The 72,089-nt window shown below is 43.7% G+C and overlaps 2 protein-coding genes across 4 annotated transcripts; both read right to left on the reverse strand.

Moving 5' to 3' along the window:
- Nucleotides 1–3,082: 3,082 nt before the first annotated feature.
- LOC121292647 (B2 bradykinin receptor-like) lies at nucleotides 3,083–15,307 on the reverse strand. 3 transcript variants are annotated; one of them, XR_005946307.1, is made up of 2 exons: nucleotides 15,130–15,307; nucleotides 3,083–3,535 (listed from the first exon to the last, which is right to left on the reverse strand). XR_005946307.1 is itself a non-coding variant. In XM_041214892.1 (2 exons), the coding sequence occupies exon 2, from the start codon at nucleotides 7,540–7,542 to the stop codon at nucleotides 6,457–6,459; it is 1,086 nt and encodes a 361-aa protein (XP_041070826.1). In that variant the 5' UTR covers nucleotides 7,543–7,549; nucleotides 15,130–15,307; the 3' UTR covers nucleotide 6,456. The 3 variants fall into 3 exon arrangements, 1 of the variants encoding a protein (XP_041070826.1); XR_005946308.1 differs by lacking the exon at nucleotides 15,130–15,307 and adding an exon at nucleotides 6,439–6,463; XM_041214892.1 differs by lacking the exon at nucleotides 3,083–3,535 and adding an exon at nucleotides 6,456–7,549.
- A 46,271-nt stretch (nucleotides 15,308–61,578) lies between these two features.
- Nucleotides 61,579–67,279, reverse strand: LOC121292382 (uncharacterized protein C14orf132-like). Its single transcript, XM_041214231.1, has 2 exons — nucleotides 67,226–67,279; nucleotides 61,579–61,803 (listed from the first exon to the last, which is right to left on the reverse strand). The coding sequence occupies exons 1-2, from the start codon at nucleotides 67,277–67,279 to the stop codon at nucleotides 61,579–61,581; spliced, it is 279 nt and encodes a 92-aa protein (XP_041070165.1).
- Between the last annotated feature and the right edge of the window lie 4,810 nt (nucleotides 67,280–72,089).

Below are 72,089 nucleotides of genomic sequence, written 5' to 3' on the forward strand. Positions count from 1 at the left end.
TTTATATTTGTGCCAGGAGGCAATTTACAGACCTGAGCCATTTGCTCTATTTTCCCCTCTATATTATTTTTCAGTTGCACTATAGCAACACGGGTTATGGTATTACTGATGTAATTCTCTCTTTTTTTTTTGGTTATGCAGAAGCAATTGTACCTGAAGTGAATTTCTGTTAGGACAATTAAAATGTATTGATTGATATTGATGAATGATATCTCTGATATCTTTCCCAACATAAATCTGTCAATCTCAGTCTTGAAAATTTCCAGTGCCACCGCCACCCCCCCCCCCCCCCCCCCCCCCCCCACCCCCCCCCCACCCCCCCCCATCCCACAATACCATCAGTGTTTTGGAAGAGAAGTTACCAATTCCAGCTATCCCTTGTGAGAAAAATGGCATAAAACACACAAGAAAATTTGGCATAGAGCAATCAGATGACTTTTAACCCTGCATCAGAGTTGATTTATCTTCCATATCTAAAGTTTAACGAGTCCAAAGTAGACCAACAGGCATTCAAACCAAGTCACCTACAATAGGAACACTACACACCTCTGAATAAATTAGTTTACTTCCTCTAACCAAAGAATCCAGACACTTAGATAAGCATAGTGTATCATTAATTTATTACATTTATGAGAACACAAATAATATAGTAAGAACAAGCACTAAAGTTACTGAAAACATTTGGGTATATATTGTTAATTAGTTTAGATACAAGATCAGTTTATTACATAAACTCAACATCAATTGAACAAGGTTTACTCTCATTGCCCTACAGCATATAAATATCAAAGCTCTTTTACTGCTATCTCTGCCGTCCTCCAATTCTAGCCTCTTGTACATCATCCTTTACTCCACCACTGCCCGCCATGCCTTACCTGCTTGGGCCCTAAGCTCTGGAATTTCCTCTTTGGAACTATCTGCCTCTCTCTCTCATTTTAAGAAACTCCTGAAATGCCAACCTCTTTGACCACCTCCTCATGTGGCTTGGTGTCGAATGTTTTTCTAATCACTCTCCCGTGAAGTACCTTTGGATAAAAACAAAAAAACTGCGGATGCTGGAAATCCAAAACAAAAACAGAATTACCTGGAAAAACTCAGCAGGTCTGGCAGCATTGGCGGAGAAGAAAAGAGTTGACGTTTCATGACCCTTCGACAGAACTTGAGTTCGAGTCCAAGAAAGAGTTGAAATATAAGCTGGTTTAAGGTGTGTGTGTGGGGGGCGGAGAGAAAGAGAGAGAGAGAGGTGGGGGGGGTGTGGTTGTAGGGACAAACAAGCAGTGATAGAAGCAGATCATCAAAAGATGTCAACGACAATAGTACAACAGAACACATAGGTGTTAAAGTTAAAGTTGGTGATATTATCTAAACGAATGTGCTAATTAAGAATGGATGGTAGGGCACTCAAGGTATAGCTCTAGTGGGGGTTTTTTTATATATAATGGAAATAGGTGGGAAAAGGAAAATCTTTATAATTTATAATTTATTCCTTCCTTTTTTTTCCAATAAATTATAAAGATTTTCCTTTTCCCACCTATTTCCATTATATAAAAAAAAAAACCCCACTAGAGCTATACCTTGAGTGCCCTACCATCCATTCTTAATTAGCACATTCGTTTAGATAATATCACCAACTTTAACTTTAACACTTATGTGTTCTATTGTACTATTGTCGTTGACATCTTTTGATGATCTGCTTCTATCACTGCTTGTTTGTCCCTACAACCACACCCCCCCACCTCCACTTCTCTCTCTCTCTCTCTCTCTCCGCCCCCACACACACACACCTTAAACCAGCTTATATTTCAACTCTTTCTTGGACTCGAACTCAAGTTCTGTCGAAGGGTCATGAGGACTCGAAACGTCAACTCTTTTCTTCTCCGCCGATGCTGCCAGACCTGCTGAGTTTTTCCAGGTAATTCTGTTTTTGTTAAGTACCTTTGGATGTTTTACTGCACTAAAGATAGTAGATAATTGCAAATTGTTGCAGTTGCTGATTCCTTGTAACAAGTTTATACAGGCATCCAGAATGTTCCTGGTAAGATATTACACTCGACAATTGGTCTTCATGCAACTTTGTCCTTCTAGGTCAGCCTGTCGTCCTCTTATGCCACCTGTTGTTTTCCCTTATACCTAATCTTGCACATGCTTGCAGTATTTTGGATCAATCCTGATCTTGGTCTGTCTCTATTTGTAAAGACTTAGAATCATGGAATAGTGGAATCTTACAGCACAGAAGTGGCCATTTGGCCTCTCATGTTTGTGCTAGCTCATTGAAATAGTTATACGATTTAGTTACATGCCCAAGCTTTTTCCTCATAACCCTGCAAAATGGTATTTTACAAGTACATTATCAATTTTTTTGTCAGTTCCTATAGAATCTGATTCCACCATATCTGTAGAAAGTGTGTTCCAGATCCTAACAAGTCACTGTATGAAAAAAATTTCACCATTTCCCCTCTACTTCCTTATCCAATATAAAATCTATGACCTCAAGCTACTGGACCATCTGCCAGAGAAAACAGCTTCTCCCTACTCGCTCCATCAAAAACCCCTATAATTTTGAATACCTCTATTAGTTCTTCCCCTAACCTTCTCTGGACTAAGAACAACTCCTGCTTTCCCAATCTGTCCACAAGATTCATGGCCTGAGACATGTCATGTAATAGAGCAATGGATTTGAAACTTTTACCTAAGCTCCCTTAGTAGTTTACATTATGAGCATAGTCTTGGTTTAGTGGAGCTCATCCTCTGTAATCTTCCTACTGGACATTAATTATCTTCCAGTGGAGGTTTGTAAAGACAGATGAAGTTAATGAAGAAGAGGGGATACAGTGGGGGGGGTGGGGGGGTGGAGTTTTAGGGCATGTTGGAGCTTTCACAAAGTGGGGGAACTTGGAATTTAAATAGATATGTCCAGTCTATGGTAGGACGGAGTGTAAATGGGTTGTGGATGGGAATTAAATGGGTAGGTAGAGCCTATGATAGGGTAGAGTATTTGTTGTGAAAGTGGATTAAATGGATAGGGATAGTCCATTCAAATCACTCAACTGCCAATTGCCAATTATTATGATTCTATGTTCGTTCATGATCTGGAAGAATTCCCACCTTTTCCTGGGATCAAAGTCTTTGACTTGGATTTTGTCATCCGATTGTGCGGCAAATAGTTATATTTTGCTGAGCTATGGTGAAAGTGAAGGGGAATGGGACTAATTGGATAGCTCTGCCAAATAGCATATACAAGGTACAATGGGCTAGACAGCCTCCCTCAGTGCTGTCCCTCTCGCTCGTAGATTATGTTAAATAATTTGCATTTCGGTCATATCTATTTCCATTATATATTCTGAAGGAAAAATCCTCTCCTCCGACATGACCCCATTTTTCTTTTCCTCCACTTCTGGAAGTTGGTGTTTCGTTTCTTTGGCAGCAATGGCTCTCCAGTATATTGCCATGATTCTTGTGTGAGCCAAGAAAGCAAATGTCAACAGGCCAGTTAAACATTGTGGTGACATGGCAGCTAGCCTCAATCCTGTAGAATCTGTTTGGGTAGGGATGAGAAATAGTAGCGGTAAGAAGTCACTTGTGGAAGTCATTTATAAGCCCCTAACAATAACCACACTGTAGGTTGGGGTATGCAGGATGAAATAATGGGGTTTGTGAAAAAGGTACAGAAATAATCATGGCTGATTTTAATTTATATATAGATTGGACAAATCAGATTGGCAAAGGTAGCCTGATGATAAATTCATAGAGTGTTTTCATACAATTTCTTAGAGCAGCATATTTTAGCACCAACCAGAGAGCACGCTATACTAGATTTGATATTGTGCAATGAGACAGGATTAATTAATGACCTCATAGTGATGGCACCCCTAGGTAGCAGTGATCATAATATGATTGAATTTCACATTCAGCTTGAGGGAGAGAGGAGTGGATCTAAGACTAGTATTTTAAACTTAAAATAATTATGAGGGGCATGAAGACAGAGCTGGCTAAAGTGGACTGGGAAATTAGACTAAGGGATAAGTCAGTAGTGATGCAATGGCAGACATTAATGAAGATATTTCAGAATACTCAGAAAAGATACATTCCAGTGAGAAAGAAAGACTAAGGGAAAGACACACCATCTGTGGCTAACAAAAGAAGTTAAAGATAATATCAAATTGAAAGAAAACACAAAACTTTGCAAAGATGAGTGGCAAGTCAGAAGGTTGGATAGAATATAAAGAACAGCAAAGAATGGCTAAAAGATTAATAAGGAGGGATAAATTAGAGTACAAGAAAAAACTAGCTAGAAATATAAAATCAGATAGTAAGAGTTTCTACAGATATTTAAAAAGGATAAGAGTAAGTAAAGTGAGCATTGGTCCTCTATAGAGTGAAAATAGGAAATTAATAATGGAAAATATGGAAATGGTGGATGAAGTGAACAGATATTTTGTGTCTGTCTTCATTGCACAGGATACAAATAACATCCCATAAATAATTGTGAATCTGGAGATGAAATGGAAGGAGGAACTTAAAACAATTACAATCACTGGGAAATGGTGCTGAGAAAATTATTAGACTAAAGGCTGACAAGTCCCCAGGTTCTGATCGACTGCATCCTGGGGTCTTAAAAGAAGTAACTGCTGAGATAGTGGATGCAATGGATTTAATTTTCCAAAATTCCCTAGATTCAGGAAAGGTCCCATCAGATTGGAGAATAGTGAATGTGACTCCTCTATTAAAGAAAGGAACACGACAGAAAGCAGGAAACCAAAGGCCAGTTATCTTAAAGGGAAATTGCTGGAATCTATTATTAAAGGAAGTTTTAGTGGGGCAGTAAGAAATCTCAATGCACTCAGGCAATGTCAATATATTTTTGTGAAATGTAAATCATGCTTGACTAATTTACTGGAGTTCTTTGAGGAAGTAACAAACAAAGTGGATAAAAGGGAATCTGTGGATGTGCTGTACTTAAATTTCCAGAAGGCATGTGACAAGGTGCCACATCAAAGGTTACTATGCAAAATAAGATCTCATGGTAAAGGGGATAACATATTAGCATGAATAGAGGATTAGTTAGCTACTGAAACCAGAGAGCAGAGATAAATGGTCTTTTTCAGGTTGGCAAGATGTGACAAGTGGCGTGTCAGACAGATTGGTGCTGGGGTCTCAACTATTTACCATTTATATCAATGAGTTGGATGAAGGGACGGACTGTATGCTAGCTAAATTTGTTGACGACAAAAGTAAGTTGTGATGAGGACATAAGGAGTCTGCAAAGGGACATAGTGAAGTTGAGTGAGTGGGCAAAAATTTTGCAGATGGAGTATAATGTGGGAAAATATAAACTTGTCCACTTTGGCAGAAAGAATAGAAAAGCAACATATTATTTAAGTGGAGAGAGATTGAAGAACTCTGAGGTACAGAGCGATCTGGGAGCCCTGGTACATGAATCAGGTAAAGTTAATATGCAGGTACAGCAAGTGATTAGGAAGGCAAATGGAACATTGTCATTTATTGCAAGGTTAATAGAATATAAAAGCACATATGTTTTGCTACAGTTGCACAGGGCTTTGTTGAGACCACATCTAGAGTACTATGTACAGTTTTGGTCTCCTTATTTAAGAAAGGATGTAAATGCATTAGATGCAATTCAGAGAAGATTTACTTGCCTGATACCTGGGATGGGGAATTACCTTATGAGGACAGGTTGGACAGAGTGGGCCTGTAAGAGCTGATCTTATTGAAACATACAAGATCCTGAGGGGATTTGACAGGGCGATGCTGAAAGGATATTTCCCTGTGTGGGAGAGACCAGAACTAGGGGCACAGTTTAAAAATAAGGGGCCCCCCATTTAAGACGGAGGTGAGAACAATTTTTTTTCTCTCAGAAGGTTGTGAATCTTTGGAAATCTCTTCCTGAGAGCATTGGAGGTAGGGCTATTGAGTATTTTTAAGACAGAGGTAGATAGATTCTTGACTAACAAGGGAGTCAAAAGTCATTGAGGGTAGGCAGAATGTGCAGCTGAGGCTACAGTCAGGTCGGCCATGGTCTTGTTGAACGGTAGAGCAGGCTAGAGGGGCTGAATGGCCTACTTCTGTTCCTAATTCATATGTTTGTATGTTGTCCTCATCCAGCTGAGGGTACATTGCACCAGGAGTCATGGGATGGTGACAGGCAGCTCTTTTGCAATCAGTTTTCTTCCTAGCTCAAGGGCACTGAAGGATATAACATGTCTCCTGATGCACTGGATGAGACCAACTATCTTGACAAAGATCAGTGACAGGCCTGGGAACCGCACCGATGTGTCAGCTACATTTTATTCCATTTTTAAAAATTTACAAAATTTACATTTATTTTGCTACAGCGCTCCTGTCATTTACAGAAAGAATAAATGTCACAGCAGTCAATGTCACCACATCAGATGTAATAGAACAGGCCATGTAAATTACAGTAGGAGATGGTTCTCTTCATGCCTGCTCCCTATTTAACTGTTTACTCTTTCCCGATGTGCTCTCGATTGTTAAGGAATCACTGAAATTCCACGATGAGCTCCTACTGGCTATGGTTTGGATATAGAGCTCCTTTGCTTTCTTCCTGAATTGCTTTCCCACAAGGACATAGAGTATGGGGTTGATACAGCTGTTGGTGAACGCAAGAAAGGTCGCAATCTGATTGCCGTTACCAATCACACTCTGCCAGATGCAGCCCGACAGTAAATTTGTTTCGTTGAAGATCTTGAGGAACCTGAGGAGTTGAAAGGGCATCCAGCAAATGACGAAGACCAAGAGGACAATGAGGACCAAATATGTGGCCTTGCTTTCCTTGCGCACTTGCTTGAAGCGTTGCATTTGGTTGTTTCTTAGAACTTTTAGGATTTGGAAGGTGCAGTAACTGATGATGGCAGCAGGCACTAGGAAGACAATGACTATCAGCACAATGTCCATCTGCAGCATCCAGGCTTCATGAGGATACTTGAGTAGGCAGGCGGAGATATTCAAGTGTTGAACATCGATCACTTTTCGGAATATGATGACAGGGCTGCTCATCAACAAGCTGAACATCCAGATGAAGAAACAGTTAATCTTAGCACATGAAACCGTCCGTATTCTGCTGTGACTCAGGACTTTCACCAGAGCTAGGTAGCGGTCGATACTGACCATCGCAAGGAGGTAGACACTACTGCAAAGATTCATGTAAAGAACAGAGTTGACGTAACGGCAGAGGAACTCTCCGAAGGGCCAACTGAAGCGTCGGGCAATGTTGGTGGCCCAGAAAGGGAGACAAGCCAAGAGGAGTAGGTCGGCACCAGCTAGATTTCCCAGGTAGATCTCTGCCACTGTGCAATGGCTTTTGTGTAAACACATGACAATCAAGACAAAGCTGTTTCCTACAAGACCAGTGATGCACACCATCATTATGTAAATCGGTTGAAAAGTGTAGAGCCATTCCCAGAAGTTACCTTCAGGGCAATAGTTCGAACCATTGGAGCTGTCAATGGTGCTGAGATTTGAAGTTGTTATCAGGAACTGGTTTGCTGTTGTGTTGACAATCATTGAGACACTGTCAGTGAGAAAAGAGACAGCATATCAGTTAGATTTTCTACCAAGGATCCATAATTGTGACTGCATCATGGAAGCATTGGTTCATAGAAGCACAGATACATAAGGACACAGCTATACAGGAGTGTTGATACATAGGAAGAAAACATAAACTGCTTTGGAAAGTAGTTACCAGCTATGACCTGGTACCAGCAATCTTGTCTCTAACCTAGGTAGGTCACATGTTCAAGTCCCATTACAGAAATTTGAGCACAAATTCTAGGCTGATGATCCTGTGTAGTAATGAGAGAATACTACACTTTTTTTAACATTCATTCATGGGATGTGGGTGTTGCTGGCATGGCCAGCCTTTATTGTACATTCCAAATTGCCCTTAAGAATGTAATGGAAGGCCACCTTCTTGAACTGTTACAGTTCATGTGGTGCACGTACATCTGAAATGTTGTTAGGGAGGGAATTCTAGGTTTTTGATACAGTGACAGTGAAGGAACGGTGATATATTTCCAAGTTAGGATAGTGTGGGACTTGGAGGGGAATTTGTAGGTGGTGGTGTTCCCATGCATCTATGCCCTTGTCCTTCTAGGTGGCAGAGGTCACTGGTTTGGAATGTGCTGTTAAAGGAGCCTTTGTGAGTTTCTGCAGTACATCTTGTATATGGTATATTTTCAGTTACAGTGGTGCAGGGAGTGAATGTTTAACCTGGTAGATGGGGTGTGAATCAAATGGGATGCTTTGTTCCAGATGGTGTTGAGCTTCTTGAGTGTTGTTGGAGCTGCACTTATCCAGGCAAGTGATGAGTATCCTGTCACACTCCTGACTTGTGCCTCATGGAGAGGCTTGGGGAAAATCAGAAGAATTACTCAGCACAAAATTCCCAGCCTCTAACCTGCTCTTGCAGCCACACTATTTATATGGCAGGTCCAGTTAAGTTTCTGGTCAATGATAGCTTAGTTGAACATCAAGGGTATTGGATTTGGCCAATGCCTGGCACTTATGTGGTACAAATATTACTTGTCACATACCACCCCAAACCTGAATGCTGCACTGTTGGTGGGTACTGCTTTTCAAATGAGATGTTAAAGTGGAGACCCATCTGCCCCTTTTTGTGAATGTACAAAGCTAAAACAAATTATTTATCTTCTTGTTGTGTGGGACCATACTGACCTCTGTAACAACAGTGACTACAATTTAAAAAGTACTTTGATTGCTATAAAGTGCTTTGGGATGTCCCAATGTTGTGAAAGGTGCTAGAGGAATGCAAATAATTTTATTTTTTCCCTTTCTGATATTAAAAGGAAAAAACTTCAAATGAGTGAGCATCAGACTTTCTGGCAACACCCTAACCCTACCAGAATGTACTTGAAATCTAAATCTAAATCTAAAAAGTGCTATGCAGCACTTATGATGTTTTATTTCAGTCATCCAACATTCATAGGAACATAGCAACATAGAAACATACAAGCAGGAGTAGGCCATTCAGTCTCTCGAGCCTGCTCCACTATTCAACTAGATCATGACTAATTTACCTCAACACCATCTTCCCACACTCTCCCCATATCCCTTGATGTCATTGGTGTCTAGAAATCTATTGACTTCTGCTTTGAACATACTCAATGACTCAGCCTCCACCACCCTCTGGGGTAGAGAATTCCAAACATTCACCACCCTCTGACTGAAGAAATTCCTCCAGACCTCAGTTCTAAATGGCCTACCTCTTATTCCGAGACTGTATCCCCTGGTTCTAGAACCCCAGGCAGGCAGGGGAAATATCCTTCCTGCTTCTACCCTGTCAAGCCCCGTGAGAATTTTGTACACTTCAATGAGATCACCTCTCACTCTTCAAACTCAAAATCTTTCCTCTTAGGATAATCCCACCATCCGCGCGGTTAGTCTAGTGAACACATTGCAATTCCTCTCTGGCTAGTATATCCTTCCTTAGGCAAAGAGATCAAAACTGCACAAAATGCTCCAGGTGTGCTCTAACCAAGGCTCTAAACAACTGCAGCATCACTTTCTTACTCCTGTACTCAAAACCTCTTACAATAAAGGCTAACATACCATTTGCCTTCCTAATTGCTTGTTGCACTTGCATGTTAGCTTTCAGTGACTTATGAACAAGGACACCCAGGTCCCTTGGGACATCAACACTTCCCAATCTCCCACCATTTAAGAAATACTCTGCATTTCTGTTTTTCCTATCAAAATGGATAACTCCACATTTTTCCATATTACATTCCATCTGCCATGTTCTTGCCCACTCACTTAGCCTATCTAAATCCCCTTTGCATCCCCCTCGACTCACAATTTTGTGTCATCAGCAAACTTGGAAACATTACATTTGGTTCCCACATCCAAATCATTCATTTGGATTGTGAATAGCTGGGACCCAAGCACTAATCCTTGCGGTGTCCCACTAGTCACAGCCTGCCAGCCTGGGAATGCCCCATTTATCCCTACTCTCTGTTTTTGCTCCATTAACCAATCCCCAATCCATGCTAAGATATTACCCCCAATCCCATGTGCCTTAATTTAGCTTACTAACCTCTTGTGTGCATCCTGATCGAAAGCCTTCGAAAATGCAAATACACCACATCCATTGGTTCTCTCTTATCTATTCTGCTAGTAACATCCCAAAAACTCCAACAGGTTTGTTAAACATGATTTCCCTTTCAGAAATCCATGTTGACTCTGCCCAATCCTACCATTATTTTCTAAGGTTCCAGTTATCACATCCTTTAAAATAGATTCCAGCATTTTCCTTATTACTGATATAAGGCTAACAGACCTGTGGTTCCCTGTTTTCACTCTCCCTCCTTTCTTAAATAGTGGGGCGACATTTCCTACCTTCCAATCTGCAGGCACCATTCCATAATCTAAGGAACTTTGAAAGATGATCACCAACGCATCTATTATCTTTGTAGCCACCTCTTTCAACACTGTGGGGTGAAGATCATCAGGCCCAGGGGATTTATCAAATTTCAGTCCCATTAATTTCTCCAGCACTACTTTTTTTTTTTTACTAATACTAATTTCTTTTAGGTTCTCTATCTCACTAGTCACTTGACTCCTCAATATTTCAGGGAGGTTTTTTGCATCTTTCTCCATGAATACAGACACAAAGTTTCTCTGCCATTTCTGTATTAAGCATTACAAACTCTCCTGTTTCTGCCAGTAGTGGGCCCACATTTGTCTTTACTAATCTTTTCCTTTTTACAAACCATTCCTCTTCACAGAGTTTCCTTTGTTTATTCCAGGAGAATAAATTTCCAAGTTCATGCTGCTGGAAGGGTAGGTTTGTCAATCCTCTAGGATTACCCCGAAGTCTCCAAAAATTGAAAAGATAGCACTAGGACACTGCTGCAAGCAATAGACATATGTATCTGTGCCTTGCCAGTGACACCCATGAATGAATGTTAAAAAAAATCACGCACAAGAAAAAATTATGGTGGGCATTAAAAAGGTGTATCATTTTCAATGCTTTTGTTTATCAAACTGGCTAGTGGGAATACAAGGGTTGTTTGACATGGTGGGGCCATTGGGAGGTGTTAGGTTGCCTGATGAAACCTTCAAAAAAATATCCAACGACAGACTCTCGGAACCAGAGTCCTATGCCTGCTGGCAGCGTAAATTTGAGGTTTGCAGCAGGGGGAGTTGAGGAGGTGGAGAGTAGGGGTGTATCTGAGCCCCAATCTCTGACATTAGCTGTCAGTGATCAAGACTCTTAGTCTGGTGCCGTGGTTTATGATTTCGCCTATTAAAAAAGAACTCCCGACTCTCCACACTCACCCCACTCACCAGTGATTAATACAAACAGGCCAAGTTCATTTTGCTTAATCCTCATAAGAATTACTTTGCTATGTTACTGACAGTCTTGAATTCAGTTTAGTTTAAGTGACTTTTTTCTAATTCCTTCAATTTGGTGGAATGTGGTTTCTTTCTTGAACAGAACTTTCATATTTAAGTGCCTGCCATGGCTCAGTAGCTAGCTCTCTCACCTCTGTTTAGGAAGGTAAGAGTGCAAATCCCATTCTAGACACCCAAGTACCATAATCTAGGCTGATAATCTTCAATGTAGTACTGAGACAATATTGCACTGTCAGAAGTGTCATCTTTTTGATGTTAAATTGAGGTCTACCCTGCAGTCTCAGGTAAAAGATCCCATGTCATTATTTGAAGTATAATGATTGTACTGTTGACCACAATAAAACTGATAAATGGGCACAGTGAGGAATGAAAATACAGAACTTCTTTAGACCAAAGCAGGGAATAGCTTTACACAATGACATTGAACAGAGCTGCACATTTCAATAATTTACAGACCTTTACACAATTGACACCATGCATATAGAACAACAAACTACATCTTTCAACACAGGGAACAGTTTTATACCCCAGCAGAGTACTTACTTACACAACAGAGAACACCTCTGCACAACAGGAACAACTTTATACAAAAAAATCTCTCACTTGCTCTTAATATCCATCTTTCTGTCTGACTCTCTCAACCGCTTTCTCTCCGCCAGCCTGTCTCCACCTCAGTTTCAGTCTTTCAATGTCTCCACTTATATTACTCAGTGCCTGCCTCTCTCTGATTTGCTCAATGACTTTCTGTCTCTCACTTTCAAAGTCCTGATAGAAAACCAGGAAGAAAATATGCATCTTTCCCTGTCTGTTCTATTTTGGATGGTGTAATACTTTGTGTTCCTGTGATATTGAATAGGCAGCTTGGACCTCCCAACACATGTTTCTAAGCCCAGGAAATTGAGCTATTTAAATGTAATGGTATTGCTTTAAAAGCAGAATTTCAAAGTTTGCAGATGACACAAAACTTGGAAGTATTGTTAATTTTAAGGTGGATAGTGATAGACATCAAGAGAACATAGAAAGGCTGGTGGAATGGATGGTCACATAACACATTAAGTTTAATATAGAGGACCGTGAAATTATACATCTTAGAAGGAAGATTGAGGAGTGTAATATAAAATAAAGTGTATAATTTTAAGGGGGTGGGGGGTGGTGCAGGAACAGTGCTGCCTGGGGGTATATGTGCACAAATCATTGAAGGTGGCAGGGCAGATTGAGAAAGTGATGGGATCCTGTGCTTTTTCAATAGAGGCTAGAGTACAAAAGCAAGGAAGTTATTGTGACTCTTTATAAAACTCTGGTTTGGCCTCAAATGGAGTATTGCAACTAGTTCTGGACAGCGTACTTTAAGGTTGCGAAGGCTTCGGAGAGGATGCAGAAAAGATTTACGAGAATGGTTCCAGAGATGAGGGTCTACAGTTACGTGGATAGATTGGAGAAGCTCGGGTTGTTCTCCTTGAGAACATTGAGAGGGTATTTGATAGAGCTGTTTAAAGTCATTAGGGGTCTGGGCAAAGTAGAGAGGGGATAAATTATTCCAAGTTTCCTGTGTGCAAATTGGCTGCTGTGTTTCCTACATTACAACAAGGACTACATTTCAAAAGTACTTCATTAGCTGTAAAGTGCTTTGACACATCAGGCGGTCACAAAAAAACATTACATAAATTCAAGTCTTTCTTTTCTTGGCAGAAGGTTTGAGAACCAGAGAACACCAATTTCGGTGATTGGCAAAGGAATCAATGGTAACATGAGGAAAAACATTTTGTTCGCAATGAGTGATTAGGATCTGGAATGCATTGCCTGAGAATGTGGTGGAGGCAGATTTAATCATGGCTTTCAAAAGGGCTTTGGTTTCGTGAGGGAAAAATAAATGCACGGTGACGGGAAAAGAGGCTGTGGAGTGGGAGTTGCTAAATTGTTCTTGCAGAGAGCTGCCATGGATACAACAGACCAAATGCCTCCCTTCTGTGCTGTAACCATTCTATGACTCTAAGAGCAGGGACCCTCTCACCAGTGCCCCAGTCAACATTTATCCCTCAAAGATAAAAATAAAAAACTGCGGATGCTGGAAATCCAAAACAAAAACAGAATTACCTGGAAAAACTCAGCAGGTCTGGCAGCATCGGCAGAGAAGTTGACGTTTTGAGTCCTCATGACCCTTCGACAGAACTAAGTAGAAATAGGAAAGGAGTGAACTATAAGCTGATTTAAGGTGTGTGTGTGTGTGTGTGTGTGTGTGTGTGTGTGTGTCGGGGGGGGCTGCTGGGTTGGGTCGGGGGAGAGAAGTGGAGGGGGGGTGTGGTTGTAGGGACAAGCAAGCAGTGATAGAAGCAAATCATCAAAAGATGTCACAGACAACAGAACAAAAGAACACATAGGTGTTGAAGTTGGTGATATATATCTAAACAAATGTGCTAATTAAGAATGGATGGTAGGGCACTCAAGGTATAGCTCTAGTGGGGGTGGGGGAGCATAAAAGATTTAAAAATATTTAAAAATAATGGAAATAGGTGGGAAAAAGAAAAATCTATATAATTTATTGGAAAAAAACAAAAGGAAGGGGGAAGAAACAGAAAGGAGGTGGGGATGGAGGAGGGGGGTCAAGACCTAAAGTTGTTGAATTCAATATTCAGTCCGGAAGGCTGTAAAGTGCCTAGTCGGAAGATGATCTGCTTCTATCACTGCTTGCTAGTCCCTACAACCACAGCCCTCCTCTCCACTTCTCTACCCCCACCCAACCACCCCCCCCCCCCACACACACACACCTTAAACCAGCTTATATTTCACTCCTTTCCTATTTCTACTTAGTTCTGTCGAAGGGTCATGAGGACACGAAGCGTCAACTCTTTTCTTCTCCGCCAATATTTATCCCTCAAACAACATCACTAAAACAGATTATCTGGTCATTATCACATTGTTGTTTGCTGGAGATTCTGTGCGCAAATTGGCTGCTGCCTTTCCCCCACAAAAATACTTGATTGGCTAAAAAGTGCTTCAGGGCACCATGAGATTGTGAAAGGTGCTATAGAAATGCAACTATTTGTGCTCCCGGATAAACCCTGCAGCTGTACTGGTTACTTTTAAGTCAAGCATCAAAAACTCAATTAAGAAAACATCTAACAAAACATTAGACTTCAAGGTTTATAAGATTGAAATAAAGGCACAGGTTCGGGGTGAAAGAAAATCAAATGTCACATAATCTATCAATGTGTACAGCTAGACACAAAGTGTCGATATTGAACTTGAAGTCAATAGGAATTAAAACTGAGCTGCCAATTCATTATCACTTTGGCACAAGAGTGTAGATTACCCTCATACAGAGGGGTCGAGAAGGCTGCTTCACGCTTCGGGTAAGATTCCTCTGCAACAACTCAAGTTGTTAACCTGCCCTGGCCTTTTCCTCAGCACTTTTCCACTTCTACCTCTCTGTACTCCTGTTGTCCAAACGTTGGCGGGGAGAATTCTGTCACGCGCTGGAAGTTTCTGTCCCTCCAAGTTATCTATCTGGCTTGTAGAAGGGTAGGTGTTACTGGGGGCGCTGACGGGAGACAGTCTGATCAGTCGGGTTGCCTGGACTTCCGATGGATGCTTCAATCCAGGAGCCTGGGCTGCAACTCGGTAGCAGTGACGATTATTGATCATTATTGATCATACCAGACTCTACCGCAAGGCATCGTGCGATGTGTAACTATGAGAATAGATCACCAAAACACTTACCTACGTGTGCAGAACTCCACAATTCAACTTTGCTTCGGTTTCTATTCCTGGAAAGAGCTAGACGAGTAGAGGAGCTGGTCAAGCTCTGTGTCTTTATCAGCCTCGGTGTAAGTACTTACACCAGCAAAGTGCTGCTTCATGTTGTAAATATTTAACAGAGGAAGTCGCTCACCCACACACTCACTTCCCCCTCCTCACACTGGAAACATTCAGTTCAGTTAATAGTGCGGATTTACTACGCCTGACGTAGATCAATTCATCCTATTTGTCCTTTAGTGGAATTGGTTATATAAACAGCGATTAGGCTGTTTGTTAAGTAAATTGACAGTTGACATATCTGTTACGACTGATAAATGCATTCAGAAAAATCCAAGCTTGCGTTTTGCAGTCCTTCCTGGGATTTCGGCTATTTGACTGTGTGGTAAACTGATAATTTCTTGTTTTCTTGAGCTGCCATCAGGTTAAAATATATTAGCAAACACCTTGGTAGCGTTAATGGAATCTAAAACAAATGTTTGATGCCAATAACAAATACGTTCTTTTTCCATATATCTGTTGGAACCTGCCCTTCTGGTACTTGTAGGCCTTATGTAGGGTTGTTATGCAAGTGGGGCAAGTTAGATACTTGGAAAGTCTCCAGATTAATCAGTGGCTTTCTTCACCCAGAGAGTAGTGACAATGTGGAATTGGTTACCACATGGGGTAGTTCTGGCAAATTGCATAGAATTCATTCATAGAATATAAGCGTCTCTGACAAGGTCAGCAATTATTACCCATCCATAGTAGCCCTTGAGAAGGTAGTAATGAGCCACTTTATTGAACCCCTGCAGTCTGTGTGGTGAAGATGCTCCCACAGTGCTATTAGGTAGAGAGTTGCTGGACTTTGGCTTAGCAACAATGCTGGAATGGCGTTATGTGTTTCGAAATCGGCATGTTATGCGAGTATAAAACTAAGAACAAAAAACGGCAGATGCTGGAAATCCAAAACAAAAACAGAATTACCTGGAAAAACTCAGCAGGTCTGGCAGCATTGATGCTGCCAGACCTGCTGAGTTTTTCCAGGTAATTCTGTTTTTGTTATAAAACTAAGATGTCTTGCTAGAACTGTACAGACCATTGGTGAGACTGCCCCTACTTTACTGTGTATAGTTTTGGTCTCCTTACTTAAAGAGGGATATATTTGCATAGGAGCAAGTTCAGAGAAGGTTCACTTGACTCATTCCTGGGATTTGGCCTTATCTTATGAGGAAAGGCTGAATAGGTTGGGCCTGTACCCACTGAAGTTTAGAAGAATGAGAAGTGATCTTATTCAAACATATAAGATTCTGAGGAGACTTGACAATTGGTAGATGCTGAGAGGATGTTTACTGTTGCGGGGAATCTAGAACCTTGGGGCACAGTTTAAAAATAAGGGGTCTTCCATTTAAGACAGAGATGAGGAGGAATTTCTTTGGAATTCTCACCCCAGAGAGCAGTGGAGGCTGGGTCATTGACTATATTCAAGGCTGTGTTAGATTTTTGATCAACAAGGGAGTTGAGGGTTATGGGGGAACAGGCAGGAAAGTGGGGTTAAGGCCACAATTGGATCATCCACGATCTTATTGGATGGTGGAAAAGCCAAATAGCTTACTGCTGCTCCATTTTCTTATGATCTCATCATCTTTTCCTCTTCAAACCTGGCACCATCCCGATTTTATCCTCTAACCATCATTAATTCAGTTTCCATTGGCTATTCCCAATATCCAGGCTCAATTTCAGGAAGTTTGATGCCTTGTTTTTTTCCTAGTATTTGTTATATAATGCACAAGGACCTGTTCAGGCACAAAGGATGAAGTTAACAGGATGTGAGCTATTTGAAAAGTAGAAATATGTTTAATGGTGAACTATCATAATTGTTTTTACAGGGCTTCTTAACTTCCTTCCACAGGGTGAGCCGTGTGTTAGCTACATACATTTGTTAACCAATTAATTTGGCAGAATACACTGAAGACAGTTAATGGAGTATCATTGAAGTAAAAGCTCACTATTTAAAAAAAAATCCATTCTCAATATGTGGACACTTCTGGTAAGACTGGAATTTATTACCCATCTTGGTTGCCTTTGAGCAGGTGGTGGTAAGTCACCTTCTTGAGCCACTAATCCATGATTTAGAGAGGAACATGAGGTTGGTCAAAGAGGTGGAGTTTAAGGAATGTTCTGGTGGCACAAGATCAGGTAACTTTGTACAGCGATGTGCCTCCATCATTTGGGCATAGATCTTCAACAGTTCATGAGTGACATGAATGCTGGAAACTGTGAGAGGTTTTTGGTGTGAAGCTGAAGCAATGCAAATGATTGTCAGAGGGTTTCATCAGATATATATCTAGCACAAAGGAAGATGGTTGTGGATGCTGGCAGTCAATCATCTCAATCCCAAGACATCACTGTAGGAGTTCCTCAGGGTAGTGTCCTAGGCCCAACTATCTTCACCTGCTTCACCAATGACCTTCCCTTCATCACTGGGTCAGAAGTGGGAATGTTTGCTGATGATTGCACGAATTCAGCACCATTCAGTACCAGGAAAAGTTAGTATGCAGGTACAGCAAATGATTAGGAAGGCAAAGAGAATGTTGTCATTTATTGTAAGGGGAATGGAATACAAAAGCAGAGATGTTTTTCTACAGTTGTACAGGGAGTTGGTGAGACCACATCTAGCATACTATGCACAGTTTTAGTCTCCTTATTTAAGAAAGGGTGTAAATGAATTTGAGAAGTTCAGAGAAGGTTCACTCAACTGATGCCTGGGATTGGAGGGAACTTATCTTATGAGGAAAGGTTGACAGGCTGGGCCTGGATCCATTTAGAAGATTGAGAGGTGATCTTATTGAGATATATAAGATCCTGAGGGGATTTAACAGGGTGGATGCTGAAAGGATGTTTCCCTTGTGGGAGAGACTAGAACTAGCGGACACAGTTTAAAAAATGGGGTCTCCCATTTAAGACACAGATGAGAAGAAATTGGGTTGTGAATGGCTGGAACTCTCTTCCACAGAGAGCAGTGGAGGCTGGATCAATAAATATTTTTAAGGCAGAGGTAGATAGATTCTTGACTAACAAGAGAGTCAAAGGTTATCAGGAGTAGGTGGAATGTGAAGTTAAGGTCACAGTCAGATCAACCATGATCTTATTGAATGGAAGAGCAGGCTCGAAGGGCTGAATGGCCTACTCCTGCTCCTAATTCGTACATTCATATATTTATATTTGTGACTCAGATACTGAAGCAGCCCCTGTCCATATGAAGGAGGACCTGGACAACATTCAGGCTTGAGCTGATAAGTGGCAAGTAACATTTGCACCATGCAAGTGCCAGGCAATGGCTGTCTCCAACAAGAGAGAATCTAACCATCACCCCTTGGCATTTAGTGCATTACCGGTGCCGAATCCCCCACTATCAGCATCGTAGGGGTTACCATTGACCAGGAACTAGACCACATTAGCCATATGAATACTTTGGCTACAAAAACAGGTCAGAGGCGGAGAAGTCAGCAGTGAGTAACTCACCTTCTGACTCCCCAAAGCCTGTCCACCATCTACAAGACACAGGTCAGGAGTGTGATGGAATACTCTCCACTTGCCTAGATAAGTGCAGCTCCAACAACACTCAAGAAGCTTGACACCACCCAGGACAAAACAGCCTGTTTGATTGGCACCCCATCCACAAACATTCACTTCCTCCATCATCGATGCACATTGGCAACAGTGTGTACCATCTACAAGATGCACTGCAACAACTCACCAAGGCTCCTTCGACAGCACCTTCCAAACCTGCAACCGCTACCACCTAGAAGGACAAAGGCAGCAAGTCATGGGAACACCACCACCTGCAAGTTCCCCTCCTGACTTTGAACAATATCACTGTTTCTTCACTGTTACTGGATCAAAATCCAGGAACTCCCTTCCTAACAGCACTGTGGGTGTTCCTACGCCACACGGACTTTCCAATCTATTTATCTCCTCTCTCGATTTTTCACTTACCTTAGAGGAGCTATTTCTGAACTCCTCGCCCCACCTTGGACTCACATCCCCATGAATATTTCTTGACATACATCAGGTGAGAGTCTAATGGGAGCCTGTAAACATGGCCTGAGTGTTAAAAATGCCTCAGGCTCTGGATGGGCTGGAGAGATCTATCCCCTCACAGATCTGAATCCCCCCTCGTTGGCCCAAGTTAAAATAGGGCTTGGACTGCAGCGGTTCAAGAAGGTAGCTCACTACCACTTTCCCAAGTGCAATTAGGGGTGGCCAGCAACACACACATCCTGTGAAAGAATAAACAACCTTCCAGAAATGGTGCAAGCGATCCGGATAGAATGGAGTTACATCAACTCAGCGTCATAGTTAGGCCTCTCAGATTCCAGGAAATTTTGGGGTTATATCACCTTCAAGCAGTGTGTGACTTTGTTAGATTTCAGAGGGATTTGTTAGAAACCAGACACATTGCTTCCGACTGAACGTGAGACATTCTAATGTCAGTGAAGTAAGTTCTCCAGTTCAGTCACATTGTGACAAATATGGAATGTAGAGTTTGAAATAAAACAGGCTGTACACAAATTCTACAGCTATTTTTTAATTTGAGTGTCTAGAACTGTGAAGAAAAATCCCAAACTGTTTATTCAAGAAGGATATCCTGGAGGTTAAGTGAAATTACCTTTGTACCCAATGTTTCCTGATGGATGTATTATTTGAACTTTTTATCCTCTTACTAGTTTATTGAAAGGACACCAATCATTGGTCCTCTAAACCAACTCCTCCAGCCTCTCTGCTGTGGTTTAGTCGATAGCATTCTCACCTCTGAGCCTAAAGATTGCAGGTTTATGTCCCATTTCAGAGACTAGAGCACAAAATCCAGGCTAACACTCGCAGGGCAGTACTCTGGGAATGCTGCATGGTTGGACGTGCTGTCTTCTGGGTGAGATGTTAAGCCAAAACAAAGTGTTCTATTTGGATGACACATCTAGTCTACAGGCAAGAGGAACACTCTTACTTCTCCTGACCCCATCCTGATTACAGACTTTCCAATCTATTTCTCTCCTCAGTTTTTCATTACCTTAGAGGAACTCTTTCTGTAGTGCTCTGAGCCCCCCCGCCTTGGACTCACATCCCCATGAATATTTCTCAACAAGCATCAGGTGAGAGTCTAAAGGAAGCCTATAACCAAGGCCTGGATGTTAAAATGCCTCAGGTTCTGGATAGGCTGGAGAGATCTACCCCCACCATAGACCTGAATCCATCCTCATTGTACCAAGTTTAAATAGGACCTGAAAATCCTCATCCTTCACTCTGAACTTTAATTGTCTCTCATTCTCTTGCATAACACATTGAAAGACTTTTTTTACAGCTGATTTTTTTTTTACTGTACAATTATTTGGCATTTTCTTTTCAAACACAACTGACTTCATCTCAACCGTTAGTTTCAAGCTTCAAACATTCTAACACCAAACCTTTCCAAATATGGGGAAAAGAAGGCTCAAACTGTAAATATATTTTTAGTAGAAAAGTAAGGCAAAGGGCCAAACAGCTGGTGGGGTGAATGCAGTACGCAAAACTTGAGCAGTTACTGTATCAGGGGCCACTCATGGATTCATCAAACCATACAGCACAGGAGACCAGTCAGCCCATCGAGTCTGTGCCAGCTCTTTGGTAGAGTTACCCAATTAGTCTCGTTCCCCTGCTCCTTCCCTATTGCCCTTCGAATTTTTATCCAATTCTCTTTTGAGAGTTATTATTGCTTCCACCACTTTTACAGGCCTGGCATTTCAGATTATAACAGTTCACTATGGAAAATATTGTAGCTCATCTTCCCTCTGGTTATTGCCCCTCCTGCCAGTGGAAAGAGTTCCTCCTCATTTCCTCTAGCGAAGCTGCTGGTAATTTTAAACACCTTTATTTAATTTCCCTTTAACCTTCTTTGCTCTAAGGATAATAATCTCAATTTCTCTAATCTCTCCACCCATCTGAACTCCCACATTCATGGTACCATCCTGGTAAACCACTACTGCACCCTTCCCAAGGTATTGACATCCCTCCTAAAGTGCAGTGCCCAGAATTGAAGACTACAGTACTCCATCTGCTTAGTGTTTGATGAGGAGTATCTCCTTGATCTTGTTCTGCGTTCCTCAATAAATAAAGTTAAGAATCCCATGGGCAGAATTTTCCAGCCGGTATGCAGGGGTGAGCCCAGCACACTGACGCACAGATTGACGTGCGATGATGTCGGGCGTGTGTCCCAATGTCATCACGCACCCTTGCAATATTTCATTCGGCAGGTGCACGCCAGAGTCAGCTGCACGCCCGCCAAAATGTAAACTGCCTATTAAGGCCATTAAGAAATTAATTGAGCCACTTGTGATGCTGCCCGTCCAGCGTTAAGGTTGGCGGGCAGGTAAAAAGCCCAAGCGGCCTTCGTGGTTTTCAGGGAGCCTCATCCACGAGTAGAATGAGGTTTCCTGAAGCTTTTATTAAATAAATAAATACATCTACACAAATATAAAAACACGTCCCCAATCGTGTGACACAATCACATGAGGGGACATGTTTGAATAAATTTCTAAATCACTCCTTTCATTATTTTAATAAACATTCAATCTCCCTGAGGCAGCTCTGTGCCTCAGGGAGAGTGAAGCGCTCTTTCATGCGTATGCACGAGAGAGCGCTGGCCCTGACTCTCCCTCCTCCCCCTACCCACACAAGTAGCGTGGAGCACTACCAGCCGCGAATTACATTGGGCGGGCCTTAATTGGCCCGCCGGTGTAAAATGGCGGTGCGGAGCCAATCACAGGCGGTGATCGGCACCACGCCTGCCCCAGCCTGCATACCATAGGAAAAACTCTGGCCCATATGTTTCTTTCTTTAACAGCCTTCTCAACTTGTCCTTCCACTGTCAACATTCTGGGGGTGACCATTGACCAGAAACTGATCTGGACTAGCCATATAAACACTGTGGCTACAAAAGCAGGTCAGAGGCTGGGAATCCTGTGGGGAGTAACCCATGTCCTGGCTCCCCAAAGCCTGTTCACCATTGACAAGGCACAAGTCAGGAGTGTTTTGGAATACTCTCCACTTGCCTGGATGAGTGCAGCTCCCACAACACTCAAGAAGCTTGACACCATCCAGCACAAAGAAGCCCACTTGATTGGCACCCCTTCCACAAACGTTCACTCCCACCACCACCTACACACAGTGTCAGCAGTGTGTACTATCTACATGCACTGCAGGAACCCACAAAGCCTCCTTAGACAGCATCTTCCAAACCCACGGCCACTACCATCTAGAAGGACAAAGGCAGCAGATAGATGGGAACATCACCACCTGGAAGTTCCCCTCCAACCCACTTACCATCTTGACTTGGAAATATATCATCGTTCCTTCACTGTCCCTGGGTCAAAATCCTGAAACTCCCTCCCTAACAGCACTGTGGGTGTATCTACACCAGATGGACTGCAGCAGTTCAAGAAGGCAGCTCACCACCACCTTCTCAAGGGCAACTAGGGATGGACAATAAATGTCTGACTAGCCAGCAAAGTCCACATTCCATGGGCTAATAAAAAAAAATCAAATACTTGTATCCGTGAACTCATTCTGTTCCTAAACCCTCTAGTCCTACTTTGTATTTGCGTACGTTCATGTGCATATTAAGAATTATGTTGTACGTCAATCCTTTCATCATTTACTGAGCTATTTATGGGGTGGGATCACCACAGAAGGCAGGGGTGTGGGAAGACCTGACATTGGTGAGTTGTTTCAGGTGGCCGGCATACTCAGGGATGAAGTGGGACTTCTGCCATGATATTGCCAGAAGGAGAAAATCAAAGGCCAAAAGGTGGGGAAATTGGCAAAGTAAAGAAGGTGGGTGGCCTTCCAGGCCCAATCAGAAGGTTGGCAGCTCTGCAAGGAGACACCTACTTGCAATCGACAGTCTCCCCACATGGCATGGGGCAGCTCCACCCCCAGCAAAATACCAGTATCCCTGGAGAATGGCCCTTAATAGGGCCTTTAAATGTCTGATCACCTGCTTCCGGTTGGCAGGTAGCTGAGCCGCTGCTATTTCCACTGCTTCTCCAGCAGTGACACTGTGTGAGGGGCCATCCCACCTCTCTCCAACACCAAGGGATGGTGTGGGGGTGCGGGGGCTAATACAATTCCACACATTGGATGGAATCTTGTGGTAGTGGGTGGAAAATGACGGCTTACCCACCGGCCATGTTGGCAGGTTTTCACGCTGCATCACAGAATCACAGAATTATAATGGCACAGGAGGAGGCCATTCAGCCCATCACATCTGTACCAGCGCTCCAAATCAGCATTCGGACCTGGTGGAATTGCCCTGCCTTTTCCCCGTACCCTAATTGTTTCTTTTCAAATGATCATCTAATGCCCTCTTGAATGCCTCGATTGAACCTGCCTCCACCACACTTCCAGGCAGTGCATTCCAGACCTGAACCACTCGCTGTGTGCAAAAGTTTTTTCTCACGTCACATTTGCTTATTTTGCAAATCACTTTAAATCTGTGTCCTCTCCTCCTTGATCCTTTTACGAGCAGGAACAGCTTCTCCCTATCTACTCTGTCTAGCCCCCTCATGATTTCGAACACCTCTATCAAATCTCTTCTCAGCCTTCTTCTCTCCAAAGAGAACAGTCCCAACCTCTCCAATCTATCCTCATAGCTGAAGCTTCTCGTCCCTGGAACCATTCTTGTAAACCTCTTCTGCACTCTGTTCAATGTATTCACATCCTTCCTATAATGTAATGCCCAGAACTGTACACAATATTCCAGCTGAGTGTTTTATATAAATTCAGCATAACCTCCCAGCTCTTGTACTCTATTCCCCTATTAATAGAGCCCAGGATACTATATGTTTTATTAACTGCTCTCTCCACCTTCAATGCTCTATGCACATATACACCCAAGTCTTTCTTCTCCTGCACCCCCTTCAAAATTTCACCCCTTATTTTATATTGTCTCTCCATGTTCTTCCTACCAAAATGCATCACCTCTCACTTCTCCACATTGAACTTAATCTGCCACCTATCTGCCCACTCCACCCACTTGTCTACGTCCTCTTGAAATTCCACACCCATCCTCCTCACAGTTCACAACACTCCCAACCTTCGTATCATCCGCAAACTTTGAAAATCCCCCTGCACACCTAAACCTAGATCATTAATACATATCAGGAAAAGCCCAAAACTGACCCCTAGGGAGCTCCACCGCAAACCTTCCTCCAGCCCGAAAAATATCCATTGACCATTACTCTCTGCTACCTATTTTTCAACCAATTTTGTATCCACATTGCTACTGCCCCTTTTATTCCATGAGCAATAACTTTTCTCACAAGTAGGTTGCTTGGCACTGTGTCAAATGCCATTTGAAAGTCCCAATCCTGCCACATTATTTATGCATTCCTGGGAAACATGCTTTTTTGCGGGGTCTCATTTGCCTGCCCACCATCACCTCGCCGCTTCATCACGCCAGGTGCCAAGCGCCAGTGTTTCCAGACCAGGACTACTGCGGGGATGAAAGGTAAAAAGACTGCAGCCCCCCAGTTTAGTGACGCATCACTGGAATGCCTATTAGACACCATGGAAGCCCGCTGTGGCATCCTCTACTGCCGGTCTGACCGCAAGATGAGCAGCGGTGTGACCAACCAGGCTTGGGAAGCGGTGGCAGTGGTGATCAGTGCCAATGCTGCACAGAAGAGGTTGGCCATCCAGTGCAGATAGAGGATGAAGGATCTCATCTGTGCAGCCAGGGTATGGCAACCATCCCATCACTCTAAACTCACACACTCAAGCCCATCACACATTCACTGGCTTCTCACTCACTGCCAGCTCAAGGGACATCACCACTCACTCTCTCACACACACCCTCACATGTCCATCTGGCCTCATCTCCTCTGGAGGCTGCCTCCTCAGCCCTCACCATCTTGAGGCCATTTGCACAGATCAACATGTGTCCCCCACACACACCCTGGGATACCCTGCTTCCCCAGTACAGCCCTCACCCTGCAGCCTCTTCCCTTACCTGAGGCCACTTCTTCCCCCTTCCCCAAGCAAGCCCTAACCCTGCAGCCATTGAAAAGCCACCCACATATGGTTGATCTGGCAGGTAGAGACCTGCCCGTGAACTCCCCTAAAAGTGAAGAGGTGCTGGCTGTGAAGCCTGGCGCTGGTGACTGCGAGTGCTGACCGAAGCGAGGTAGGCAAACCAACCTTGAATTCCTGCGCAAAGTGCAGCCTCCCAGGTGCATGCCTATGTGCTGTTGTGACACACGTTGACGTGTTTTCCCACTGACATGGCAGACGATCCAGCTTGGGCGGGGGGGTGGGGGGGGAGTTGGGGGGAGGGGAGGGGGGGGTGGGGGAAGCGATTCCGGCAGCTAGGCCTAATAATGATATACTGATGTATTACAATGAGGTTCCTGGAGGTCCGCTGGAGGAGAACGCGCCTTGCCGTTGGCGGACTGAGAGGACGATTGCGAACTGGTTTCACGCCGTTGTGAAACTGATCGCACCATATTGTCCAGTCACGCCACCGAACGCACCCGATACCAGTGGGCATGGAAAACCCCGGCCATTGTCTTTTAATTCTGCAGAGGTAGAATCAACATTGCTTAACACAGCTTAAGCTGCAATGAATTTCCTTATGCATCCTTCCTTAAACTGTACGTTGAAGCATTTTCTCAAAACATATATTTTTGGCAAATTTATACTGCATGAGAAGAGAGTGCTGATTGGTTGGCAAATGGACCTGCCTGCTTTAACTGCCAACAAACCCGGAAAGCTAACTGCTCCATGCTACATTCTCCATGGCAATGCCTCCACCTATCAGAGCCCACTTGCCAACCAGTTAGCACTCTCTTCTCATGCAGTATAAATTGTTGTTCCCCCACTACAGTTTGGTAATTCCTTGTGAGCTATTCTGATGAGTGCAAGGCAAAGATCTTTGATAGCATGTGTCTTTTTGAGCAATACTCTCAATGTTTCTTACACCAACAGCATTACGTATGTTCAAGTTGTTGTTGTAAAGTTCAACAAGGAATTGGACATCTAGTGAAATGGAAACACTTGCTGTGTTATGAGGAAAGAGCAGAAGAGTGGGACAATTTGGGTTAACCTTTCCAAAAGCCAGCATAGGGATAGAGGACCAAATGGCCACCTTATGTGCTGTAATGTTGCATAGGAAATACAGCACAGAAACAGTCTCTTCAGCCCTACTTGTCTATGCTGGTATTTATACTACACACTAATCCCCTCCTATTCCATCTATTGCATCTCAGCTTTTCAGTATAGCTTTCTATTCCCTTTTCTCTCATGTATCCGTCTAGTTTTCCTTTGAAAGCACCTAGGCTATTTGCATAAATCACTTCCTGTGGTAGTGAGTTCCACCTTCTAACCACTCTCTAAGTAAAGAAGTTTCTCTTTACTTCCCAATTAGAGTTATTAGTAACTATCTAGTATTTATGCCCCTTGTTTTAGATTCTTCCACAGGTGCAAACAGTTTCTCCATGTTAACCCTGTCCAACCCATTTATAATTTTAACAACCTTTATCTTCTATAATTTCACATTGTCAGAGATGCTACATTTCAGATGAAATCCTAAACCAGGTCCCACTCTTCCTACTGAAATTGCTGCAAAAGATCCCATGGCACTACTGGAAGAAGGGCAAAGTAATTCTCTCCAGTGCTGTGGTCATTTTCCTCTCTACACCAACATTACCACAAGCAGGTTACTGGTCATTTACTTACTTTCTTGTTCTATGCAAAATGGCTGCCACTTTGTCAATAATTGTAATGAACATTGCACTTTAATAAGTAACTAATGGGGCAACATTTTTCGTCATGTCCTGAGAGATGTGGTAAAAATGTGAGAAAACTTCTGATTTGGTAATAGTAACCAGCGTGTGACAGGAAGAAACAGAGCATACATAAGTGAGAGTGCATCAGCAGGTCAGAGTCAAGATTAATCTTGTAAATAGGGCCCGAGCCATTTGCTCATCTTGGAAGCTTGACACAGAAATAGAGTGCATCAAAGCTGCCCTGCAGGACAATGGTTATCTGATTGGATCATTGCTTGCTGTGCACAAACTCACAAACGGGCAAAAGATCAACACTTTTGGACCTGAGAAGTGCCTGGTTCACTTCAAATTCCCTTCGAAAAGCAAAGTTCCTCTGAAATTTGAACAACAAGTTAAGCAAGCCGTTCCATGCTGCTACTATGCAGTGGTGAGTGGTATTTTCTAACAGGATGCTGCATTAGTCCAAAAAGATGTTCTGCCTACCACACAACATCATGTGTGATGCCAGGTATGTCGCACTTATGTCCCAGTGATTGTCTGATTGAATCAAACAGCATGTTGCTTCAGTTGTTCATAATAGGTAGATTACAGACCAAATTCAATTAGCCCGTTGTTACAAAACCTAAAACAAAATGTCTGCTGTTAGATATGATTCTGTGATTGGGCAGCACTTTTGAACAATTCTGAGTGTGCTAATAGATACACTAATAACCAGCTTAAGATGATCAATCAAGCTTGTAATGTGGCTCATTCAAGGCTTACTAGAAGTGACATACATTCACACACCGGCACCCAATTCCTGCAAACAGAAGAAATATGTTCAAGCCTTGCAAATTTTTTGAATCACCTGGGAGCTTGGGGAGCCTATGGTTCCCCATTACTTTTTCAATGGCAATGCCTCAACCAATCAGAGTTGACTTGCCAACCAATCAATACCTTCTTCCCCATGCAGTATAAATTGTTGTGATTGTTTGAAATTTGGCATCCTTGCAGTTGTCCTGATGAGTGCAAGATGAAAAGCTTCAGCAACATGTTTCCCTTTTCAGCAACATACAAGTTCAGAGGAGGTTCACTCAGCTGATTCCTGGGATGAAGGTGTTGTCTTATGAGGAAAGGTGGAGCAGGTTGGCTGATGCTCATTGGAGCTGAAAAGATTAAAAGGTGATCTTATTGAAACCTAACATTCTGACGGGACTAGACAGGGTAGATGCTAGGAGGATGTTTCCCCTTCTGGAGGAGTCTAGAAGTAGGGGGCACCATTTAGAAATAAGGGGTCTCCCAGTCAAGACACAGATGAGAAGGCATTTTTTACTCTGAAAGGCTCATTAGACCTTGGAATTCTCTTCCCCAGAGAGCAGTGGAGATTGAGTTATTGAATATATTCAAGGCTGAGTTAGACAGAGTTTTGACCATCGAGGGAGTCAGAGATCATGGGGAGCAGACAGGAAAGTGGAATTATGGCCACAATCAGACAAGTTATGATCTTTCTGAACAGCCAAGTAGGCAGTGCAATGGCCAATCCAACTTCTGTTTCTTTTCATCTTATGAGAGAACTGACATTTCTATAGCACTTTTCATGACATCCCAAAGCGCTTCACAGCCAATGAAATACTTTTCTTTTGTAAGAAATGCAGCAGACATTTTTCACACAGCAGGTTCCCACCAATAGTAATGTAATAATGACCAGATTATCTTCTTTGTGGGATAAACTTTGGCCAGGACTCCAGGGAGAACACCCCTGCCCTTCTGCAAAATCCTGCTGCGGAATCTTTTACATTCAACTGAGAGAGCAGACTGAGCCTCAGCTTAAAGTAACGTTCAAAAACACTTCCAACATTGCAGCACTCTGCCAGTCTGTGTTCAAGTCCTGGAATATAGTGGAGGGGGTGGGGGAGGTGGTGCCTGGTGGTGGTGCAGGGGTGGGTGGGGTGGGGGGGGTAGAGTTTGAAGACATTGCTTTCTGACATGAAAGCGCAGGCCAACAACCTAGACAAGCTGATGCCTTGTGAAGCAGATGGAGCTGCCTCTAACCAAATGAGTTACAGTTGGGACTGAGCAACTCAACAGAAAGTTTCTGTCACTTGCAAACTACAAAATTCTCTACAAAACATAGCTTTTGATGAAGCTACCTTGAGGGAGTTTATTTTATTGTTGGATTGACATATGCTTTACATTGCAAGCAAATCCTACTACTTCATTTTTGGCCAATACGAATCCTGCTGATTTATTTGTGGTTTTGACACTCGTTTTTCCTTTTGTTCGTATTCCTCCATTCCATACAAACTGGGGAAGACCTTGAGGAACATGCATGCTCGATTTCACGTTCATTTACATTTTGCTGTACTGGCTGCATTCGGACTTTCTGCCAGCCTAGTGTTTGCCAACTCTGATTGGCCGTATTCCTGGAGATGACCTCCCACCCCCAGGTCACCTGAAGCCTCTAGCCTAACGGCATCCTGCCTTCCCATGGCCAATCAGAAAACCAGCTGGTTTGCAGTTGGATGATTCTTGACTCATGATCAAAGACCCTTTGCTTCCTGCCCAACTAATATATTTTTATAAGTAAAAAAACAAAGTGTTCAAAGAAAGTGATAAAAACACACAATTATTTGAACGACTCTTTTGCTTTTGGCCCCCAGGGCTTTACTCAGAGCAGAACCTTGGAGGTTACTCTTCAATTCCTGGAAAAGCATGAAAGTGCAATCAAATGCTCCAGAACTTTTCACCCCTTGGATGCAGAATGCAAATTAATGTTCATTTTAAGGGGCAGTAGAGCAGTTGGCTGACTGGGCAAGTTGTACAATCCCGTTGCAAAAGGTGGCCATGGTGCAGTCACTGGTGGAGGCGCTCACAGCCCCTTGCAATGTCTTTATTAAGGTTTGGACCAATATCCATCATGGTTCAGGTTAACAGCGCGGCCTTGCAGTGAGTGTTGGGAGAATGCCTGAGCCTGAACTGAGAGCCCAGTGGGCGAAGCTGCTGCCATTTGGTGAAGTGGAGTGGGACGGAGGTGGGTGGGGTTTCAGGCAGCCATGAAGTGCACTACACACTGGCCATCCAAGTAGTGGCCAGCAGACTCCAGCACGCATGAAGGGGCAGCGTCACCAGCCACAGATGCTGAAGAGATGTGGAGCCAGCCCCATCTCAAAGGTGCTGAGAGCACACAGAGAGAATGATGGAACTCTGTGATACCTGCCCACTACATTCTGGCAGCAATGACAGGAATGGTCATGGTGCAGGCATCACTAATGTGTCCAGGGAGTGTTAAGCCGTATAACCACATTGGTCTGAAGGCTGCACAAAGCATAGAGAAGAGGTCCTGGACTGAGACACCTGCCTTTATCTTGTAAAGGAATAAAGGTTTCACATCTGAGTGACACAAATACTGTTCGGCATAACAAGGAGCCATGGGCAAGGAGACATTCTTGGGAGTTTATCTACAAATGTAAACATTATGTACATGTGATTCACACCCATGCCCAGGCTGTGCAACTACTTCTCCTTAACCTTCCTAAGCCTGCCACTACATCCACAACAGAGGTGGGGGCAGCCTGCTGACTGTTGCGCCCTGTTGTCTGTGATGACCTTGGCGGGCGTCCTCTGGAGGACCGAGACTTGGAGGGCCCCAGTTTGCTTTCAGGGTCCTGCTGTGTGGCAGTGGCACCCTCCTCGGCCTATGAAGCTGGAGCAGTCTGAACTCCATCCATTAAACCACTATTCAGCCTCCCCATCTGTCTCACCCGTCCCCCACTGCCTGTCTAGCCCAGATCTCTCTGTCCCACCCATATTCCACTGTCTGGCCCACAAGTATCCCTTTGCCTGTTTCACCTGTACCCTACAGCCTGTTTCACCTGGATCCTAAATTCTGTTTTACCTGTATCCTGCTGTCTATTTTACCCGTATTCTACTGTCCATTTTACCTGTATCCTGCAGTCTGTTTCACCTGTTCCCTACTGTCTGTTTTACCTGAATCCTACCGTCTGATTTACCTGTATCATATGGTTGAATTTACCTGTATCCTACCATCTGTTTCACCTGTATCCAACAGATTGTTTCACCTCTATTTTACTCTTTGTTTCCCCCATATCCTACCATCTGTTTCACCTGTATCCTCCTGTCTGTTTCACCTGGATCCTACAATCTGTTTTACCAGTATCCTGTCTGTTTTACCCATCTCCCACTTTCTGTTTCACTCATATCCTACCATCTGTTTCACTCATATCCTACCATCTGTGTCAGTCATATCCTACCATCTATTTCACTCATATTCTATTGTTTATTTCACCTGTATTCTACCATCTGTTTTACCTGTATCTTACCATCTGTTCCATCCATTTCCTAACCTCTGTTCCACCTCTATCCTACTGTCTGTTTCACCTGTATCCTACCGTCTGTTTGATTTGTATCATGATTTCTGTTTCAACACTATCCTACCGTCCATTCCACCCATATCCCAATTCCTGTTCCACCCATATCCTACCACCTCTTCCAGCCATATCTTAATTTCAGTTCCACTTATATCCTACCGTCTGTACAATTTGTATCCTAATGCCTGTATCACCCTTATCCTACTGTCCGTCCCACCCATATCCTAGTCCCTATTCCACCAGTGTCCTACTGCCTGTTTCACCCATATCCTACTCTGTTTCACCCTTGCCCTAATTTCTGTTTCACTGGGATCCTAACGTTTGTTCCACCCATATCCTACTGTCTGTTTCATCCATATCCTACCGTCTGTTTCATCCATAACATACTGTATGTTTCATCCATATCCTACCGTCTGTTTCACCCATACCTGTCTGTTTCACCGATATCCTACCATCTGTTTCACCTGTATCCTACCATCTGTTTTGGCCATAGCCTACTGTCGGTTTCATCTGTGTCCTATTATCTGTTTCACACATATCCCACTCTGTCGGACTTCTTGGCCTATTCGTATCCCACCACCTGACCCTCACTTCCTGACCCATATCCCATCTCTCTCCACCATTACCCACTGCTTGTCTTCTATCCCTGTGCCAGTCCAACCCATAGGTTGACCTCCACACCAATCCCATCCTTTATCCCATTCATAATTGTACTTACTCTCCATACCCTTATCCAACACCTTGACCCATTCCCATCCCCATCACTTGTCTCCTATTCCAATCCCACCGGTTTTCATTGCCCTGGTCTGCCCCTATACCATTACCAATATGTTCTCCATCACTGCCACACCCCTATCTCATTGTCTGAACCCTTGCCCAATCCCTGACTGGGCACCACCAATTCACCTCTTTCCCACTGTCCGTCACTGGACCTGGCACGTGGTGATCTGTGTCATGTCCTGGCAATGCAGTTGTGATGTGTTACACATTGAATCTCAAATTTTGTGATTGGACTGAAAGGCACCAATGTACCTCTCCTGCACAGTGCATTTAAAGTTGAATGAAACAGGCCAGGAAGTCGGGGATCAATGTCTGTGTTTGTGCAGAGATGGGAAAAAAAGCATTGCAGGATTCTGTTCCTGGCTACTTTCCCGTGAAAGAGAGAAAAGTTCAATTGGCTCATATAACACAGACAAATGGAAAAATCTCCTCCATTGTGAAACAATTTGTTAACATCACACACTGAACTCTCTCCTAACTACTGAAGCCTTCCAAAATTATATTGGCTCCTTCTTGCTTCAGCCAGACAGTGCTGCATAAATCTCTGTTTTGATTAAATCCATAGTGTTTTGATCTAATTCAGAAGAGCCTTTGCTCTGATATTTCTTTATTTGGGGGCTAAGGCTGGAAGACTGATGAAGCAGATGGAAAAGCTGTGCTTTCTGTTCTCCCATACTTCATACCTGACCTTGCACTGTTCAGAGAGATGCACACTTCATAATAAAGCTTTTTTTATATTAATTCATGGGATGTGGGTGTTGATGGCAAGGCCAGCATTTATTATCCATCTCTAATTGCCCTTGAGAAGCTGGTGGTGAGCTGCTTTCTTGAACCGCTGCAGTCCCCACAGTGCCGTTAGGAAGGGAGTTCCAGGATTGGGTGGACAAGTGACAGATGGAGATCAATGCAGAGAAGTGTGAGGTGATTTGTTTTGGAAGGAAAGATATGATGAGACAGTAGAAAATAAAGGGAGAGCCTCTAAAGCAGGTGCAGGAATAGAGGGACCTCAGTGTAGCTGTACATAGGTCATTGAAGATGGCAGGGCATGTTGAGAGCGCACTTAATAAAGCCTATTGTATCTTGGGCTTTGTTAATAGGGGTATTGAGTACAAGAGTAAGGAGGTCATGTTGAACTTGTATAAGACACTAGTTAGGCCTCATCTGGAGCACTGCATCCAGTTCTGGGCTCTATACTTGAGGAAAGATGTGAAGGCATTGGAGAGAGTACAGGGGAGATTCACAAGAATGATTCCCGGGATAAAGGACTGTAACTGTGAGGATAGATTGGGGAGGATGGGACTGTTTTCTTGGAGAAAAGAAGGCTGAGAGGAGACTTCATAGAGGTATTAAAGATCCTGAAGGGTTTGGACAGGGTAAATAGTGAGAAACTGTTTCCACTCAAGAGAACAGCAAGAACTAGAGGGCACAGATTCAAAATAATTGACAAAAGGAGTAAAAGTAACGTGAGGAAAAATATTTTCACCTCGAGGTGGTTGGACCCTGGAATGACCTTCCCGAAAGGTGGTGGAGGCAGGTTCCATCGAGGCATTCAAAAGGGAATCGGATTGTTACCTTGAAAGAAAGGATGTGAAAGGTTATGTCGATAAGACAGGAGAGTGGGATTAGGTGGAACGCTCTTTCATAGAGCCATTGCAAACTTGATGTGCTGAATGGCCTCCTTCTGCACTGTAAAGATATTGTGATTTTGATCCAGCAACAGTGAAGGAACGGCGACATATTTCCAAGTCAGGATGGTGAGTGGCTTGGAGGGGAACTTCCAGGTGGTGGTGTTCCCTTGTGTCTGCTACCCTTGTCCTTCTAGGTGGTAGCAGTCAGGGATTTGGAAGGTGCTGTCTATGGAACCTTGGTAATTTCCTGCAGGGCATCTTGTAGATGGTACACGCTGCTGCTACTGTGCGTTGGTGGTGGAGGGAGTGAATGTTTGTGGGCCTGGTGCCAATCAAGCGGGCTGCTTTGTTCAGGATGGTGTCAAGCTTCTTGAGTGTTGTTGGAGCTGCACTTATCCAGGCAAGTGGGGAGTATTCCATCACACTCTTGACTTGCACCTTGTAAATGGTGGACAGGCTTTGGAGAGTCAGTAGGTGAGTTACTCGCCACAGGATTCCTGGCCTCTGACCTGCTCTTTAAGCCACAGTATTTATATGTCTTTTGCAGTTCTGTTTCTGGTCAATGGTAACCCTCAGGACGTTGATAATGGAGAATTCTGCAATGGTAATGCCATTGAATGTCAAGGGCCGATGGTTAGATTCTCTCTTGTTGGAGATGGTCATTGCCTGGCACTTTTGTGGTGCAAAGTTACTTGCCACTTGTCATCCTAAGCCTGGATATTGTCCAGGTCTTGCTGCATTTGGACATGGACCGCTTGGGAGTAACTTAGGAGTCGCAAATGGTGCTGAATATTGTGCAATTAACAGCGAACATCCCCACTTCTGACCTTATGATGGAAGGAAGGTCATTGATGAAGCAACTGAAGATGGTTGGGCCTAGGATACCACCCTGAGGAACTCCTGTAGTGATGTCCTGGGATAGAGATGACTGACATCCAACAACAACAACCATCTTCCTTTGTGCTAGGTATGACTCCAACCAGCGGAGAGTTTTCCCCCTGATTCCCCTTGACTCCAGTTTTGCTAGGGATCCTTGATGCCACACTCGGTCAAATGCTGCCTTGATGTCAAGGGCAGTCACTCTCACCTCACCTCAGGAGCTCAGCTCTTTCATCCATGTTTGAACCAAGGCTGTAATGAGGTCAGGAGCTGAGTGGCCCTGGCGGAACCCAAACTGGGCATTAGTGAGCAGGTTATTGCTAAGCAAGTGCCACTTATTAGCACTGTTGATGACCCCTTCCATCACTTTACTGATGATTGAGAGTAGACTGATGGGGCGGTAATTGGCCGGGTTGGATTTGTCCTGCTTTTTGTGTACAGGAAGCACCTGGGAACTCTCCACATAGCCGGGTAAATGCCAGTGTTGTAGCTGTACTGGGACAGCTTGGCTAGGGGCGTAAGTTCTGGAGCACAAGTTTTCAGTACTATTGCTGGAAGATTGTCAGAGCCCATATCTCCAGTGCCTTCAGCCGTTTCTTGATATCATGTGAAGTGAATTGAATTGTCTGAACTGGCATCTATGATGCTAGGGACCTACAGAGCAGGCTAAAATGGATCATCCACTCGGCACTTCTGGCTGAAGATTGTTGCAAATGCTTCAGCCTTATATTTTGCACCGATGTACTGGGCTCCCCCATCATTGAAGAAGGGGATATTTGTGGAGCCTCCTCCTCCTGTGAGTTGTTTAATTGTCCATTCACGGTCATCCTGGTGGAGTAACTTTCGAACTGGCTTCTTGTTATTTCTGGCCGTGCCTTGTACTTATGATGCAGAACCATTAAGGGCTCCCATTTACTGGCTTTCACATGGTATTACTGGAACATGCATTAGTTAGAGATCAGAGTGGCAATAGCACAGGCGTAAAAGTCTTGCAATCCCATCCTCAATTTATGTTGCGTCTGCTATCTGTCAGTGCATTTTGCAATCTCTGACCTGTCAAGTACAAATTCTTAAAGGATACAAGTTTTGGAATGCACAGTCTAAAGGGACACAGGAAGCAGATTCAATGGTATCTTCAAAAAAGGAATTTGATAAATACCTGAAAAGGGGAAAAAAAATTACAGGGGTATGCAGAGTGAGCAGGGGGAGTGGGATTGAATTCTTTCAAAGAGTTGGCACAGACACAATGGGCCAAATGGCCTCACTCTGTGGTCTAAGATTCTATATACTTATTTATCTATATGATGTAAGTGTCCTGATTGATCCTGAATGTATGTCAAGGTTAGTGATGGAGTCAGAAACTATGTCAAGTTTCTAGTCGGGATAGGATAGGTGGTTAAGGATAAGAGATTAAAGGAAAAATTTGAATTCCTATTGTTTAGTTCCCAACTTCATGATGTCCCAAAGCACTTTACAGTCATTGAAGCTATTCTGAAGTGTAATCACTGTTTTAATTTAGGAAAACACAACAGCCAATTAGTGCACAGCAAGCTCCCAAAAACAGCAATGTGATAATGATCAGATAAGCTGCTTTGTGTGATGTTGGTTGAGGGATTAATATTGACCAGGACACTAGGGATAACACTCCTGCTGGTCTTCAAATATTTTGAGGGTGACAGGGCCTTAGTTTAACATCTCTCAAAAAGACAGGCCCTCTGACAGTGCGGCATTCCCTCAGTATTACAATGGACTGTCAACCCTGGATAACATACTCAACACTTAGAAGTGGGATTTGAACCCAGAACTTCCTGATTCAGAGACAAGGACACTACCCACTAAGGCACATGTTGGAGTGTCGGTTAGTTTGCCCCTCTATAATGGATTGGACTAGTTGAGCCTCCATATCGCTGGTTCCATAATCCGTGACAACCTGCCATCTGTACTTGGCTGTTATCATTATTATTGTTATAATTATTTGTAGTTGTGAGGAAATTGCTGCTTTACGGCAGCAGAAGGTTAATTACACAAAAATCACTTTTATTTTCCACTACATCATAAACTATCATCTCTGTGTAATATCATCCAAATTTTATGATGCTGTTCCCACAATGCATTGAGTGTTTTGTTTCCTTTCCAAAGGTCACTTTAAAGAGAATATTTCAAAGTGTAAATATTCATACCACAATCACATACCACAGTCATGACGTAGACTCCACAAATATGCCACGCTATTCCTGATTTGTTCACAAAATTTATTCTCCTTCTACCCATCTTGGGTGGCCCCACTCAAATCTATTCCTAGGATCCAGTCCAATTAAACAAAATATTTGATGAACTATTTTCAGGAAAATCTAGTTGGCCAACTGATCCATTGCACCTCACTGATGTTTATGAGAGTGGATCCTCTCATAAAGGGAGATTTACAGGCGCTGAGTAAGGTGAGGGTTGATGGGGGTGGTTGGAGGGGCTGATGAGTTTTATGCCTCTCCCTGGTATGGGGTCTTCATTTGCAGTAACCAAATCTGGCTGAACATATTGCAGGAGGTTTTGTCACCTGATGTTTAATGTCCTGCTGTCAAACTCACACCATTGGTCATCCAACACATCCATCCTCATGCCTCACCACCTTCCCACACCAGTTGGAAAGCCAATACCTTCTTCATTCCTATTTGGATGATTCTTGATCATTGGTCAAGCAACCCTTCATCACTCTAACCCAATCCCAATATTTTTTAACGACACACTGTGGTTTTTTCCATGGGTTGTGCTCGTAGCAATGGAGGTGAATCTTTTCCCTCCTGGAGGGCAGCTTTGGAGGGTTGGCAACCAAACTCCCCCCTAAACCAGCTAGACTATGCAAGAATTAGCAGTCACCAGGGCTCAGAGAGGATTTACTGACATTGGGATTGACAACAATCTCTCATCTCTGCTATCTTGAAAGTTCAAACAGAGATAAGAGAACAAGGGCAGGGACTAGACAACCATTTCCCTGGAAACGATTGTACTGGCCTCATTGATGGCTTCATGCAAACACTAGCTGCTTTTACGGAGAGCTTTATTTGAACCAGCACAAAGGACAGAGGTGGCTGTGAGAAAAGTGGGGGAGAAGGTGGAATAGTAGGTGGGCATTAGGGAGGAGGTGGGTAGGAAGAGGGAAGATGGTGGGAAAGAGTTGGGGTGGAGTGTGGATGATAAGGTGGAGTAGGGGGAGAAGGTGGGGAAGCAGGAGAGGTTAGGGCAGTTGTTAGAGAGGGAAGACAAGGGGGGAGGGTGAGGAGAGATGAAGTGAAGAGGGTGTCAATAGGTGTCATGAAAATATAATAATTTTCATAACATTATTGTGATTTATTGTAAACATGGGTTAATAGTGGGATTTGGATTAGTTTCTCTGTGTGTAACTCTTTTGAGTACAAACCCATTTCCATCTGTTTCAGATGAAGTTACATTGTTTTGCCATTGTGAGATTTGAATTCTTGATCTTGGGGTTACAAACCCAGTACCATAACCACTTGCCTATTTAGGCCAAGCTTTCTCTGTGTGTAACTCTTTCGAGTACAAACCTGTTTCCATCTGTTTCAGATGAAGTTACATTGTTTCATAGCTTGCTATTGTGAGATTTGAACTCTTGAGCTTGGTGTTACAAATCCAGTACCATAACCACTTGGCTATTTAGGCCAAGCTGTGTATGTGTGTATGTGTGGGATTTAATTGAATTGAAGACAGCTGTTCTAGAGGTTTTGAGTTATCAACAAGAAACGAGGTTTGAAATGCTAAATACGTAAACACAGCTGAAGTTTTAGAATGTGAGATGTAAGAAATATTTGCCTTTTTAGATAAATTAGGTTAATTTGAATTTCAAAGAGATGGTAAGATGTCACACTTAGCCAAAAGAAGCCAAGCCAAACAGTGTGTTTATTTTTCCCAAAGGTTACTGATAAAATTAGCGCTATGAAAAGATTTATATTATGAGAAAAGTAAAGTTCCAAAGACATATTGGAGCAATGGAATTTGCATTAAAAATGGAGAAACGTATATAAAGGAGGTGAGGCTGTGTAAGATGAGAAGGACTTCTAAGATCTAACACAAGTATGAAAAGCCTCCAGCCTCTGTGCATCAAGTTGCTGTCTACAGGAACCGAAGCTGAGAAAACTCACTTTGGAACTCACTGTCCAGGGTATCATGTTGCTTTGCCTGGGTCTGTTTAAATCTATTTGTTTTTACCAATGCCTTAACAGAGGTGTAACTGGGAGCCAGATTAATTAGGGGTTTTAAGAGTTATATTTCGTTGACCTATGTATGTGCTTGAATTCTTTTCTTTTGTTAATAAATGTTTAATTTAGTTTTCTAAAAACCTCTGAAGTCGTGGTAATCATTACTTCTGAATTCAGGGCATGCGTCTTGAAATAAAATACAAATTATAGAACAGTTGTGACCACGTAATCAAGTTTCCCTCATGGATTTGATTCACCTGGCACATTTCCGCCATGTCATAACAACAGGGGAAAGGGAAAAGTGGGGCAGAGCAGGGATGGGGATCTTATGAAAGGATAGGATGCTGGTGGGGGAGTGTGGGGGAAGAAGGTGGGAGTGCGAAGTGGGAGAAGGGAGAAGGTGGGGAAATTATGGAAAGAGTGGGATTGAGATATGGTGTGTGGGGAGTCAGTGGTGAATGAAGAAGACAGTAGGGGAGAGGGTATTGGGGTTAAGGGAAGAGTGGGATTGGAAGGTGATGAGTAGTGGAGAGTGTGGTGAATGGAGTAGAGAGTGGGAGAGGATGTTGGGAGTTAAGGTGAGAGCGGGATTGGGAGTTAGGAGAAGAGTGGGATTGAGAGGTGGCGAGTGGGGAGAGGATGGTGAATAGTGTAGCTGGTGGGGGAGAGGGTATTGGGAATTAAGGGAAGAGTGGGATTGGGAGATGATGAGTAGCGGAGAAGGTGGTGAATGGAGTAGAGAGTGGGAGACTGGGAAAGAGAATGTTGGGAGTTCAGGAGTGGGATTTTTTTAATAAACCCCAGGGCTAGCAAGACCAGGTGCCCTGAGACTATGGTGATCGGCATCCCCTTCAATGATTGCTTTACAACTGAATGGCTTGCTGCAGCACAGTAACCACATAGTGTAGAGTCATCCCCTGTATCTCGTACCTCACCCATGCTGCCCTGCATGTACTTGAAGGGACAGTTTGCAGGAGTTTTACTGAGTTTTAACCTGTGCTGTACCTGCCTTGGGAGCTTCTGATAAGACAGTGGAGGGGGAGCTTTACTCAGTAAGCAACCTGAAAGAGTTTAAGGGACAGTGTAGGTCAGACAGTGTAGATGTATCCCTACTCTGTAGCTAAGGTGTGCACTAGCTGTTCTGGGAGTGTTTGAAGGGTAGTGTCAGGTGATCTTTATAAGTAATGCATCCTGTAACTATCCTTAATGTCTGTAATGGAGGTAGTTTGGTTCCCAGATCTTAATATTCCTCCTCAGAAGAGTACAAAGATTACAAATCATTATGGAAAGCTTAAACTCAAATGTAGCATGTTCAGGGGTTGGAACTTGGAGCATTAATATTGGCGCAATTATATGTTTAGAAGATATTACTGTTTACTGTAACAGAATAGAAACACCAACTTGAATTCAAATAAATATTTTTGTATTTTTAGTGTTGCTGTAATGATTTTACTGCAAAGACCTCAAAACAGACAACATGATGTGATTCATCTGGAAATTGGGACTGGGGAAAGGGAGTGGGGTGCAGGGCAGATTGCGTTTTCAATACTAAAATAATGTGCTGTCTCCTAAGGAAACTGTAACAATGACAGATCAAGCATGGTAGCTTTTTTAGTAAAGACTAAAGCAAGGCTATCTGCATATCGTTAAATAATAAACATTTTCACTCATGTCCCGTCAATTTCTGCCTTTATCAAATCCTATGTCAACATCTATAACGGGATAAAAACAAAAAAACTGCGGATGCTGGAAATCCAAAACAAAAACAGAATTACCTGGAAAAACTCAGCAGGTCTGGCAGCATCGGCGGAGAAGAAAAGAGTTGACGTTTCGAGTCCTCATGACCCTTCGACAGAACTTGAGTTCTATAATGGGAACCTATAATGGGAACTGCCAATGTAAACTTGCCATGCCCATCGGTGGGACAGCGTGACACATCTTCAACAACAGATCCCGTTATGAGTGATGGGAGTGATTAAATGACAGAAGGGATGATGCTGTGAGGCAAAAGGGGATTCTGATGGGTCAGGTAAAGAACCAAAAGATGGGTCTGGTTCTGACGAAAGGTTAACTCAGAACGTTAACCATGTTTCTCCCTCCATGGATGTTGCTGGACATGCTGAGCAATTTCCAGAATTTTCTCTGGTTGTATATCAGACTTCCAGCATCCACAGGATTTTGCTTTTGTGATACATTTTCATGTGTGCTTCGTTTAATTCTGCTTGCAGCTGGGAGCTGTTGAAGAAAATTGATTTCCTGGCTGTCTGAAAAACTGGCTTGGGGGGGACCCAAACACTTTAGACAGACAGGCCTGGCCTTTGGGCACATCAGTCTGTTCATGTCACAGAGCAAGTTTGCCACATTGTTTAACTAAATGGAAGTATGCAGTTCCTAGCACAAACAGTCTGATGATACTTGGGTGCCGGAACAGACCTGTATTGTTCCAGTTGCTCAAGATTATGCCATGGGATGCAACGGGTGGTTCAGATGTCTTTCTGAAAATCATGTACGATTGTGCAGGTCTTGAGTTGATACAATCAAATTTTCTGGATCAAAGAAATGGAGCTGGTGTAAGGAGATTTTGTGAGACAGCACAAGGCAGGGCCATTTTTCTTTGGAAGAGGAAAAGGTGAGAGGCAATGTGCTAAAGCTGCCAACTGCGGCTCAGTTCGTAGCACTTGCAACTCCATGTCAAAAGATTATGGGTTCAAGTCCCACTTTAAGACGGGACAAAAATTGGGGTGGCCTGGAGATTCCTCACTTAATGTTACAGCTGCTTTCCTAAAAAGTGGGACTTTAAGCGGAACAACATTAACAAATCAGATTTCCCCATCACAGCGAACAAAAAACTGTAGTTAGGATATTTTCCATCAGGAAAAAAAGCATTAGATGTTGAAATCTTGCTGTAAAGAGAGACATGTTGCCAAAGCTCTTTGTTTTGTAAACACAAAATTGCCAAATTTTAAACAATCTCAAGAATGTTTACTATGGTAAAGGGGGGGGGGGGTGGGGGTGGTGGGGGTGGGGGGTGGGGGGGAGGTGAAATTGGGCCCTGTAGCAACCATTTTTCTGGGCACTGCAAGATCTCTTAAACTACTAAAATGGTACCAGGAATGTGAACAAAAACTTCCAACAGGAAATGACCCGTGACCATGTTTGTAAAGGGGTTTGTGCATGGGCTGAAAGATGATGCCATCGATCAGTGTGTACCACTGATTTGACAGCAGCATTGCATTTTGGGGTTTCATACTCCAGCCTCTCTCAGCCCAGTAACGTTGAACACAAATTCAACATCCCACATCCCCCCACTCTACTCAATGGTACTGTTTAAAAGGACATTGAGCTATTTGCAGGTTAATTGCTGGGTTATTTGTTTTGTTTGTTGTTGCAATTGTGTGCATTTTGGGGACTTTTCCATTCTTGTTTAAAGTTTTGATAGCCTGGTGCTGTAGTAATGTTTTGTTGACTTAAAAGCTTCTGTATAGATGAAGGCATTGAACACGGCTGGGAGAGTGAACAGAGGCAACATAGAGCAGGACAAGCTGCTAGAAGAAGGAGGAGGCATTTCCCTCTGCACTCTGGCACCTGAACTATCCTTCCCCCTACCATGGCTTCAGTGCACTTGAGTTCAGTGTCTTACTATGTACAACAGTCCTGCCTCTATATCATCCTCTAAATTAGACTCAGTGCCACCATTTGAGTTGGTGGCTGTGACTGTAAAATTGAGGGATGGTGTCCTTTCAGCTCCACTGTCTTCGTCCTCTATTTCCCCTGCTTGGTCAGTTTCTAATTCTTGAGTATCTGAAATGCAGATGGGACAAGGGTTGGACTGTGGTCAGGGGAGAGGAGAATGTAAGAAGTGATACTTAGAGCACCAGCTTGTAGGTCATAATAGATTGAAGGATGAGGGAGAAGTGGCATGAGAAGATGACAAGGATTAGGTATGTGAATACTCTAATCTTCAATGGTTTTGGCTCTGCCAGTGGTCACACCCTCACCATTAGCCATTCCAATAATGGTCAGCACTGTCTCCTCAGGGGGATAGAATCTGCAGGAACATCTTCTCCCATTCCTATTAATTCATGCTGCCACCAGTTGTGCACCATTTTCACCTGCGAGAAAGAAGGCAGTTTGTCAGTAATTGTTGTACAGTACGTTGGGGTGATGTGGCTGTCATGGCTGATGAGCTGGAAGTGTATGCAATCTTTGAGATGTGAGGTTGAGACTTGCAGCGGTGCTAAGCATGTGAGGGGAGGCAAAGCTTATGAATGTTAGGTATAATTTGGCCCAAGTGGACTGAGAGCAACAACTCACAGATAAAACTGTGTCAGAGCAGTGGGAGGCATTCAAGGAGGAAATAGCAAGAGTACAGGGCAAATAAGTTCCCGTGAAGACAAAGTGGGGGACCAAGTCCGGAGAACCTTGAACATCAAGGGACATAAATGTTAGGATTAAGAAAGAAAGAGAAGCTTATGGCAGATGCCAAGGTCTCAATATGGCAGAGTCCCTAGAGGAGTATAAAAAGTTCAGGGGGAACTTAAAAGGGAAATTAGGAAAGCTAAGCAAGTGCATGAGAAAGCATTGGTGGTTAGAATAAAGGAAAACCCAATGGAGTTTTTAAACATATAACAAGCAAGAGAATAACTAGGGAAACAGTCAGACCAATTAGGTACCATAGAGGTAATCTGCGTGTGGACCCAGAAGACGTGGGTACAGTCCTCAGTGAATACTTTGCGTCAGTCTTCACAATGGGAAAGAATGACACAGGTACAGACATCAGGGTGGAGGATTGTGAAATATTAGAGGAAATTAATATAGAGAGAGAAAAGGTACTAGCAGGTTTAGCCTTAAATGTGGATAAATCCCCAGGCCCGGATGAGATGTATCCCAGGCTGTTGATGGAGGCAAGGGAAGAGATATCAGGGGCCCTGGCAGTAATTTTCAAATCCTCTCTGGCCACAGGTGAGGTGCCAGAGGACTGGAGGACAGCTAACATTGTCCCATTATTAGAAAAGGGAGGAAGGGATAGACCAGGAAATTACAGGTCAGTCAGTCTAACCTCGGTGGTGGGGAAGTTACTAGAAAGAATTCTGAGGGACAGAAAATATCTGCACTTGGAGAGACACAGATTAATCAGGGATAGTCAGCATGGATTTGTTAAGGGAAGGTTGTGTTTGACAAATTTGATCGAATTATTTGAGGAGCTACCCAGGAGTGTTGATGAGGGTAATGCATTTGATGTGGTCTACATGGTCTTTAGCAAGGCTTTTGATAAGGTCCCTCATGGCAGACTGGTCAAGAAAGTAACAGCCCATGGGATCCAAGGCAAAGTGACATGTTGGATCCAAAATTGGCTGAGAGGCAGGAAGCAGAGGGTGATGGTAGAGGGATGTTTCTGTGACTGGAAGTCTGTTTCCAGTGGGGTTCCACAGGGCTCGGTGCTGGGGCCCTTGCTGTTTGTGGTGTACATAAATGATCTGAACTTAAATGTAGGGGGTAAGATCGAGGAGTTTGCGGATAGCACGAAAATTGATAGGGTGGGAAATAGTGAGGAGGATAGACTTAAACTGCAGGAGGATATCAATGGACTGGTCAGGTGGGCAGAGCAGTGGCAAATGGAATTTAACCCAGAAAAGTGTGAGGTAATGCACTTGGGGAGGGCTAGCAAGGCAAAGGAAATAAACTATGAATGGTAGGACCTTGGAAAGTACTGAAGATCAGAGGGACCTTGGTGTGCAAATCCACAGATCCCTGAAGGCAGCAGAGCAGGTAGATAAAGTGGCTAAGAAGGAATATGGGACACTTGCCTTTATTAGCTGAGGTGTAGAATGCAAGAGCAGGGAGGTTATGCTGGAACTGTATAAAATGCTGGTTAGGCCACAGCTGGAGTGCTGTGTGCAGTTCTGGCCACCACATTATAGGAAGGATGTGATTGCACTTGAGAGGGTGCAGAGGTGATTCACCAGGATGCTGCCTGAGCTGGAGGGTCTGAGCTATGATGAAAGACTGGATAGGCTGGGGTTGTTTTCAATGAAGCAGTGCAGGTAGAGAGGGTTCCTGGTAGAGGTGTATAAGATTATGAGGGGCATAGATAGGGTGGATAGGAAAACACTTTTTCCATTCATAAAGGGGTCAATAACCGGGGGCACAGATTTAAAATAAGAGGTGGAAGGCTAAGAGGGGAGTTGAGGAGAAATTTTTTCACCCAGAGGATGATAGGAATCTGGAACTCACTGCCTGAAAGGGTGGTTGAGTCAGAAACCCTCGTAATATTTAAGAAATATTTAGACATCACTTGAGTTGTCATAGCCTCCAGGGCTATGGGCCAAGCGCTGACAAATGGGATTAGTGTAGTCAGATCTTGGCTGACCAGCATAAAGATGATGGGCCGAATGGCCTCCTTCTGTGCTGTAAATGTCTATGACTATAAATTCTGATTGATAAAGGTGAATAATGGGGCTATTGTGAATTCAGTAGTGGATGAAGCTAGTGGTGCAGTTAGCAGAAAATGCATTCACTGATCTTGACCATTCCTGTGAGGTAATTAAACTTCTTCCTACACTGTATCCTAGGTCCTTGGGACTACACTCCTGCCTTTGATCTTTGCTACTATCTTTTGCCATTGATGCTGAGCATGTGTCTGGAGGGTCTCTGCCAGAATCCCTGTCCTTCTGTATCTAAGAATATAGAACCCCCCTGCTACTCTCCACCTCTTCCACCAAAACCTGGACAGATTTTAATTTGTGCACTGCAGCGACTGGGCAGCAGGGGGCACAGTGCCGTAGAATTTTGAGGTAAGACAGGTGGAATAGCCGTCACCTTCCCAACTCCCAACAGTTCAGCCATGGGCGGGGAATGTTGAGACAGCCTACCCACCCAGAGCCCTTTAAATGGCCCCACATAAGCGTCTCTTCCTGCCGCTGCTTTCAGAGTGTCGGCACCAGAGGGCTCTATGGCAGCAAGGGCTACTCTGCTGAAACACCGCCCCTACCCTCAGTGACTTTCACTCCCACTGCCACTGTCCCTCTCTCCATCCAGTCTTGCAACCCCCCCCAACTCATCGTGACCAGTCCAAACACCATTTACTTTGGTTCCAGGGCCTGCTCCATCATTACTGGACCTGGCCTGTCTGCAGTACCAACAGTGACCACCGGACCCAATGGCACTGCTGGGACTGAAGAGCTGCCGACCCTCCAATTGGCCCGCAGCTCTTGAAGGCAGAATCTCAGCCCTTAAAGGGATGGGAGACTTGCTGCCATGCAGTTAATTGCCTGCTGGGCTCCTGGTAACGTATGTGGTGGGTTGCTCCTGGCATACCGAGCTGACACCAGCTTTAAGATCAGCGCCTCCAGTGCAGCATCTGAAAGGGCTGTTGCACTCACTCTCCCACACTCAGCCATGAGTGATTCTCCCGCAACACAATAATTAGAATGATCTCAGCATCACCAGCAGCCACGTGAATTTCCCCTTTAAGAAATGCAGGCTAGTTTTAAGTGGTGTTAGCCACTTGTTCCTCTCTGCGACAAGATTTCTGTATCTCTCTTTTGCCTTGTTCACCTTCATTGCTTTCCATTTCTCTCCTGGTGTTTACTAAAACCCGCTTTATAATATCATCAACTTCAACACCTCTGTGTACTTTTGTTCTTTTGCCTGTGACATCTTTTGATTATCTGCTCCTATCACTGCTTGCTTGTCCCTACAACCACACCCCCCCTCTTCACTTCTCTCCCCCCACCCAACCCACCAGCAGCCCCCCAATCTTAAACCAGCTTATATTTCACCCCTCTCCTTGGATTCACCCAGTTCTGTTGAAGGGTCATGAGGACTTGAAACGTCTTGAAACGAGGACTTTTCTTCTCCGCCGATGCTGCCAGACTTGCTGAGTTTTTCCAGGTAATTCTGTTTTTGTTTTAGCCACTAACAGTATTGTGTCCCCTGCTGCTTTTTGCTGTCAAAGAACAGTGTGGAGGTGCTGGCTGCAAGTAGAAATCATGGACTCAAGCAAGGAAGAGGCAAAATTGTGGCTTTCAAAAAGGAATGAGATAAGCACCCAGGTGTCAATTACATGCTTATCATGATCATTACGCATATTTTCTGGGATTGTCAGGAAGGCATAATAATTCTCATAATGTTATTGCAATTTATTATAAAGTAGAGTAATAGTGGGGTGTGTGCCTGTGTGTATGACTTAATTGAATTAAAGGCAGCTGCTCTGAAGGCTTTGATGTATTGGAAGATAAGAGGTTTGAAATTTTAAGTAGGTAGAAATTGATGTAAAGGGAACATTTACAGTTTTAATAAACCAGACCAGATTGATTTCAAAGGAAGAGTGAAATGTGTCGCCTGGCCAGGTGAAGTTCAGAAACGGTGGGCAGACTTTTGCCCTTGTCAGGCAGGGGTAGCGGGCAGGCCTAGGTGTGGTTGGGAAACCTGTGATCAGGCCCCAACACAGATTTCACGCTGGCTGACCAATGAGTCACATGCTGCATTGCTGCCAGGGTGGGTGGGGAGGTGGGGGGGTGGGGGGGGGGGGTGGTGGCGTGCAAGAGGAGCGGGGGCCCTGATGTTTGCCATTGTGCACAGGTGCATGCAGTAAAAGCTCCCTGAGGCACAGAGAGCTGCCTCACCGAGCTGAAGATATTTAACTTTACAAGTAGAGAATTTTAAAATAATGAAAATCTGTCCCTTCATGTGAACCTGGCACATGAGCAGGGACATGTAAAATATGAATGCAAAAAGAGTTTTTAATATTTTTTTAACTGCTGGATGAAACTTCAGCCCTCCTGGGGGGGTTGGTAGGGGGGGGGCGAGGTTTCAGTTTGTCTGCCTGCCAATCGTAAGGCTGGACGGGCAGCGAAAAATTTCATTTAATTAGATCTTTATTGGCCTTAATGGGCCTGTTAATTGTCGGTTGCCATGCTGCCAACTCCTGCACATGCCCTTTGACCGAAATGTGACACCAATGCGGGAAGACGTTGGGACGCTCGCCCGACATGTTTGCGCGTCGTTTTATACTTGTTCAGGTCGGGCATGCGCTGGCCCAATGGGAGCATTATCCTGCCCAGTGTGTATTTTTCCCAAAGATCACCGGTAAAATTGGTACAATGACAGAGTTTATTATCAGAGGGGTAAAGTCCAAAGACATGGTGAAACAATGGGAATTTGCATGCAAAGGAGAAAATAAGTGTAAAAGAGAGAGGGCCGTGTGTAAGGGTGGGCATTCCAAGATCTAAAACAAGTGTGTGAAAAGCCTCCAGCATCTAAGCCTCAAGCTGCTGTCTATAAAGAGCTGAAGTTAAGAAGACTCATTTTGAACTGGATTGTTCAGGGTGTCATGTTTCTTTGCCTGGGCCTTTTAAAATCTATGGGCAGAATCTTCTGGTTGGTGTGTGGGGGTGGGCCCAACATGCTGATGCGTAAGATGACACGCGATGATGTCATCATGCACCTTCGTGACATTTTGTTCAGCGGGCGAGCACCAGAGTTGACTGCACGCCCACCGAAATGTCAATGGCCTATTAAGGCCATTAAGAAAGTAATTAACGTAGTTAAGAACACTGCCCATCCAACCTTAAGGTTGTCGGGCAGGAGAAAAGTCCAAGCGGGTTCGTGTTTTTTCAGGAAACCTCGTTCGCAGGCGGGGTGAGGTTTCCTGAAGCTTTTATAAAATAAATTGATACAATTTCCCACCTTTACAAATATGTCCCAACTCATGTGTCAGTGTCACATGAGGGGACATGTTTGAATAAATTTTTAAATCCATTCTTTATTAACTTTCATAACCATTCGATCTCCCTGAGGCAGCTCCGTGCCCAACTCTCCCTCCTCTGGCTACCGGCTGCACATTACGCTGCGCGGGCCTTAATTGGCCCGCCCATGTAATAGAGGCTTAGCCTTTTGGTGTGTCTTAACTGGATTAAAATCAGCTAGTCTGGGTGCTTTGATGTGTACTAGTTTTGATATGTAAGAGAGATAGAGCATCTTTGCATTTTTTGAGTAGAGCATTCAAGAAGTGGGGTGAAATCTGGCACCTAGCTAGCAGAGACCAGGCAATATGTTTATATTACTAATAAAATTTGTACTATGAAAGGGTTTTTATTGTTACAAGGTAGAGTTCAAAGTGGCTGGTTTACAGTGAGAAATTACATCCAATGAGCTGTGTTAGGTATAACTTCAGCAGTTTTGTGTATGTAGAGGAGAGGCAGTGTGAGATGAAAAGCAGTTGTAAGCCTCCAACTCTCTCCACAGGAACCAAAGTGAAAAGAACCTCATTTTGAATTTGTAAGGTGAAAATGCTTTGCCTGATGTCTGGTTAAGTCTTAGGGTTGATGTTGCCTTAATGGAAATTAGTTTGGGAGTTTGTTAAAAGTTATGATAGTAGTAATTTGTAGCCATGTGTATATATTTAACTTGTGTAAATTAATAAAATGTTTCATTTAGTTTAATATAAAACCTCTCGAGAACTGGTGGTCTGATTCCTGAATTTAGAGTTGCATCCCAAACATGACACTTAAAATTATAGGTTCCGACAGTTGTTTAAAGTTTCCCCCTGGGATTTTAAAAAAATAACTCAGCTTTACCAACTGCTTGGTCATAACACTATTGAATTCAAGACATCTCGAAATTTATACAAATAGCAAAACAATTATTGCAGTGGTTTCAAGTTTCTCTTTGGGATTTGAGCAGCTCAACATTTACCATCGGCTGGGCCATAAGAGGGGTTGGCACGTGGGGTCATAAATATTTTTTCGATTCTTTCCTGGGATGTGGGCGTTGCCAGCTAGGCCAGCATTTGTTACCCATTCCTAATAATGCTTGAATTGAGGGGCTTGCTCAGCCATTTTAGAGTCAATCACCTTGTTGTGGGTCTGGAGTCACATGTAGGCCAGACAGGGTAAGGACAGCAGATTCCCTTCCCTAAATGACATTAGTGAACCAGGGTTTTTACAACAATTGATGATAGATTTATGGTCGCCATTACTGAGACTAGCTTTATGTTCCAGATTTATTAACTGAATTCAAATCACAGCAGCTGTTGTGGTGGGATTTGACCCCACATCCCTGGACCATTAGGCTGGGCCTCTGGATTACTAGTCCAATGACATTACTGCTATTCCACCATTGCCTGTTGCTAATAAACCCAGTAGGTAATTTGAGAGAAACATTATTTTTTACGTAGGGAGTGGTGAGAATGTGGAACTCACTACCACAGAGACTATTTTGAGGTGAGGAGCATAAATATATTTTAAGGGAAGCTATGAGCATGAGAGATAAAGGAATAGAAGGATTTATGGATTAGCTGAGCTGTGAAGGAGGGTGGGAGGAAGCTCACGTGCAGTATAAACCCTGGCACAGACTAGCTGGGCAGAATGGCCTGTTTCTGTGCTGTAAATTCAAGGCAATGCTTCAAAGCTTTCAAATTCTTCCTTCAACAGCACCTCCCAAACCCGCAATCTCTACCAACTAGAAGAACAAAGGCAGCAGATGTATGGGAACACCACCACCTGCAAGTTCCCCTCCAACTCACACACCATCCTGACTTGGAAATATATCGCCGTTCCTTCACTGTCGCTGGGTCAAAATCCTGGAACTCCCTCCCTAACAGCACTGTGGGTGTACCTACACCACATGGACTGCAGCGGTTCAAGAATACAGCTCACCACCACCTTCTCAGGGGTAATTAGGGATGGGCAATAAGTGCTGGGCCAGCCACCTCCCATGAAAGAATTTTAAAAAGTGGATAGCTCTGAAAGTGAAAAAATAACCAATGAAATAATGTGACATAACACAAAACACGGTAAGTACTAAAAATTTGAAACAGAATGAGAATCTCTCAATAGGTAAAAAGAGGCTGTTAACAAGAGGAGTTCATATTTAATGTGTGGATTCTCTATGGAGGGACAATTAGACACATTTTTGGGGTGACTTGGGACTGAGGCATAAGCTGAGGAGGAGGAAGGCATCAGTCAAAGTGAATGGAACAAATGAACCTTTCCTGTTGATGAAAATCTTGTTTCCTGAATCACGCACTTCAAAGGACATAAATCTGTGAATAAAACGTTTATTTGTTTAAAATAGCAATATGATCAAGTCATTTATTCAGTAGCGTCACATGTAAACTGTTGAGAAATGTTTTGGATAACTTTAGACCACCTCTGCACTTTACAAACTATTTCCTCTTCCCTGGTGTTGAAATTAACATTTATTACCTACTCAAACTCATTCTTAACCAATACTCTCATGATTGTGCAACTCCTCATCTCGTGGAATTACGTAGGGCTGAATTTTACAGATCACCTGCGGGCGGCAAAATAAAGGGGTGGACGCGTATATTAGGGTGGTGTGCCATCGGTGGTGTAATTAATTGCCCGCTTAGGAGGCTCATCCTGCCCACTGCTCCGATATAGCAAGCACGGGGAGAGGAATGTGCCCAATGTGTAACCTGGCAGCCTTCAACCTGTGGACTGCTGGTCAGTGAAAGGACAGGGTACCTCCTTCTCAGACCACCTCATTGTCAATCCGAGGCCCCCAACCGCATTAGTTTCCTCCCCTTGTCCCCCCGCCTTCCCCCACCTCCCCTGTCCAACATACCTCAACGCACCCCTCGCTGGGGTCTGTCACCCTTACCCCAGCAGATTTCAGACTGACCTGAATGTCCGGATCCATTACTAACCGCGACCATCTGCCCTACATGCAATACCGGCAGTTCCATGAGGCAGGACGTCCTCCTGGAGATGGACAGAAGTCCCACCTCATACTGATTAAAGAGCCATGGCCCAAAAATTTATTATAGGGTGAACTGGCCAAGCAGAGGAGGGCAGCCCACCCTCAGTGTAAGATCCAGCCCATAGAATCGACAGCACAGAAACATGTGGCCAACTGGGGTTTATGATCCAAGGGAATCTCCTACCACCCACCTTCCGCCCTCCCTGTCAATATATCCTTCTATTCTTCTCTCTCTCCCGCTTCCCCTTCAATGTGCTTTTCACCTCAACAAGTATCTCCTGCAGTTTCCCTTCCTTCCTATAAGGACAGTAGAGGTGTTTACATTACTGGACTAATGATCCAGGGAATGTGAGCTCCTGCCATGGTTGAAAAGGACCATTGGAAGCTGATAAAATGATGAATGCCCCTCAGCCCTGGCACTGGGTCAGTACAGTACATCTGGTCTTAACAGACTTGCTCACTGACAACTAGACATGGAGCCCGGTTGTGGAGAGCAGGGGGTGGATTGGTGTTCAGGTCAGGGATAGAGAGACCTTTAACGTCAAAAGTTGAGGGGTGGACATTCTTTTTATGAAAAGTGACAACAGACACCCAATGTTGGTATGCTGGGGGTGGGTGGTGGGTACACCTTCTAATTATGCCAGGGAGAGGAAATGGGGGAAATCATCTCACCAGGATGGTGCCAGGATGTATGAGACTGTGGCCTGTATGTTCCACCTAGCAGCAGTGGGCAGTCAGGCCTCACAGGAGCAGATGGGCTGGTGTGTGTTTATGATTGCAGGGCACGTTGGAACTGAAATACCGACTCATGCTGACACTGCCCTCTCCCCATCGTGCTCTCTCTCTCTCTGCTACCTCTGGCCCAGCTGCTTCCAGGCATACCTGCAGCTGCTGGTCCAACCAGATGACATTACACAATTTGAGACCTGGGCCTTAAAGTTCTAGCACAAACTCACAGTCGAAAATGGTTATCAGCAGCCTGGGAGATCTCCTTACACCTTTAAAATGGGCCCATCACCTGGAACAGACTGGTTGACCCCTTTCAAAATGGTGGTGGCAGCATCGTCAGGGTTAATGGGCGAAGTGGTAAGGTTAAAGGGTTCATTTTGAGGCCCTTCACACAAATATATCTCCAGGCTTAGCAAATGAAACTCAGCGCCAGTTCAAATCTTTCACTGGGTGGAACGCTATCTGACCCTTATGAAAGGATTCCAACATTCAGCCCAGAACCAAAAAGGGAATTCTAGAATTCACCACAAATCGGAGAGGGGATCCTAGAATTTAAACCTGAACTAGAGGGGAAATTCTGGAATGTGATCCTGAACTGGAGGGGGAATTCTAGAATTCAATACTCAACGAGTCAGTGTTCTAAGATGCGGTCCTGAACCGGAGGATGGAGTTTTAGAATCTTTTACAGAACACGGTGTTCAGTCAAGTTCAACAACCATCTTTGGTAGAAAAGAGCAACTTATCAAAACTTGCCACGTGATTTCAAATCAATTGCACGGCCACTTAAGTATTTACTTTCACTGAATTTTGAAAACTTTATTGTAAAAAAAAACTACAGCATTTGAACATGTGAAGGAAGGAAATATTTAGTTACAACAGTGAGATTTATCAAATAGCCACATAGTACAAATACATCAAAACCAGGAGGATATCGTCCGTGTTTAACAGTGACTGTACAAGCATTTGTCATTCAAAGGTGATGGTGACACTAAATTCTTAATACAATTAGTACAGAGGACTTAAGACTCTCAAAACAATATTTTTCCCTCAGAAAAGTGCTGTTTCTCTACTTCCCATTCTGTAAACTCCCCTTCACTTGTTAATTTATCTGTGAATTTTGATGTGTTTCTCCCCTTCCCTCCTTATCACCCCCGCGCCCCCCCCCCCTCCCCGACTACAATTCAACATACTGCAAATACAAAAATCATTGTAGAAATCCACAGTTTCCTGTTTGGTGCAACAACCCTTAATCAGGATCTCTCAGGGAAAAAAATTCCAAATATTTGAAATCCTCTGAAGAAATTTCTTACCTCAGTCCAACATGATCGATCCCTTACCCTGAGACTGTGGCCCCAGTTCTGGATTCTCCAGGCAGGAGAAACATTCTTTCAGCATCTAATCTGTCAAACCCTCTAGAACCTGATATTTCAATAAGATCCCCTCTTGTTTTTCCAAGTGCCAGAGAATATAGGCTCAATCCACACAGCCACCTTTGTACCATGGGTGACCTCAGGAAACAGAAAGAGATTGAGGGCCTGTAATGAACAAGATGCTATCTGCAACAAAAGAGCCAACTAGATATCAGAAAGAACTTACTATAGCGCTACAGTGTAGCCCATACTATAGGGAACTTCACAACAGAGAAGTTTTGCCAAATCTTCATAAAGCTCAGGCTAGGCCTCAACTAGAGTATTGTGTCCAGCTCTGGTCACCACACTTTAGGAAGGATGTGAGGGTCCTGGAGATGGTGCAGAGGAGGTTTACCAGATTGGCTCCAGGGATGGGGCATTTTATTTACAAGGTTAGGTGGGAGAGGCTGTGCTTGTTCTCCTTGGAGCAAAGGAGATTGAGGGGAGATGTGATAGAGGGTTACAAGATTATGACAAGTTTGGATAAGGTAAATAAAGAAAAACGGTTCCCATGAGTTGATGGTTCCAGGACTGGGGGACACATTTAAAGTTTTGGGCAAGGTGGGGGGAGGAGTGGAATGTGAGGAAGATTTTTTTTTCACAGTGATTAATAATGACCTGGAACTCGCTGCCTACAAGAGCGGGGGAAACAGAGACAACCGTTGATTTCAAAAGGAAATTGGAGGTATTTAAATGAAAAAAAACTTACAGGGCCTTGTGGTTCGGGTGGTGGAGTGGGACCGACTGGATTGCTCCATGGGGAGCCTGTTTGGCTTAGTCCTGCTCCTAATCCCTGTGTTCTCATCTGGTGAGCCAAATGGCCTCATTTGACGCTATGAACCTCACAATGTCTCAGAATATTTTACACCCAGTGAAGTATTTTTTGAAGTGTAGTCACTGTTGCAATGTAGGAAATTGAGCTGTCAGTTTGTGCACGGCAAACTCCCTCAAACAGCAATGTGATAGTGAACAGACCATACATTTTGTAATGCTATTTGTTGAGGGATACGTTTTGGCTCCAGGACACTGTATGAAATCTCCTGTGCTTGTTCAAAGCAATAACAAGCCAGCAGCAGAAACAGCAGTAAGAACAATAACACAGAGTGAGGTGAGTTACACAGATTAATGAAGTAGATGAAACACAATAAGTTAGAATTCAGGTACAATAAATAATTAGGAAGGCAGATGGAATGTTGGCCTTAATTGCACGGGGATGGAGTTATAAAATTGGAAAGCATTGCTACAGCTTTACAGGGCTTAAGTGAGGCCACATCTAGAGTTAAAAACAAAAAAACTGCGGATGCTGGAAATCCAAAACAAAAACAGAATTACCTGGAAAAACTCAGCAGGTCTGGCAGCATCGGCGGAGAAGAAAAGAGTTGACATTTCGAGTCCTCATGACCCTTCGACAGAACTATTCTGTCGAAGGGTCATGAGGACTCGAAACGTCAACTCTTTTCTTCTCCGCCGATGCTGCCAGACTTGCTGAGTTTTTCCAGGTAATTCTGTTTTTGTTCCACATCTAGAGTACTGTTTACAGCCTTGTTTCTTTACTTAACGAGGGATAAACTTACATTGGAAGCAGTTCAGAAAAAGGTTCCTGGGGTGTACAGGTTGTCTTATGAGGAACGGTTGAGTAGGTTGAGCCTATAATCATTGGAGTTTATAAAAGTGAGAGGTGATCTTATTGAAGCATATAAGATTCTGAGAGAGCTTGACAGCGTGGATGTTGAGACAATTCCCCCTTGCGGCGAATCCAGGAATAGGGGGCACAGTTTCAGAATAAGGGGTTGCCCATTTAAGGTGGAGGTGAGGAGGAATCTCTTCTCTCAGAGGGTCGGAATCTTTGGAATTCTCTAGAATCATAGAAATATAGAATGATTACAGCACAAAAGAAGGCCATTTGGGCCACCTTCTACTTGCCAGCGCTCTACAAGGAGAAACCCACCTACTCCCACTACCTCGCCTTTTCCCTGTGGACCTGTTAACCTTATCTCTTCAGGTAATTATCCCAATTCTTTTTCAAAGGCCTCAATCTACACTGTGGAGGCTGAGTCATTGACTATATTCAGGGCTGGGAGAGATGGATTCTTGAACTCTAGAAGAGTCAAGAGTTAAAAGAGGAAGTGGAGTTGAGGTCAAGGTCATATCGGCCATGATTTTATTGAATTGCGGAGCAGGCTTGAGGAGCCGAATAGCCTACTCCTGCTCCTATTTCTTATATTACACAGGGTTAGGGAGGTAACACAGAGTGAAGGAGTAAGGCAGAACGAGGGAAGCGACACTGAGTAAATGAATTAACAGCTGCGTTTGCAGTAACCTATTCAGCCAACTGTTCATTAACAGAAAATTGGATTAGTCCAGCAGTAGCCAACTATTTCCGGAATCTTCTGGGTAGAACTTTCAGTAGAGCGGGGGGGTGGGGGGGGAGCCATCACTGAATAACTGCACTGCCTCTAGGTAATTCCTGTCTGATGTTTGGCTCTGGACTCAGCAACATCAGGTACTGTCAGGGCAGATCAGCTCTGATGTGTGTGTGATTTAGTGAGGAAGCTCGGGCTGGGGTTCAGACCTGTTTGGGTGGTCTGATGCATTGATCATGACATTTAATGAATTGAAAATCACCTCATGGATGTGACATCTAAAACAAAAATCACCAAGAAGGAAAACAAGTCCTATTTAGAAAAAACATCTGGCTCATATCATCTGTTTTTCAGGACACATTTCAAAGCGCTTCATCTCCAAAAATTGAGCCAGATGAGGATTTAATATTCCCTCACATTTATTTGAAAATGGAAGTCCTGACACAGAGACTTGCAGCGACCAAATGCAGCTGCACGCACAATTCCTTCACACAGATTCGCTCTTTTGCCCTCTGATTTGTCTTTTCCCATGTCGTAACTCACACCAAGTCCCATTCAGCCCCTCCACCTACTGTGCTCACTCACCTACTCAGTGACTGAAATTTAAAAATTCTCATCCTTGTTTTCAAATCCCTCCATGGCCTCGCCCCTCCCTATCTCTGTAACCTCCCACAACCCTCCGAGATACCTGCACCCCTCTAATTCTGACCCCTTGCAAACCCCTGGTTTTAATTGCTCCACCATTGGTGGCTGTGCCTTCAGCTGCCTGGTCCTAAGCATGCCTCCTTCCCTAAACATCTTCACCGCGTTCTCCTCCTTAAAGACGATTCTCAAAAACTACCTCTTTGACCAAGTTTTTGGTCACTTCTAATATCTCCTTATGTGTCAAGTTTTGGCTGATAACATTGAAGCGCTTTGGGATATTTTACTATTTTAGAGGTGACAACCAAATGCAAGTTGTTGTTTCTTGTAGTTTTGTGCTAATCAGGGGCCCTCCCTTAGCAAAGGCAATAGGAACGATCTCTGGTCTGGTCAGTCAATAGAGACGGGCAATTAGAGGGAAAGGAAGACACCAGAGTTCCTGCTTTGGATTGCCATCTGGTGACTAATATTGGGAACTACAGGCATATGTTTCTGAGTTAGCAGTGCAGAAATTCATGAATTAAAAGGGCTTCTGGAGGTCAAATTGACAAGAGATTATGAAGTTTCAAACTCTCTATTACAAGCTCCCATTGCATGGATATCTATCAGAATCTTCAATTTAGAAAAAAAAAACCCTGCACACATATAGACATTAGGCAGTGAGGGTTCCTGGTTGCTTGTGAAGTCTTGTATGGTTGAATAGTCCACCTGCACTCAGTGTTGAGGAGTCACACACAATGAATGGACATTTTGATGTAGTTGGTATTTGAAGTGTGAGTTCCCAATGCCCCAACCTGAGGGAGATACATAAAGGGAAATAAGCCCCAAGAGGACTAAGCCTGGAGAGGAAAGTTAAAAAGTAACTAGGCAGAGATGGGAAAAGGCAGAAACCACCTCAAGTCAAGGTGGGTTTGTACACAAATGAGGAGATTTGTTGTCTGAGTGCCTCTCCCACTTCCCACTCTCCCTCACCAATTGGTTTTCAGGGTCACTCATGAGATATTATTGGGAAGAGGGTGGAGGGAAGACAGATGCAGTTTTGGACTGATAGAAAACCCCAGCATATAATATTTCTTCATTCAGTAACAACAGAAATGCTAATCCAGAGAGGAAGTCTTCAAGAATAGCATCGGTCTTGGCTCAGCGGATAGCACTCTTGCCTCTGACTCAACAGGTTGTAGATTCAAGTCTCACTTGAGCCCATAAATCAGCTGAAGCTCCCAGTGTGGCACTGAGGGAGTGCGACACTGTTGGAGATGCCATTTTGCAGGTTCAATGCTAAACGGGGAATCCTCCAGTCTCCTCAGATGGATGTGAAAGATCCCATGTCACTATTTCAAAGAAGAGCAGGAGAGGTCTCCCTGGTGTCCTGGGGCCAATATTTATCCCTCAGCTAACATCACTAAAAACAGATGATCTGATGATTATCACATTGCTGTTTGCAGGAGCTTCAATTGGCTGTGAAACACTTAAGGATGTCCTGAGGTTGGGAAAGGTGCTATACAAACGTAAGTCTTTCTTTCCTTTAATATTGCAGATTGTGGGACATTGTCCACACTGTTTAAGATGGTGATCCAACAGGGAAGAGTATTCTCAGAAAAGGATCCTATAAAGGTAACATTACCCTAATTTTTACCCAGTGAAATTTCAGGGCCTAGTTGGGGGTGAGGTTCACCTGGTGTAGTAATGTAAAGTAGGTTTGTGGCTCAGTGGGTAGTGTTCCTACCTCTGAGCCAGAAACCCCAGGTTCAAGTTCCACTCCAGGGTTTGATGGCCAAGGAAGGTGTGTTCATAACATGGCCAGACAGGTTGATGGTGAGATGGCAGAGTCTGACTAAGATTAGAAAATGTGCCTAAAAGCCAATTACTGTGGACGCTGGAAATCTGAAATATAAACAGGAAAAGCTGGAAATACTCAGCAGGTCTGGCAGCATCTGTGGAAAGAGAAACAGAGGTAACCTTCTAAGTTGAATATGACACTTCAGAACCATGTTAGAAAATGTAGGGTCAGAGGACAGATAGCAGGCTGGTTACAAAGCAGAGAGTTAACATTAAAGGTAATTGTTCAGACTGTTAAAAGATGGTAAGTGGTTTTCCACAAGGATTGGTGCTGGAATCACTGTTATTCACAATTTTTGAAAAATAATTACAACACAGGAATCAGAAGTACAATTTCAAAATTTGTATGTGACTGTAATGTTCAAGTGTTCTATGTTTGATTCTGCGAGTCTGGTAACTGATTATGCTCACTGTGCTTGATTGGTTAACTCTGGATGTGGACTCAGAGCAAAGTAAGCAAACACCACAGAAGCTACTAGAAGCTGAGCTGTAAGCATGAGTGCAGATACTTTGTGATTACAGAGGTATTTTAAAACTCTTGTACATAAATGTGTTGCACACTTAGAAACTGGTGTCATCTCTGCATTAGTACAGAGGACTTAAGACTCTCAAAACAATATTTTTCCCTCAGAAAAATGCTGTTTCTCTACTTCCCATTCTGTTAACTCCCCTTCACCTGTTAATTTATCTGTGAATTTTGATGTGTTTCTCCCCTTCCCTCCTTACCACCCCCACCCCCCACTACAATTCAATATACTGCAAATACAAAAATCATTATAGAAATCCACAGTTTCCTGTTGGTGCAACAACCCTTAATCAGGATTTCTCAGGGAAAAAAATTCCAAAGATTTGAAATCCTCTGAAGAAATTTCTTACCTCAGTCCAAAATGATTGGTCCCTTACCCTGAGACTGTGGCCCCAGTTCTGGATTCTCCAGGCAGGAGAAACATTCTCTCAGCATCTAACCTGTCAAATCCTCTAGGACCTGATATTTCAATAAGATCCCCTCTTGTTTTTCCAAGCGCCAGAGAATATAGGCTCAATCCACACAGCCACCTTTGTACCATGGGTGACCTCAGGAAACAGAAAGAGATTGAGGGCCTGTAATGAACAAGATGCTATCTGCAACAAAAGAGCCAACTAGATATCAGAAAGAACTTACTATAGCGCTACAGTGTAGCCCATACTATAGGGAACTTCACAACAGAGAAGTTTTGCCAAATCTTCATAAAGCTCTGGCTAGGCCTCAACTAGAGTATTGTGTCCAGCTCTGGTCACCACACTTTAGGAAGGATGTGAGGGTCCTTGAGATGGTGCAGAGGAGGTTTACCAGATTGGCTCCAGGGATGGGGCATTTTAGTTACAAGGTTAGGTGGGAGAGGCTGTGCTTGTTCTCCTTGGAGAACTGTGCAAGGTTCTGGTCTCCATATTCTAAAAGGATATAGAGGCAATGGAGAGGTGCAAAAAGATTTACTATGATACCAGAACTAAGAGGTTACACTTAACAGGAAAAATTGAACTATTTGGAGTACTTTTCTCCATCAAAGAAGTCTTCAAGATTATGAAAGGCTTTAATAGGGTGGATGTAGAGAAGATCTTTTCACTTGAGGGTGAGACCAGAACTGGATGTCTTAAATATTAAATAGTCACTAATAAATCCAGTAGGGAATTCAGGAGAAACTTCTTTACCCAGAGAGTGGTGAGAATGTGTGACTCAGTACCACGTGGTGTAAATAAAGCAAAAAGCATAGCTGCATTAAAGTCAAGCTGGATAAATACACAAGGGAGCAAGGAATAAAGGGATATGCCTTACGAGGTTAGATGAAGGGGAGTGGGAGGAGACTAATGTGGAGTACTTGAACTGAATGGCCTTTTCTGCACAGTAAATATTTTGCAATATTATATTTACACCATTAATTTTTTCCATTAATTTCAACAGACACGTATAAAATGGCTGCTGATTCCTAATAGCCTGAATTAGGCTACTGCTCAAGATGCATTTCTAACCCATTCTGTCCCCTGGGCTGTAATGTAAGTCAAGTAATTAAATAAATCACCATTAAAGCATTTGTACTTACAGCAGTGAAAGACAGATTCTACAATTGACCTTATTTAAAGCTTTATACTTATCCTAATTGTGTATTCATATCTGCTGGCAATGCCATTTCACTGAAGTTTTCTGTAAATGTTCCACTAAAGTTTTAGAGACTGGGGGAACCCCAGTAGAACTTTGAACCTGTGGTGTTTTACCAGCTCACTCCACGTCTCCTCCTCAAGAATAACCCACCCTCTCCATCACCTGCTCAGTCATACCCACAGCCATCAAATATACAACAGGAGAGCACCCAGAAACAATGCAGCAGAGGAATGTAACACCAATGTTATCCAACACCAAAAATCCCTGTAATTTACAAAGTAACTCAACCCCAGGCACCCAAACCCTAAAATCCCCACCTTTCTTTGGCACATCCAACCTGACCCTGTTGAGTCATGTCTTCCACCGGCAGCTAGGAAGAATCACCTGATAAGAATTAAGTCGATCTCAATAAAAACCCAATCTGCACTTCCTGACAGGAAGTAATTTCAATCCCACTATTTTTCCCCAAGTCAAGTTTTTAAAAAAGTGTTATATTTCAAAAATAACCCTTTCACAGTTTCTATTTAATTGCTAAAGCAAAGTTTGACACTGCCACCAACTGCATTGACCTTTTGGAATGTGCTGAATACTTGGAGAAACTGAAAATTCCCCTGCTGAATATCAGATGAATATATTGTTGCTTTATACAAGGTTCTTGTCATTAAAAGACAGCAGATCGTAGCTCATCTGATAGAGAGAGGCACTCCCTGCAGATGCAAAGTTGAAGAAACCAGTAGGTTTGGAGCCATTGGTTGTCCGGTGCCCAAGATTGAGTACACATGTGGCATATGGCTTTGGGGTGCCATTAAAACATGCAGACTCATAAGTGATTGAGTTGGCTGCCATATATGTTCCTCCATCTTGTGGGCAGGCTGTCTCCTCAAGTTGTCTGGCCTCTCACCATCCTAAAATGTGAAGGCGTACACAACACCGACCACCACAATGTTCCCGATGGTTGCTATTATCGCAATCCATAACCAGATGGCATCGTTGGAGTTCCGAGCTGGCTCCTCGGGCTGGTTTGGAGCTGAGGCTGCATCATTCACGTTGGTGGATGAATTGAAGAGTGAGAAATCGTTGTTGCATTCATCGATGGCTGAATCCATGAATGCACCTGTCATAACAGGGATCTGTGGGAGTAAGCATAACGCAAAGATATTCAGTGCTATTTTCACAAGGGTTTATCGTGAACTCACTTACAATGAACAAAGGAACATCGGAACATAAGAACAGGAGGAGGCCATTCAGCCCTACTAGCCTGCTCTGCCATTCAGTCACATTATTGTTGAATTGCATTTCAACCCCATTTACAGCTAAGCTATAAATTCCTCGATACTCTGATACAACAGAATCTATCCATCCCAGTCTTGAAAATATCAGTTGACCCTCAGCATCCACAATTTGAGGAAAGAGCTCCAGATTTGTTCAAGTGTCTCCACAGAGGAAATAGATTCCCTCTATTTACCCCATTGAATCCTTTTAACATTTTAATTACCTCAATCAGATCACCTTTTAATGTTCTGCACTTTCACCTTTCAGTCTTCCATATTTATGGGAATGCAAGCCAAGTTTCTGTAACCTGCCATCATAATTCAAGCAATCATAGGAACTTCAAACCAGGATGAGGCTATTCAACCCCCACAGCCTGTTCCACCATTCAGCGACATCATGGCTGATCTATATCGTATCTCTTCTACCTGCTCCAATGTCGTTTTATACCCCGTCTAGCAAAAATCGACTGACCTCAGATTTAAAATGAGTAATTGAGTTAGTTACTGCTTCTCCTGGGAGAGTTCCACAGTTCCAATACCCTTTGTATGATGATGTGTTTCCAAGCCTCACTCCTGTGGCCTGCATCTGCTTGTAACGTTCTGTGCCCTTGTCCTAGATTCTACTGACAGCAGGGAAAGCTTTTCTCTATCCACCTAACAATTCCTTTCAATCAAAATCCAAAAACCTCAATCAAATCACCTTTAACTTTCTATATTCCAGGGAATACAAGCTTACTTTATGTGCTCTCTCCTCATAATCAAATCTTTGGCGCCCTGATAATGTTCTGGTGAATGTGTACTGTACCCCTTCCAAGACCAATTTGTCCTTTCTAAGGTCCCAAGATGGAATCTTGTGGAGGCGACATGGGTCTCAGTCGCTGGCTGGAGAGCTGGGGAGACCCCTGTGTCGCCTCGCCTCTATTTGGGAAGACCTGCCACATCTTGTTTCTCTCAGGCAGTTGGCAGGCTAGCAGTGGGCCTGCCCACAGAATCAACAATCCTGGGGGGGGTGGTGAAGTCCTGCCCACTGAGAGCTACTGGTCAATCAGAGGCCGGCAGCATGGCCACTGGGAGGTGGTGGACACTGCTGGCACAACACCCACCCGATCATCACCGGATCCTAGGCCAAAAGTGAGTGATGACAGGAGCGGGTGTCATGAGGTGGAGCTGGTGGGAGACGGTGGGGGTTGGGGTGGGGGGGGAGGTCAACAGTAAAGGCAGGTGGGTGGCTCTCAGCAAGTCCCTCCCCTCCCCCCTCCTGATGCCTGAACCCTCAAACAGACACTGAGTACCTTTGAACAAGGGAGCCCTGCATGGGTTTGCTTGTCATGCCCCCCACATAGCAAGTCTCCCCTACCCCCACATCCTGTCCTCTACTAGTGGCGACAGGATGAGGACCTTGTGGACATCAGTTAGTGGTGGAGCAGGAAAGCTGTTCACAAACCTTCCCTTCCCCAGACTTAATCAGCACAGGGGCAGGGATATGGCGGGGTCCACACGCGCCATCCTCTCGCCCAATTAAATACCTCAGCCTTCAAACTCACCTCAGGGGAAGGCATTAATTTTGCCCCTTACCTTTGTTTCTCTCTCCACAGAAGCTGCCAGACCTGCTGAGTATTTCCAACATTTTCTGTTTTTATTTGTTGAACAGCCTGCATTTATTTGGTGACTTGAGATTATTAGGAGGCACAGTCAGAAGCTTTGTCAAAGTGGTGAGTTTGCCCGAGAGTCTTGGCGACGCGGGGAGGTTTATGGAATGTTCGCCCAAGATCTAATAAAAATGACCTGGCCTCTGGCGACAGGACTTCAACCCTCCCTGCCTTGCGGCCACCCAGTTTCACGCTGGCTCGGTACTGGCCAGCAGCTTTAGGGACACGCAGTTCCTTCCTTCTACCTGACATGGTCAATGGACTCAAGTGCGACAGACAACCATTGTTCCCTTTTACCTACATACACAGGAGCTGATATTGAGTTATGAACAAGTTGTACTGAAGCCAGTTCCTCTTTCTTACATATGATTATCCAGTACCTTTTAAAAACAATGGACTCAACCTAATGGATGAACCAGCTACTAGTATATCCTTTCTCAGAAGGGCAGTGCCTCTTTTTATGTGATACCTCAGTGATCCTTTATCCTAAACAATTCCGACTTTGCAAAATACTTCTTGAATTCATGTTGACATTTTGAAACAGAGCATGAGTTGCCCCAGAACATGTTTGTAAAATGCATGAGATCATCCACATCCCTCGCACTGAGACATGAAGGATGTTCTGATCCCATCCTTATTTGCAGCAGTTTCCAGAAAAATGTACATGTTTGTTTCCAGATCTTTATGATCTTTGCTGCACAAGATTCTTTGCAAAGTTAACAATTCCTTTCTCTAACTGTAGATTTGCCTCAGGTGCTGATACCTAATGACTGTCTCTATTCATCGATGTGATAAAGAAAGAGCTGTAGCCAACCTATTCCTGTGTGGAATCATTTCCAGCTGTCTTCTGCCTACACAGATTTATTTTGTGTTTTTATGTTAACAGGAAATAACTGGATGTAGATTGTGAAGGCCACTGAAAGAAGGAACTGAGAATTGGGTTTTACTGCACCAGGTTCAACAAGCAATGATCAACATTGGAGTTCAGCTTCTGCACGCATAAGGGACAGATCCAGTAGGGGAAAAGACAAGGCTGGAGCATTCACAACCATCTTCAGCCAGATGGGCCGAATGGATGATCCATCTCGGCCTCCTCCTGAGGTTCCCACTATTTTAGATGCCAGTCTTCAGCCGATTTGATTCACACGACATGTTATCAAGAAATGGCTGAAGGAACGGCCTACTGCAAAGGCTATGGGCCTTGACAACTGTAGTACTAAAGACTTGTGCTCCAGAACCACCCACACCCCTAGCCAAGCTGTTCCAGTGCAGCTACAACACTAGCATCTACCCAGCAATGTGGAAAACTGCCTAGGTATGTCCTGTCCGCAAAAAGCAGGACAAATCTAATCCAGCCAATTACCGCCCCATCAGTAAAGTTATGGAAGGGATTATTAACAGTACTATCAAGCAGCACTTGCTTAGCACTAACCTGCTCACTGATGCTCAGTTTGGGTTCCGCCAGGGCCACTCATCTCTTGACCTCATTACAGCCTTGGTCCTAACATGGACAAAAGAGCTGAGCTCCAGAAATGAGGTGAGATTGACTGTCCTTGACATCAAGCAGCATTTGACCGAGTGTGGCATCAAGGAGCCCCAGCAAAACTGGAGTCAATGGGAATCAGAGGGAAAAAATCTCTGCTGGTTGGAGTCATACCTAGCGCAAAGGAAGATGGTTGTGGTTGGCGGTCAGTCATCTCTGTCCCAGGACATCACTGCAGGAGTTAATCAGCTAGTGTCCTAGGCCTAACCATCTTCAGATGCTTCATCAACGACCTTCCTTCCATCATAAGGTCAGAAGTGGGGATGTTCCCCACTGGTGATGATTGCACAATGTTCAGCACCATTCATGACTCCTCAGATACTGAAGCTGTCCATGTCCAAATGCAGCAAAACCTGGACAATATCCAGGCTTGGGCTGATAAGTGGAAAGTAACCTTCATACCAGGCAATTGCCAGACAATGACCATCTCCAACAGGAGAGGACCCATTCATCTCCCCTTGACATTCAATGGCATTACCATTACCAAATCAACTTTCTGGGGGTTACTATTGACCAGAAACTTAACTGGGCTAGCCACATAAATACTGTGGTTACAAGAGCAGGTCAGAGGCTGGGAATTCTGCGGTGAGTAAATCACCTTCTGTCTCCCCAAAGCCTGTCCACTGTCTACAAGGCACAAGTCAGGAGTGTGATGGAATACTCTCCACTTACCAATAACACTCAAGAAGTGTGACACCATCAGGACAAAGCAGTCTGCTTACTTGGTATCCATTTACCACCTTAAACATTTATTCCCTCCACACCACCGATGCACAGTGTGTACCATCTACAGGATGCACTGCAGCAACTCACCAAGGCTCTTTCGACAGTACCTTCCAAACCCACGACCACTACCATCTAGAAGGACAAGGGCAGCAGACACATGGGGAACACCATCACCTGGAAGTTCCCCTCCAAGCCACTCACCATCCTGACTTGGAAATATATCGGCCATTCCTTCACTGTTGCTGGGTCAAAATCCTGAAGCTCCCTCCCTAACAGCACTGTGGGTGTACCCAAACCACGTGGACTGCAGCGGTTCATAAAGGAGGCTCAGCACCACCTTCTCATGAGCAATAGGATGGACAATAAATGTTGTCCCAGGCCAGCGACCACTCACATCCCATGAAAGAATGAAAAAAAATTGTAGCTTCTAGTTTTCGAATTTCCTACAAAATGAAAATATCTCTACATGTACCCGATGAAACCTTATCTTCATTTTGAAGAGCGTTTTACACTTGCAGATGAGAGCAAAACATTGAAAGATTAATTAATTATAAATGAATCTTAAATATGATGCTTGGTAATTGAATGATGATGGTGCTGGAGGCCGGGGAGTGTCGGTTATGTTGATGCCTTGAATATAGGGGATAAAACTGAATATTCTACCTATGAAGTGGAACATCCTTGAACTAACTTTAACCTTGAAACCTCAATGTAAGTAAAAATCTTCACAGTTACAGACATCAACTTCCATATCAGAAAGGATTTGAGAATTTTGACAATGTACTGAAGCATGTTCTCTCTCAATGCTTTAATGACAGATCACTCAACATCTGGAAACCATTGTCTGGCTAACATCTCTCTTTGCAAATGGAGATGAAGAGTGACCCTATTTCTCGTACTCTGTTTATTGGATTTCAAAAATTTTAGTTGCTAAACCTCCTAAAGGTGGGCAGAGTGTTCTGTGGAATGTAAAACTGACACAGACTAGCTGGACCAAGTAGTTTGTCTTTTCACTAAAAATTCATGTAATCTATGGGGAGTCAGTATTACGAAAAAGACAGCTGTTTCCAGACTGAAACAACTGAGAACAAACCAGTGATAGCTAACACTAATAAGAACCACAAATACTAAATATATAATGAATACACACAAGGAGAAAGTCCATTTTGCGTTAATTATCTTTTGTAAAAATTTCCTTTGTCAGGACATAAACCTGGGCTTATCCAAAACTCTGCTGCCCATGGCCTAATCACAGCAAATGCTATTCTCCAGTCGCCTGACTTCGCTCCCGCTCAAATAACACCTTGATCTTAAAATTTTCTTCCGTGTTTTCAAACCTCTCCATGTTTTTGCCCCTCCTTACCTCTGTAATCTCCTCCAGCCCAATGGCTTTTCGAGGTATCTCCGCTTGTTTCATTCTGGCCTCTTGAGCATCCCCGATTTTGAGCAGTCTGCCTGGCTGTGACTTGCGCTCCCTGTGGCCAAAGCTCTGGAATTCCCTCCCTAAACCTCTGCACTTCTCTCTCCTTAAGATGCTCTTTAAAACCTACCCCTTGATCAAGCTACTGATCAACAGCCTGAATATCACCTTTTGGGCTCAATGTCAAATTGTGCCAAAATTTGCTCCCCACTGTGGAGCACCTTGGGACATTTTACAAGGTGAAAGGTGTGAGGTAAATGTATGTTATTACTGGAGCATAAAAGTTGTCGATGATTTTATGAATATAGTTTCTAGTTCCTGGCTTGTTAATTGCAGTGAGGGTAGATTTGGATGTGGTTCCATGAAATGAGCTGTGGATAATGTTACCCTTTCTGCACTGTATTGTACAAATTCAAAGTCCAGCCCCAGTCAGCATTAACATGCAGTCTCCCTTTTATTGTACAGTACTGCAATGATATTGTCTCAGTTAACCAGGGAGTGGAATGAAAGTCTATTGCCTGATTAAATAGTGTCACTTAGAGAGCCAATTTCAACAAGCTTACAGCTTCAGCATTCAAACTCCACCGCATCAACCCCTGCACCACTTGAATCCTGGTGAAGTGAGATTTCCCAGACAGATTTGGCAATCCGTCATATAAGGGTGACAGTATCTTGGAACATATTGAACACTTTAGAATTCTGTGTCAATCGTACAGCTCAGTACAATGCAACAAATCATCCCTTGGACACAAAAACGATGAGGAGCTTAATGACATCGAGCCAACAATCCACTTGAACTTTTGATCAGAAGATACCAGTTGAACACAAAGTGAGTGAAACAATACATTCAAATTCTGCAAACAGATAAGGAAATTAACCAGGGGGGGAGATAAAGGATACTTTCTTTTTTACACAGTGAGTTGTTATGGTCTGGAATGCATTGCTTGGAAGGGCAGGAGGAAGCAGATTCAATAGTTACTTACAAAAAGGAACTGGATGAAGGCCTGAAGGGAAATCTAAGTTGCAGGGCTATAGGGGAAGAGCGGTGGGGTGAGACTAATTTTGAATGGCCAGCAAAAGCATGATGGGCTGAATGGTCTCCTTCTACGCTGTGAGGGTTTGTGAGTTTGTTCTGCACAACTCCATTTCCATTTATTAATGTTAATTGTTTGGGGACATTGAGAGAATTCCTATGTGCCTGGATACCATCAAAGAATCTTTAACCTGTTAATTGTTTCTGCCTCCTCACTGCTTTTGGCATTTCACTGAATAACAAACTTCAGAGTGCTATGAACAACGTATAATTTTAAGTTGAATTTATATTATACATATATAATATATATTTGCGTGTTAAGCAAGATTCAGTTTCACTTGGGTGTTGTTTATGAACTTTGGTGCCTGGATGTCTGGATAGAGTTGTCATGGAAAGGTTTCAGATCTTTTTGGTTGGTTTGCATACGTACATTTTTAATGAAGTTTTACAGCTCCTGAAGTGAAAGAGATTGATTAAGTAGGGCTGGAAGTTCAGTGGTTTGGGACACTTAAAGATGTAGAAAAAGCTTTAGGCCAGGATATTGAGGTCAGCGAGCGAGGAGTGGGGCCCACTCACCGACATGTAAGATAATGCGGGAAGATGTCAGGTGGAACTCCCGATGTCACCCCGCGCCATTTCCATTTTCAGGTCGGCAGCTGAATCAGCTGTGCGCCCGCCGACCTGTCAATGGCCAATTGAGGCCATTTAAAAAGTAATTCAAGTAGTTATTGGACCTGCCCGTCCGACCTTAGAGTTGGCAGACAGACTGGGAGCCCAGGCGGGCTTCAGAAAAAGCATCAAACCTCATCCACGGGTGGGACGAGGTTTCATGAAGGTTTTAAAAAATTTAATAAAAGTTTGAATAAAAGTGAATGGCGTGTCCCAACTCATGTGACAGTGTCACGTGAGGGGACATGTCAGGGATATTTTATGTATGTGCATTGACCATTTTTGAATTTGGCGCTGATCTCCCTGAGACAGCACTTAGCCTCAGGGAGCTGAGTGCGCTCTTTTTCCCGCATGAGCGACAAAGCGCACTCCCCCCACCTGCACAGGGAGCACATAGCGCTCCCTGGTGGACATCGCTCTGGGCAGGCCTTAATTGGCCCGTCCATGTAAAATGGCAGCGTGCCCCCAATCAGGGGATGCCGATCGGAGGCGCGCCCTCATGCACCCGCTCCTGAACTTCACCCCCGATGGGGGGAAAATTCTTCCCTTAGTGTTGCCTAGCGACAATAATTCAGTGACACAGAGACAGAAAAAGGAGGAGTGGGGAGGGAGGGAGTTCAGTGTGTGTGTGTCAGAGTGAGAAGACAGAGTTTAAGCACTCGGTGAAGTAAAACTACCAGGCTATTGGACAGTAGTTTACTGAATAATCAGCTATAGGACTCGGTAAAATGATCAGTTTAGCAGAGGTGCTACTGGAAGACTGAACTTTGGGAACTTGTTTGTTCTGCAGTTGAAGAAATAGTGAGTTTAGAGTGTGGATTTTGGGAAGAGAAATGAGTTGGGTGAGAAGCAATAAGTGAATGCTCAGGAATTCACTGGAAGCAAACTATTTGCAACTGTGCCACTCCCAGCGAGAAGTCTCTGTGTCAAGTTAGCAGTAACTCTTCACTAGTTTATGTGTCTGTAGAGAATTGTTGAGATAAAGGAATAGTGGGAATTTGAATTGTCTCCTTGTGTTTGTATTACAATCTTTCCAATCTTTTTGTCTAGTGTAATATAGTTCACCTTTCTTGTTTTAATAATGTTTTTTTGTGTGTTAAAAGTTCATCAGCAGACTCCTGTGAATTTGTCCAGTAACTTTCCTCCACAGTTTGTTAAAAAAAAAATTAGGATCTATCAAGCCAGGTTTCACTTTGGGATCGCACGCGCACACACACGCATATACACGCACACACACACACGCCTACACACATACACACACGTGTACACAGACACAGACATACAGAGAATACACATAGACACACACACCATCACAGACACACACAGACAACATGCACCTAGACTCACAGGTACACTCAGACTCAGGCACATGCAAATAGACACACAAATACACACACAAACTCACAAAACACAGACACACAGACAAACACAGCCAAATAGACACAGTGACACACAAACACATACGCACACGCACACACACACTCTCAGACATGAACATAGACAAACACAATTAGACACACTGAGACACATAGAAACAGACAAACACATTCCCCAATATCATGTTTCTTTTCCAATGGGATTATTCGGAGATCCGGGTGTGCCTTTGCTATAGAAGCCTTGTGAAGTTGCCCAGGATCCTGGCAAATGTACAACCGACCGCATGAAAACCTTTTACAAAAATTGATCCCTTGGTCTGGAACTGCACCCCAGAATGGTGCCCACTTACTCTCATTAACAGAATGGGCTGGAATATTGACTGATTTCCCTAATAAACTCCATCTCTCCTGTTGGATAGACCTCCATCTTTATGGCTTTCCAACCATCTCGAAGCAAAGAGCCCCATAATGGGGGTTCCTGCCCTTGGCGCTGCTAGCACTGGATTATTGTGGCCTAGTTTAAGCCAGGTACAAACTCCAACCCAAAATGGAACTGCTGTCTAATACACATCCAGCTCCCGGTGGAGTTTACCAGCATTACGCTTGTCACCCGGTGGAGTATTTCTTTTCTTTATTCCTTCATGGGATATGAGCATTTGGGCCAGTCGGTGTGAAACACGCCCGGTGAAAGGCTTTGCACCGCCAGTGGGGGAAGAGGGCAGGCGCTGACATCACTGCAGACGCTGGTGAGTGCTTCGATAGAGCTGAAAGGCAGACAGCTGCCTGGGAGCTGCAGGCCTCCAAATAATAAAAGAAAGCGTAAAAACTCTGCAAAAGAAGATGTCTATGCAGCGCAATCAAGCACCTGAAAGCAGACCTCCCAAAAAAAAAACAGTCTCCAGATATTTCTTATTATTTTAAATCCTAACAGAGATTTCCATCCTCGGCTGAGGCTTCAAGACAAGAATTTCTGGCCATGACGTTAATATTAATATTGGGTGTTAGCTCTTTCTTGAACATTGAGTTTCTTATCAACGTGACTTATTACCTTAATATGTCTGAAATTATTTTGTGATTGCAAGCTTATGATGATTTTTGCAATCTCTTTTTCGTTTAATCTGTAAAAGCTTTGTGTAGAGGGTTAGATAATGAATTTTGCCTGGATTCATTGAAATGTGCTTCGGGGCTAGTGAAGTGTTTTGTGCAGAGCTGAAAAAAGATAATTTCTGTTTATATAACGCCTTTCATGTCCTCAGGATGTGTGAAAGCACTTTACAGCCCATGAAGTCCTTCCTGAAACAAGGCCACTGTTGTAATGCAGGGAAAGCACAGCAAGATCCCACAAGCAGCAAAAATGATAATGACCCTGTAACATGTTGGTTGATTGGTCAGGACACCAGGGAGGACTCCCCTGCTATTCTTTGTAATAGTGCTGCTGCAGAATAGTTTGCATCCGTCTGAAAGAGGCGGGGGTGGGGGTGGGGGGGTGGGGGGCGCAGGTGGAGGAGGGGGACACAGGAAACTCAGTTTAACATCTCATCCCAGGGAAAGTACCTCTGAAAGCCTCACCCTCTCCCCGACCTGTGATGCCTCAGATCCTCGACTGAAACCATTACTCCGTCTCACTCTGGCCAGTCCCCCTGGTGATAGCCCGAACCACAGCTCTCTCAAGTACGAGGGTTGCAGATTTGAAAGGATATGGTGGACAAACTAGTTTAGCCATTCACCA

Source organism: Carcharodon carcharias, chromosome 20, assembly GCF_017639515.1.
Source record: "Carcharodon carcharias isolate sCarCar2 chromosome 20, sCarCar2.pri, whole genome shotgun sequence".
Classification (NCBI taxonomy): Eukaryota; Metazoa; Chordata; class Chondrichthyes; order Lamniformes; family Lamnidae; genus Carcharodon; species Carcharodon carcharias.

Bases quoted from the DNA above. Each gene is read 5' to 3' on its own strand.
- LOC121292647 (XM_041214892.1), bottom strand. From the start codon at position 7,542: ATGATTGTCAACACAACAGCAAACCAGTTCCTGATAACAACTTCAAAT.
- LOC121292382 (XM_041214231.1), bottom strand. From the start codon at position 67,279: ATGAAACAAGCGGAGATACCTCGAAAAGCCATTGGGCTGGAGGAGATT. The intron at 61,804-67,225 runs GTAAGGAGGGGC...TTACTCCCACAG, and splicing joins GGCTGGAGGAGATTACAGAG to ATCCCTGTTATGACAGGTGC.